The sequence below is a fragment of the Equus caballus genome, chromosome 22, assembly GCF_041296265.1.
Source record: "Equus caballus isolate H_3958 breed thoroughbred chromosome 22, TB-T2T, whole genome shotgun sequence".
NCBI lineage: Eukaryota > Metazoa > Chordata > Mammalia > Perissodactyla > Equidae > Equus > Equus caballus.
Genome location: NC_091705.1, coordinates 1535494 through 1605879, shown reverse-complemented (window position 1 = coordinate 1605879; position 70386 = coordinate 1535494). Strand labels below are relative to the sequence as shown.

Genomic DNA, 70386 nt, shown 5'->3' with positions numbered 1-70386 from the left:
CCCAGGTGCACACCATGCTGACGGTAATCTAAGCGGCAGCCCTTCCCCCATAGGGCACAGAGACCCTGCTGTTTGCTGGTTGGGATATAACAGCACTGCAGGGGGTGGCGCTGGTTCCACAGAGGCCGGGAGCCTGGCTCTCCAGCAACAAAAACCACCAATGGGAAGAAATGCTCAGAAACCAGCTCAGTCACCATGGAGGGCAGTTCAGACTCAATCAAGATGCATTTGATCCCAGCCAGGATGAGTGCTCTACAAAGAAAATACATTCAGAATACTTGGACACAATTACAAAACTGAAAAGCTTCCTATAAAGCAATCCGGGATAAAAATCTTATCTAGAGGGCCAGCCCCGTGGCCAAGTGGTTAAGTTTGCACGCTCCGCTTCGGCAGCCCAGGGTTTCACTGGTTCGGATCCTGGGCACTGACATGGCACCACTTGTCAGGCCATGCTGAGGCGGCATGCCACATGCCACATGCCACAGCTAGCAGGACCCACAACTAGAATATACAACTATGTTCTGAGGGGATTTGGGGAGAAAAAGCAGGGGAAAAAAAAGAAAAGAAGGTTGGCAACAGTTGTTAGTTCAGGTGCCAATCATAAAAAAACATCTTATCCAGAAACCCTGAGACTGAACTCCCAGAGAACCGCCAAGCAGCCACGCTGCCTGCAAGCAGGGCTCAGGGGCCAGAGGAAACAGAGGAGAAAAGCAGCTGAACGAGAACCCAGGATCTCCCGGGAACTGTTTGAAACATGTTATCTGAATGACAAGAAAGATGACCAAGAGAGAATGCTGGAGAGAAAAGGGGGAGAATACAGAAAAAGACCATTTCTAAACAGAAAAATATCATGCAGATAATGTCAGTTTTTAGGACGAGTTCACAGAGCAGCACGACTGGTCTGCTGTGAGATAAACAGCAGTTTGATTACCTAGGAGACGGGAAAAGTTAAGCAACAGCCCCAGTGCTTATAGCCTCAGGGACAAACCCTCGCCCTCTGCTGGGGGTGCTGGGACTGGATTCCTACAGCCTTCTGGGGAAGACTTCTGCAATAGCAAGTTTCAAAATACACGCCCTCAGTGACCCAGTGACCTCGCCCTCGTGCTGACCCCACAAGAGAAAGGGCCACACCCTGCGGGCCTGTGCACACATGCTCCTTGGCTTGCCTCGTGTGCTCCTTTCCCGGCACCGACTGAGGCAGCAAGACACAACCGGAACATCCAGCAAATAGAAAGATAAAACTCTTTAAGAGAGACCTGGTCAAACTGTCAGACGCATTTTCTGGAATAGTAAGCAGCAACCGACAAAAATGACTCCAATCCCTCTCTGTGGCCTCAGCGGGATAACCAATGCGCTGGGGCTTTGGCAGGGAGCTTGTTTGCTTTGCAACGCTTTATTTTCTACTTCATTTCTATTTCCTATGTCTGTTTTTTAACACAAATATTTCTGAGGTAGCACCGCCTTAAATTAAATTTAAAATGGCATAACACAATGGTCAAAGAAAAAAATATATTGTTTTTTTGTTTTAGGGGTTTTTTGCATGGGACCGTCCCTGGAGTGGACGTGAGTGTGGAGAGGGGGCGGGGCCCTGGAATGCTCACTCGTAGCCTGGGCTCAGTCTTAGCTGCACAGGTGCTCGCTTTGTTTTTATTCTTTATACGGTCCATGTGGTTTAGATGCTCTTCAGTGTGTGAGTAAAATTTCATAATAAATTAATTTTAACATTGTGTATGAACTCAGTTTCCCAAATCGTGAAATATAAGTCATAATTCAGTTTGTTCTGGTACAGTGTAAAAAATGGCAAAATGTTCATCAAAATAGAGAAAAAAAAAAACAGTATGCGTCACACAGTGGACAAGCTACCAAGTGTTTGGGCTCCTCCTCTCACCTGTGACCCCTCCACCCACTTCACCCTGCTCCGCCCCTCACCTCTGGCACACACTAATCTGTTCTCTGAATCAGTGAGCTCAGGTTTTTTTAATTCCACATATAAAAGAGATCATACAGTATTTGTCTTTCTCTGTCTGTCTTTCTCAGTCTTATTTCACTTAGCATAATGCCCTTGAGGTCCATCCATGTTATCACAAATGGCAAGATTTCATCCTTTTTTATGGTTGAATAATATTCCTCTGTGTGTGTGTGTGTGTGTGTGTGTGTGTGTGTGTGTGTGAGGAACATTGCTGCTGAGCTAACATCTGTGCCAGTCTTCCTCTGTTTCATGTGAGATGCCGCCACAGTGTGGCTTGACAAGCGGTGCTAGGTCTGCACCCGGGATCCGAACCTGTGAACCCCAGGACGCCAAAGTGGAGTGCCTGAACTTAACCACTACACCACCAGGCCAAGAGATGGGACACAGCCCTGGCAGGCTGAGGAGTCCCCACCCTGCAGACCTCCGCCCCTTACACTGGTGCTCCCAGGGAGCACGACGAGGGGTGTGAAGTGAGGAGGAGAGGCCAGGTAAGGTGCTGGCTGGTGGCCCTCCTGGCCAGGCCCCTGGCTCCCTCTGCTAGGGCTCTGGGACTGGAGAAGGTGCCCCTTGGAGAGGTGTTCACCCACCAGCCCCCACCCCTCCCGGGTGGGGCTTTTGCCCCCTCAACCCTTCCTGTCCTGTGAGCAGAGATGCAAAGACCTTTGGGTGTGTGGCAGAATGTGGGCAGGTGGCCACCGGAGGGCCCACACGCTGACAAGATCTGCTACCCCTATGACAGCTGGCTTCCTGCTCCCACCCCCTGAGGCCAGGCAGCTACAGATCCCAGCCTACCGAACCAATGGAAGTCAGCAGCTCCATATCCACCTGTGGTCCTGAAGACGACCCCCACAAGAGTCCTGACCTCGCTTTCAAATGGAGGGAAAGGGGGCCCAGGCAGGGGTGACACACCCACACTCCACAGCTTCCAAGCAATGGTCAAGACCTGAACTCGAGTCCCAGACCCCACATCCGTGCCCTCGAAGCCCCAGAGAAGAGCAGCCCTCCATTATCATCTCTGATGGAGAGGAATTGCCCTTGAGCCAGAGCCGATAAAGTGACTTAATCCTCTCCACTTCCGCACAAAGCACTTGTCTTCATTACGGCTGTCGGAATCTCCAAGTAAATTAGTCACCGGGGAAGGCTGTGGGCCACGGAAAGTAATAAAACATACTGACACTGGCAAGAGTTAATTAAAGCTTTTACAAGAGTTTGAGCCAAACCCCAAGGCATGGAGAAACTAATGAAATTCACACTCATCCCCAGCCTGGTCAGCTACACAGGTACTAATAAGCCATTGACAATTAGTGCAAGTTTACTCTTTCTTTAATGACAATTGGAAACGTGGAGTATGAAAGACAGCGTTCCCCAGTCTACAGAAAGAGACAAGGGCCTTCTTGGACAGACATGTTTGCTTTTTGTCCACAACATTTTAGCTTTGGGTGGTGAGAAAATAAACTGGGCAAAGAAAGGTTATTGTGTGTGACAGTTCATCCACGTCTAATAATGACACCTCCCTCTGGGGCCTTGGCCGGGATCCCGAGTCCTGAGGGTCAGCAGAGCCAGTGGACACTCAGGTAGAGAGGAAAGCCACAAGGAAGCCGGGAGGACGACTTGAGCCGGCCCCTGAGGAGACAGGCAGCCTGCCAAACACCACATACAGAGGAGAACAAGTCGCCACAGGGAAAACCCTGCCCCCACGGCCAGCGGCCAGGCGTCAGGGCCACCTAGGAGAGGGCAGGGTGGCCTCCCTCAGGGTGAAGGCTGGCATCCTCAGGCCAGAAGCACGCTTCCAGACCTGTTCCAAAAGGACGCCCAAGACCCCGGCTGCCAGCGTAGACCTTCCACTTACTCGAGGGGTGGCCGTGCCTCCCAGTCGCTGTGTGAGCTTGGGCCAGCGATTCTCCTGGGGTCCTGGACACACAGCAGCAGTCTCAGCTGGGAGCTTGTCGGAAATGCCCGTTCGCGGACCCGCCAGAGGCCTCCTGATGGGGAAGTCCTGCAGCAGGCCCGGCCCAGGCGCCAACAGCCCCAGCGCCTCTGACTCGCAGTTCCCTTCCAGGCCCTTCTTTTGAGAGGTCACACCTGGGAGAGACTGTCATTGGAGCCCTGGCACAGAAGGGGGCTTGGTGACAGCCAGAGCAGATGGAATGAAGAAGTGTAACAGTACTGAGTTTCCCGTCTCCAGGAGAGTTTAAATAGAGGTCAAGCAGTCACTGGGCAGGGTGGGATCCCCAGGATTCAGCATCAACTCAAGGGCAGTGAATTTGTAATGGGCAAAACCAAAAAGACACATTGATGGATGGAAAAAGCAAAAGTTGAAAAAGTTAACTGTGGAATCTGGGAGGTGGGCATATGAGTATCCACTGAACAATTCATTCAACTTCTCTGGAAAAGTTTGTAAAATTTTATAATAAAATGTTGTGAGAAGAAATCAAGTGAAGAACTGAGTTTGACAACCATCCTGGGACCCTGCATCCGTGGTTCTCTGGCACCCACACCTGCCTCATACACAATGTGCACATCCAGCCCACCCTGCGTTGGCCAATCCCAGAGGTGCCCAGGGGAACTCCTCGGCAGGCTCAGCTGCAGGAGCAGAGAAGGTCACTAAGGATGGGGCAAAAGCAAGGGAAGCACGGAACCCAGGCCTCGACTCACCCACACCAGGGGCTTCCTCCAGAGGGAGCACCTCAGGGTCCTAGAACTACAATCCGGAAATTTTATACAAGGGCTACAGAAACTAAGGAGGAAGGAAAGCCAGTGAAATAGGTTATCCTCCGTTCCGTGTCAGCATCAAGCCAAGTGAATGACACCCGAGACTTACAGACGCCAAGAGAAGATCCACCCAGGGCACTTAATTAACAAGGTGATAAGTGGGTCCTCAGAGCAGAATGGGGATTGAGGCGGGAGTGCCATCTCCAACCATTTAAATCAGCAACGATTCTGTGAAAAACGAGAGGGGAACCTGTGGACAAAGGCGAATCAGGGCAGGTATGCCAGGTGGGCGGTCTGCCCGAGAAGCATATGGACTCAGCTGTGCCCAAGGGTCTACCAGGAGCTTTTAAAGTGCTCATTCCCAGCTCCACCCCCAGATCCACAGAACGGGGTTCACTAAGGGACAGATGGTCTGCATTTTTACCAAGCTTGCGGGGCTATTCGGACAAGCGGCCACACTAAGAACCAAGAACCCCACCCTGGAAGCTCCCCGGGCTGGAGGCAGGCGCCCTGGGCCCCGCAGCCCAGCACCTCGGTGCTGAGGAGGGACGCTGCAGGCGCCACCACCAACCCGCGGGGGCAGCCCTCAGCTCAGGACCCAGCAGCCTCCTCCCCCTCCAGGGGACCAGCTCTGAGACTCCCCGGGGCCCTGCAGGACCCTACTCATTAGTCCACCGTGCAGGCTGCCTGCCTGCCCCACTCCCCCACCCACGTCCCCTGGTGTGCAGATAAACAAAGGCTGTCCAGATGAGATCAAGAAAAGTCACTTACTCAGAGCTTCCGGCAGCCTGGGAGTCAGCCAGCATCACCTGCATGTGGCAGGCCAGGGGTGGGAAAGCTTTATGATGGAAAAAGGGAGGATCAGGGTGCCTGAGAGCACCGGATGCGGGCAACTAGAGTGGGGCGTCTCCTGTGACAGGTCAGGGGGCACAGTTGGCTTTCTCTTCTGGTTGATGCTAAGTTGGACGCGGGGACAAAAATTAGGGAAGCTGGCAGTTATTGACCAAGCCTGGCCATCGGGCCAGTTGCTGCAGAGGCTGAGGTCTGGCTCTCTGGCTGGTGCTGCAGCCTGCGGTCAGGGTTCTGTCGTCATGCCTGGTCTGGCCATTGTCTGTCAGTGTATGTGTCTCGCACTGGCACCCTCCCACACATGCTAGGCACACTCCAACCTTTGTCTCAGGGTCTGCTCTTGGGGACTTAGTACAAGGTCAGCCCGAGGGATGATTATGGTTACGGGGCCTCCAAATCAGCTGAGCCATGGGGCCACCCCCAGAGGCCTCACCAGCTCTCTGCCCACCTGGCAAGGCTGCAGGGCGGGCCCATCTCAGGCCAGCCGAGAGCTCAGAAGCAGGAGAAGGAGGTCTTCCTCTCCCTGATACACCCTGTGGCCAACACAGTAATGGCCCCCAGAGATGTCCACATCCTAACCCTGAAACCTGTGAATACGGCACTTTATAGGGCAAAAGGGACTTTGCAGATGTGCTTAAGGACCTTGAAGTGGGGGGATTACCTTGGACCACCCAGGGGGGACCTACCATAATCACATGAATCCTTAGGAGCAGAGAATCTGGCTTCGGACAGAAAGACGTGAAGGGGAAGACGGGTCAGAGAGACGCCTCTGCTCGGTGGTCAGCAGCCCCCATGTCCCCATCCTGGGACTGCACCAGGCTCTGGGCAGCCAGCCATCCTGCCCTGTGCCTTCTCCTCCTTGTCCTCGGGTCCAAGCCTCTTCGAGGAATTGCCCAGAGTCCCAACTCCAAGCCCCTGGAGGAAAGGTTACCCTCAACAGCCCTTGGATATAAAACCCAACTGAGGAGTCTGTAGCGCACGGTGGAATCTCAGCAGGGCAGGGGGAGGACGATGTAGGGTGGACACAGACTAAATCTACACCTGGGCCTCCGTTCTCGCGACGCCAGTGCACAGGTCACACGGCTGCTGCTGCTCTGCAGGGGGACCTTAAACAGCCCCTGGACGTGTGTCTCGCTGATGACTGCGGAACAAACTTCTCTCTCAACAGCATACTTGTTACCCTCGAGCAAAACTTTCTCAGGTCAGGCAGCTCCAAGAATGACCCAAAGATCCAGGACCACATGACGAGGCCCAGAGTGGCCTCCTCTGCCCCCAGCTGCAGCCACATGGAAGCAGCACAAATGCCCTAACAAGGAGCACCTGCATGCCATGCCTTTGTTCACACTGTTCCCTCTGCTGTTGCCCCTCTCCTTTCCTTCCAAGAAAACTCTTACATAGTCATCAGAACCCAACTTAAATATCCCTTCTGTGGAGACTGTGCATCACACTGTTGTGGTGAGTTCCCCAGGAGTGAATGAGATGGCACCAGGTAAGCAGGAGCCAGGCAGGGAATCAGGGCAGCTGGAACTCTGGAGTGGCCATGGGCCTGCAGAGGTGTCCTGCCATGAGCTGAGGGGCTTCAGGCTGCCCTTGGAAAAGGGCATGGCCTTGGGCCAGGCAGATCCCTTCAGCCAAGGGCAACCCTCCCAGCTGCGGAGGGAATGACCCCCTTGGTTCTGCGGTGGGGCCTGCGATGCCCACCAGGCAGCACAGGCAGAGTGAGCAATGCCACCCTCAGCTCTTGCTGGACGGCACTGGCCAGCTGAGCGATGCCCATCTCTCCTCTAGGTGAGCTCCTGGGGTTCAGGCCTGGGCCTCAGTCACCCGGTCACTCCGTCAGGGCAGGCACAGACCACTCTGTAGGCAGAGCTCTGGTCTCCGGACACCCACCCAGGTCTGAGTGACAGGCTGCTGTCCCCCTCAGAATAACTTAAGGTTAACCCTCATAAGTAGCAGCGCTCAGAGTCACTGCTGGGATGACGCAGCGGAAGCCTGAGCAACCCAGCAGGGGTCCAGCCTCCCGGAGCCACCGGGCTGGTGCAGAGGCTGGGGCCCACACAGGAGAGCGTCTATCAGGGCTTCTGAGGACACGTCTTACTGCAAAACGCAAGGCGAGAGGACTAGAGGATGCTCGTCCCTTCCTGTCGGTCCCGGGTTCTGTTCCTGCTCTGGTGACCAAACCAGAACCCAGGGGCTGGCCAGTGTGGTCAGGTGACCAGGCTGACCCACAGGCCCTGAGCTCCAAAGTCCTGGGCTGAGAGCTCCCCATTCCACAAGCAAGAATCACGTGTAAAGAACTGGCAACTCCGTCCTTCTGCAAAGTCCACCAGGCGATGGAAAGAGAGGGCCGCCAGTGTAGCAAAGAAACATGCAGAAGGCCCAGCTGAATTTGAATTTCAGATAATGCATAATTTTCGGCATAAGTACATACTATGCAATATTTAGGATATACTAAAAATGTATTTGCTGTTTCTCCCAGCTTAAAATTTAGCTGGGTGCCCTGTATTTTAACTGGCAACCGTAGGAATAGGATGTCAGAAGCCATGCCAGGCCTTTATGTCACCTCTGGGCAGATGCCACAGCACTGGCAACAAGTAAGGCAGGTTGTGTTCAGCTTCCAAGGACCAACCTGATGTGAGTCTGCTGAAAATTGGCCACGCCTGGGGCCCCTGGATCCAGCTCCGCCCCCGGATCCGGGCTTCCGTCACCTGACAATCTGGAAAGATTCTCGGTTCTCATGGCAATAGCATTATCTACTTTTCCACCTCCCTGATCTGCTGGCCACCGGCTACTGACCCAGCCACAAACCTGGTTCCCATCTGTGTCACTTGGGCGGTTTCATGCTGAGAAAAAGAAAACAATTGGGAAACCCAACTCAAACGGTCTTAAACAGAAGGGAAATCTATGGGACTCGAAACTGGAAGCTCTAGCAGTCTGTGAGCTTCCGGTGGGCTGGCCCCCGGGGTGTGTCCCGCCTGAGTCTCCACACTTCTCTTACAGCCTCCTCTTCGGCCGAGCCGTCCTCGTGTGCCAAGGCCACTGGCAGCTCTGGGGGCTGCGTGCTGCTTCATTCACCCCGACGTGAGAAAGAAGGAAGGAAGGGGGAGCAGGGTGGAGAAGCGGAAGACAGCTATTCGTCCCCCAACTACAGAGCACGGTCCTTCACTGGGCTCTGTCTGAGCTCCCGTCAGTCACCTGCCCACCTCTGAACCGACCGAGCTGACGAGCTGACATGAGACCAGCAGAACCCACTCCATGAGCTGCAGTGGTGGGAGTCCCTCTCGAACACCTCGGCTGCAGGGCCAGCATCCCTGTCCCACTGCCCTGCCCCTGGCCACATCCAGCATGACAGCAGGCAGGTGGCACCTGCACTGGATAGGAAAGTCAGCAGGCAGGGTGCCTTCCAGGGAGATTTAGACCCTAATTCTTTCTGGACCCACATGAAGCAGGTCACTTTCCAAGGACACCAAAAACAGTATGTCCCTCTCACATGCTCTTATGATGTGATAGTGACACGGTCCCATTGAGGGAGGTCTTCTTTGTTTCCTATTCTTTGAATCTGGGTAGGTCTGTGGTTATGGCAGAAGTGACACTACGCGACTTTCAAGGCTAAGTCATAACAATGATGCAGCTTCCCCTGACACTCCAGGGGAGCATCTTTCTTGGAACCAGCCCACCATGCTGTGAGGAAGCCCATGCAGCCACGTGGAGGTGTTCCGGTGACAGCCCCAGCTGAGGCCCAGCCAACAGCCAGCATCAACTCCAGACGTGGGTGTGAGCAGGCCTTGGATGATCCCAGGCCCCGGCCTTCGGATCTTCCCAGGTGACACCCCAGACTTCATGGAGACAGGCTGTCCTCACACGGTAGCTGACCCACAGAATGTGTGATCATAATAGAGTGGTTGTCAGTTTACACCACGAAGCTTTGTGGTGGCTGCTGCCCAGCACTAGGTGAGGGAACCCCACTCCTACAAGGTGCCAAGATTCTCCAGGACCAGGCCCAGCAGGGTGAGTGTGAAGGGCCCCAGGCCCTCAAGATTTGCAGGTTCTCCCCACTCCCTGAAAACTGAACCACAGAGAGCTTTGTGGTTTAGACAGACTGCATTTCCTGAGAAAGGACAAGGGACCGTGAAAGCCCCGTGACTGTTCCGGAGGCAGCGTGGGACCTGGAGCAGTCCAAGAACGGGGGAGGGCGGGAGCCAGGCGCCCCCAGAGGCGGGGAGCGGGCTCGTCTCTCGGGGCGCGGCGCCGCCGTGGGGACCGAGCCTTCCTCGCAGCCACAGCCCTGGGGAAACGTTTCCGCTGCGCTCTTCGCAGACGGACCGGACCAAACCGCGTCCTCCAGCCCGCCGCTCGGGTGACCACCACTGACTTCAAAACACGAAGGACGAGCAGGGTGTAAAGGTCTCAGAAGCCCATGTGATGCCTCTCCGGGACGACCAGCGTTTGTGTTTCTTCCATCCAGTAGGAGGTACACGCCCCTGCACACACACTCACTCCTGAGACGCACACCCCCGAGGCTCCTTCCGAGGCCGGCTCCCTCCTCCGCGAGGCTCTGTGATCCTCTGCCGCCCTCGCCCTCCCCGAGCGGGGGACACGCGCAGGCGCGGCCGGGAGGACCCAGAGGCGCCGGCTCCGGGGCGGACTGCCTCGCCCCCTCCGCCCGCCCTCCAATCAGAGTCAACTGCTTGGTGCCCAAAGTGGCAGCAGCCCTCCTAGTGGCCGCCTCCAGGAACGCCTCCTCCATGAACCCAAAACCCCAGGGCAGGCTGCTGCAGGTTATAACCACAGCTCCCTGCTGGGCTCCTGGCCTTGCCCTGTCACCTGTCTCCATGGCCCCCTACCTTGCCCACACTAGAACCCTCAAACCCTAGCCCTATATGGTGGTCGCAGACACCTCGGGCAGAAGTGGCTCCATTTTGCCATTGCAAATAAATCTGGGTGTCTGCACACTAGACCTGCTTTCTAAAGGCTCTGAGAAGTCCTGCATACCTCGTGCATATTTGTGCAAGGAAACTTTTAGGTGCACACCTGATATCCAACGGTTTGGGAAACGCTACTCCAGTTCTGAGGATGAGAACCTAACAACCTGTTGTCACTGAGCACTCTGGGCCATCTCCCAACTCATAATGCCCTCCTTCACGTCATCTCATCTAAACCCCACAAGAAGCCTAAGAGGTGAACACTGTCATGCCTCTCTTTTTCTTTCTTTCTTTCTTTCGTTTTGTAGCAGACAAGGAGACTGGAGTTTGGAGAAGCTTGGTGACCCACCCAGCGTCCCCCAGCTAGCACCAGGGACCCACCCTCACTGTCCCTCAAGAACACAGCGTTCTGCATGTCAAGGAGGCTGCAGGGCTTCCTCTGTGCGGAAACTTCTAGACACTGGCTCCTCCTTCTCAGAGCTCAGTGAGGGGCACTGGCTACGGCTCAGAGAAGGAACACCACTGTCCTCACAGCCCTCAGCCCTGGAGGACATAGAGGGAGTATCATTGTTACAATCATTGAAGTATCACCATAAACTCACCAGTTACAAACATTTGGTGTGCTTCAATGCCCTGTGGCCATTATTCTTACTGATGCTAAATCGTCTGCTGGGGCCAGTGGGAGCCTCTTTGGGTTGGCTCCCGTGTTCTTTTGACAGCACCACAGTGGTCTTGGGTGGTCTCCTGGGTTTCTGGGAAGACGAGACATCCTGGCTCATCTTGCCCGTCTCCTGCCCTTCCCTGGACTCGGCCGCTCCTCTGGGTCAGCTGGGTCCCTTCTGCTGAGAAGTTGCGTTGAGAGGTGCTCAGGGCTGCCTGGCTGCCGTTTTTTGGAGGCGTCCTCAGTGAAGAGGTTAAGTGTGTGTGTTGACTTTTACTTAGCAAGTGTGGCTGCCAGACTCTCGGGGGGCTCCCACAATGCCCACTCCTTGTACTCGGGCCTGGTTGTCCTCTCCCCTTGAGGATGGGCCCTGTGACTTGCTTCTGAACAACAGAATATGGCCAAGGTGATGGGTGGTCACCCCTGTGATAACCTTACATGAGACTGTACCTCGTTTTTCTGGGACACTCTCTCTCTCCCTCGCTGGCTTTAAGGAAGCAAGTGGCCATGTTGGGAAGCCCCACGTGGCTAAGAACAACCCACAGGGAGCTGACAGCCCTCCATGAGCGTGTGAGCTTCAAAGTGGATCCTTGCCCAGTGGCGCCTTCAGTGGGGCCGCAGCCCCCGCAGGCATCTGGACTGCAGCCTGTGAGACCCTGAGGCAGGGAGCCCAGCTATGCCGTGCCACAGGCTGACCCGCGGCCACTGTGAGGTCAGGAGCGTGCGCTGTTGGAAGCTGCTGAGCGTGTGGCTGTTTGTTACGCAGCAGCAGAAAACTAACCCAATAACGGGGTATGCTTCGCTGATTTTCCTTTCAAATTGAAAAGAGATCCACCGTGGAGGCAACAAGTCAAGCACCCTGAGCGTAGGACCTGCCGGAGGCTCACGTGGCAATGTGCAGTGGGCAGCACCCGACTGGGTGGCCTCCAGCTGTGACCCATGAGCTGCCGGAGATGGGGTGGCAGGAAAGGGAAGGGTCAGAGGAGAGACAGGGAGACCCGGCTGCCTGTGCACCCCTCTTTCTCATCCCAGAGGAGGCAGGAGGCGCTCCCAGGAGATGCCCTGAGGAGAAGGGGTCCTGGCCCACCCTGTCACTGCTGAGGTCCAGAAGTCTGGAGCTCCTCAAATGACACGGACAGCACTTCCTGCCCACCAAGCCAGAGACAGAAGGCTCACCAGCCACGCGGGCCAGGCTTTAGAAGTCCTGACTCCAGAGGTTCCGGCAACACCAGACTCAGTGGCCTCAGAAGCAGCAGAGAGATGGCTCTGGGGCACGGCCTCGGCTTCCCCGCACCAGGCGTGCCCGGCCCGCCCCTCCTCCCGCCACATCCACCCACCCCCCTGGGGAGCAGGCTCTCAAGGAGGAGCCCTGCTGTCACCCACTTAGTGGCTGACCCGTGCTCTTCACCTGGTGGGATGACGAGTGGCCAAGCAGTGGGCGCAGCACGGAGGTCAGAAGGACACGACGCATGCCAGTGAGAAGAGAGGACAGGAGGAGTGACAAAATGGGTTCAGTCAGCGTTTGGGTTCCCAAACCTTAGAGGCCAGAGATTTTCCCGGAGAGTTTGTGAAACAGATCCCTGGGCCCCACATGTGTGTATGCGTGTGTGTCCGGGAGTCTGTCTTTGTTTCAGCCTTTATATGTGTCTGAGTGTGAACGTATGTAGGTATGTTTATCTGGGTGTGGACGAGAGGTGCTTTCTCTCACAGAGGCTGATTCAGAACGTCTGGGGTGCGGCCCGAGAGTCGGCATTTCCATCAGGTTCCCGGGGAATGCTGATGCTGCTGGTCCAGGGGCCGCACCTGAAGCAGCAAGGGGTTGAAGGACGGACGAGTGATGTACACCACCCGGAAGCAGTCAGGCATGCCTTGGAGGGGACACAAATAGTGCACGTCACACATGTACACACAATTACACATATGCACAGAGATATGCACCTGTGCACACACATGCTTACACGCACAGAGACACATACACAAAGCCTTTCACCCTGACTCACAAAAACACATAGACACCTGTAAACATACAGACATGCAAGCACACAAACACACGAACAATACACGCTTGCACACACAGACACATACAGGCACAGACACATGTGCACAAATCTATCAGTCAGCATTCTCCAGAGAAACAGAACCAATCGAGTGTGTGTGTCCATGTGTCCGTGTATCTGTGTCTGTGTGTCCGTGTGTGTAAAGAGATACATTATAAGGAACTGGCCCCTGCAGTTATGAAGGCTAAGTCCAGACACAGGAGAGCTGACAGCACAGTTTCAGTCCAAGTCCAAAGGCCCAGGAGCAGAAGAGCCAGTGATGTAAGCTCCACTCTGAAGGCAGAGAAGATGAGTGTCCCAGCAGGAAGACACTCGGGCAGAGAGAGCTCTTTCTTACTTAGCCTTTTATCCTACTCATGCCTTCAACTGATTGGATGAGGCCCACCCACATTGGAGAGAGCAATCTGCATTACTCAGTCTACCAATTGAAATGCTAATCTCGGTTCCTGTCCCATGGCCGAGTGGTTAAGTTCATGGGCTGCCAGGGTTTCACCAGTTCGAATCCTGGGCGTGGACATGGCACCGCTCGTCAGGCCATGCTGAGGCAGCGTCCCACATACCACAACTAGGAGGACCCACAACTAAAATATGCAACTATGTACTGGGGGGATTTGGGCAGAAAAAGCAGAAAAAAAAAGAAGATTGGCAACAGTTGTTAGCTCAGGCGCCAATCTTGAAAAAAAGAAATGCTAATCTCATCCAGAAACACCCTCACAGACACATCCAGAATAATCTTTAATCAAATGCCTGGGCACCCTGTGGTCCAGTTAAGTTGACATGTAAAATCAATCATCACAACATATGTACACAAACACAGAGTCACACATACTTACACGCATATGCACATAAGCACACACATACTTACCTTTCATACACACTCAGATAAACATACCTACACACATTCACACTCAGACACGTATAAAGACTGAAACAAAGACAGACTCCTAGACACACACGCATACACAGACAGACACACAGGTCTGCACATGTAACGCCACGCACACACATACACATGCACACTTCCCCTGGAGAATCCTGCCACAGTGCTGTGGAACATCAGCTCCTTCCTGTTATGGCGCCGTGTGACTTAACGGGGGCCTCCTCGTGCCGTCGCTTGCCCCCCAGGCCTGGGGGTGGCAAGGCTGCGAATAGGGATGACCATGACGCACATTCACAGATGAAAGGGCCCAGCCCCAAGGAAAATGCAGTGACTGGGGCGAGTCCCACAACCGCTCTGAGCTTCACCCAGAGCTTCTGAAAGGGAGACTGACCCACACCACCAGCAGCGAGCGGTCGTGATGGCCGGCCCCACATGGCCATGGACAGCAGGGCCATGCCCCCCGCCTCTCCCCCCGCCCAGACCCCTGCTTGGGACAAATCCCAGACGTGGCACAGCGATGAAGGCACAGAGCCTGTCAAGGAGACGCCACCCTGGAGCCCTTGTGTCACAGCCACCGACTGCCAAAGGGTGAGCATCCCAGGACCGGCAGAACATGGGGACGGTCACAAGCAGTCACTGTCTATTGAAGGCCGCCTCCACCACGCACTGCGCGCACAGCAGTCCTCGCAACGCATTTCTGAGTAGCCAGGAACCCAAGAGACAGGTCCCAGGAGTTTATGTGGCTTGTCCAGTCACACAAACCCAAACGTCCCTGCCTGAAATCCAGTACGACCCAGCATGACCCACCGAGGGCAGAGCTTCCGCTGGATGGCGTGAAAGTGCAGGTCCTGATTCAGGGAGTCTGGTCCGGCCAGCCCCGGGGACGTCCGTGCACCCACAGTCCAGATGGCCCTGGGAGCATAGCGGCTCGGCCATTTCCTTCCTCTCTCCTCTGTAACCCCAAAGCCAGGAAGGTGCATGAACCGCCCTGAAGCTGAGACCATACAGCTTCCTCTATCCCAGCCCTGAGCATTTACGTTGAGGGAGTCCCCAAATCCTCACCACAGCCCTATTAGGGGGAAACTGAGGCACAGAGAGGGTGTCCCCCACCTAAGGTCACCCAGATGTTACAAGGCAGAGCCAGATTTGAACAAACTCAGACCATCTGGCTTCAGAGCCCCTACTCCTACCCACTGGGCTGGGCACGTCCAAGAGCGCTCTGCCAGGGCCCCAGATCCCTGGGCCAGGGCCTGGCCTTTCTTCTCCTTTGCCAGCTCTGAGCCTAAGATGGGAGGGGGATCAGTCCCTTAGTCAGCAGACACCGCTCTCACTCGATTCCAGTGCAGAAGTCACCCCAAAGGGGTGTGTGGGCTGACAAGCAGATGTCCACCCTCTGAAGCTGCAGTCTGCGTCCAGTTTCCCCGCCCACTCCCCAGGTGGAGATGCCCACACATCCCAGCAGACAGTCTCCTGCCCGCGGCCTCTGGGAGCCGAATCCTGGGCCTGAGAAGCATGCTGTATGGAGAAGGAAACCCAAGTGATGCTGCTTCTGAAAATCTCTGCTAGTATTTTAGTGCAAGGTCTCTTGCATGTGTGTCTCAAGGGTGGAGCGCCGCCCAGGGTTTTGTTCATGGTCTTACTTCTCTTCCTCCTCCCCCAGCAAATAATCGCTGTTTGGAAACTTTTATAAAGGAAGCGGTTGACTTTGTGGCCCATAGATGTGGAGGCGAAGAGCTTCTGGTCAAATGATTCAGCAAGAAACCACCCCCCGCCCCCCATCCCATGCCGAGCCCCAGGGCCGCCATCCCCCGCCCTGCAGGCTCTGGGGGCCTCACGCAGCCATGTGGCCGGCTGGGGCGCTCGCCCTCTGCAGCCTGATCTTGAGCACCACGGGGGACCCATCCCGAGGTAAGAGTCTCCCCTCAGCGCCTCCCCCCAGACTTGGGGCTCCGCTGCTCCTGGGCACTGTCGCTGACCTGCCTGGCGGCGGAGGGCAGAGATCCTCTTCCTACCGTGGCTGCCTCTGCCGGAGCAGGCATCCGGGGTCTGGGGGCCGCCTGGGGACGAGGGCAACACATTCGGGCATTCTGTTTCCCGTCGCTCCCGGGGTTTGCACGGTGACCTGAGAACAGTCCCTCCCAGGGAGGCTCCCCCACGGCCCCTCGCGGGGAAGTGGCGGTTAGGCGGCTTCTATCTAACTCGTCCCTCCTGCCTGCAGGCTGCTGTCCTGAGACTTGGCTTGAGGGACCCTAAAGATCAGACCCCTTCACCCTTCCTGCCAGGCCAGCGCCGGGGGGAAGGGAAGGAAGGGAGACCTGTCTGTGTGCCAGGAAACTGAGGCACAGCAAGCTTAGGTGACTTGCCGGTGTCACACAGCCAGTGAGAGCCTGCCCCCCACACATGGCCGAATTGGCCATGGATGCTGGTGGAGACTTGGAGGGGCCCCTCACCACCTCATTCAAGCAACGAGGAATCTGGTGCCCGAGGGCTAAAGTGACCTGCTGAAGTCACAGGCCCACTGCCCAGTGAGTGAGGACAGTGCCGGAGTGGCTGGTTTCTGCCCTCCTCCCTCATGGGAAGAGGGCTGGAGCCTGGTCACAGGTGACCAGGTGGAAGGTGACCAGTGACAAGGGGACAGCTCCAGAACCTTTCAGTCCATGGAAGGGGTCACATCCCCTCTTGGTGACACTGCCCCAGTCTCCTGGACCAGCCGGGCCCTCCCCTGTCACACCTGCTCTCTGCCACTGAGCCCCACATGGAGGATCCAGAGTCCACGCTCACACGCAGAGGGCCTTGGGGCACACAGACTCCCCAGACCTAGCTGTGGACCCTGGAGCCACCATGATGAGATGGTGACATCTCATCATCCATGAAATGGGTAGATCACCGCATCCCCCTTGGGCCCTAGAGAGGCTTGACCGCAGTGGCCCACAGAAGCACCCTCTCATGGCCTGGGGTGCTTGGCAGCCTCCCGGCCACCCCTGCTCCTGAGTCTCTGCTGTGCTGGTGGCTCCTGGCTGCACGCCCCTGGCCCGTGCCACACAGATCCCTTCAGAGGCTTCCTCCGCTTGGCAGAGAGGCCTCGGGCCTCGTCTGCAGGACGGGCTCGGAGGACCCTCTGTCTAGTGGTCAGGCAGACGAAGACGCAGCCCGACTGGAATCTGCCCCTGCCATGGCTCCCACAGCCTCTCCCTCGCCTCCTGAGAACAGATTCCAGAACCTTCCCATGGGGAGGGCGTGACAGGAACCCCCCAGAGTGGCACCATGTAGGCATCTGGCTTCTCCCCACACCTAGACGCTAACCTGTGCTGACCCTCCCCAGGCAGCTTCTGCCTGAGCCCATCAGAACTTAGGAAATTGCTACATTGGTTTCCTCAGCCCTTTGCCTTCAGTTGAAAATGAAAAGCCCTTCTTTCTCAACCCGACTGTCATTTCTCCTGGGAAGCCCCACTGGCTGCCATGTCACTTTCTGCCCCCTCGCACCCCGAGCCAAACTTTCAGCGTCCCATCTTCTCATTAAGGGACCTCCTGGGCAGGGCCTGGGGTCCAGCAGCCACTACTCTTCCTTTTGCAAGGTGACACTGGACCTGGGCTGCCAGTAGCCAGAGCTAGGAGCGCCTGCCACGCCAGACCACCCGCAGCAAGGGAGGGTCCACGCCCTGCCTCCTGGGAGGGGCCCTGCAAACTGCTGCAGGCTGCGTCTGCTGTGCAGGCTGCTGACCCACCCTCTGCACTTTGAGATTTCCTTTTTCCAGCAGGGCGTCCCTGAGAGCCCCTCGCTGTAGCCGTATGGTGTATTGGACATTTGGTCATCATCACACTGCTGTTCATGCGTGTTGTCTCCTGCCTTTTCACCACTGGCCTGTGAGGTCGCCGCCGTCGTCCCCATTTTACACGTGAGCACACGCAGGCTCAGGGAGGCTGAGCGGCACAGCTTGTGGGGGGCAGAGCTGGCATGCAGACTCTGGGCCTGTCCCAGTGGGTTAAGGCCAGGACTAACCAGCCTCCTGTTTGTGCTAGGCGGACACATGTGCCCTCGAAAGGATGGGCCTAACTCATTCCTTGAGCCCCCAGAACACAGCTGGGTGGGTGTGGCCCCATAGAATTAATGGCAACGACCAACTCACTGAATTTTGGTGTTGTATGAGAAGGGCACAGGGCTCAGGGTGGGCAGACAGTGGACCTCTGGGCTTGGTACTTGCCGCCCGCCAGCCCGGTCCTTAGGCACAGCCTCCACACTGAGCCCCAGGAGCCGGGCCAGGGCCCTCCCAGAGATGGCAGCTCCCGCCCACACCCACGACAAGGGCTCAGAGGACTCCAGTGCTGGTGGGGAAGCTCAAGTGCCACTCTCAGAGGAAACTGCCCCCAGGTGCCACGGGGTGGGGCACCAGCAGGGACTGGCAGTGTTTGGCCCTTATCCTGGCTCCCATCTCGGGATGGCTTCACAAGCTGGGGTTCCCTCCACCTCCTGGGCCACATCTAGAACACTCCTGAAAGAGGAAGGTGGGGGGAAGCGCACCCCCCCTTCCATTCCAGATGCAGGAGTTCCCCGGCGGGGCAGGCCAAAGCGCAGGAGCTCTGTCTAGAGGGCCTGGTCTTCCCCACAGCTCCAGTCCACGGACACATGCTGTGTCCCACGTTCTGGCGCCTCCTACAGGACGTGCTCGGGACAGTGCGGCCGTGGTTTCTCAGAAAAGTAAATTAAGGGATGTTTACCAAAAACATCGGCTACCGGATTACTGTACCAGCTGCTCTTTGTCAGGAGGTCATTGTCCCACCTCTTGTTCAACAGCTGCCTGTAGGCTGGGTGGTAAATGGAGGGCAGATTCAATTCTCTTAACTCTGCATGGAAACAGTTACCCGCTGCTGCAGCTAACGCTCTGGCCGCTGCCTGTGTCCCCGCTCCAGAGCCGCCCGTTCCTGCAGATTTGGTTTAAACTCGTGGATGTTTTCATGCAGCGTGTGGGGCCTGGAAGTGGAGTTCTCCACTCAGAGAGGACGTGGGTCAGAGCCCTCGGAGGGGGGCCGCAGAGCCCGGCCCAGGAACCGGGGGCCAGTGTTACAGCTCTGAAGAAGGGGGTCTGGAAGTGGAACAGGAATGGGACAGGATGTTAGAGTAGAAATCATTTGTGATTAGATGGAAAAGTTACATTTTTAAGGGAGAGATATCAAAATGTTTCCTTGAAGCTTTGCTCCCCATTCTGATCACGAGGAAGAGGCTGGCAGCCTCGACTTCTCTGAATCGTGGAATGTTGACAGGACTGGGGAGATCCTACAGAAAAGGATGGTCCGGGGAAGGCACTTGTGCAGGGCCCGGAGCAGCCGAGGAGCCCCGGGGATCCCCAGGTTCCTGGTCCCTGCAGCAGGTCTGCTGCTGTTCTCCGGCAGGGTGGGGGGAACTGCCGACGCCCTTCCGTGGCTGATTCCCGGCTACATTTTTGGTCTTAGTGCCCGCTCTGCTGGGCCTGTTGTCTGAGGACAGCAGCGTGCATGGCCCCAGGGAAGGGTCTGCCCGCCGGAACTCAGGGGTGCTCCCTCCAAGTCCTTCAGCATGTTGCTCTGCACTGTGCTGCTCCCCTCTACAGCTACACCTGTGCGTCCTGGGGGTGGCACCTTGGTGGCAGGCAGATCGTACCCTGCTCAGTGCCCAGGGGCTGTCATCCAATCATCCCTCCAAGTCCCCTGACGCCCGGTCTCTTGCCATCTGAGTCAGGCTGTCAGGACAAGTAAAGAGCAGTTTCTCCCCTAAGAGCAGTAAGGGGGTCCTTTGTGGACAGTCCTGCCTCCGGGGCAGTCTGCAGTGGGGAGCGAATTCCTGCATCTTCTCTCCTTCCTCACAAGCCATCCTGGCCACCCATGTGGTGGCTTGCCCGCCTCCATCTTCTCTGTTCCCAGAGGGCTTCACACCAGGCGGCCGTAGACAGGCTGTGTGTGGCTCCCTCCCTCCAGAGGGCTCAGCGCCCTGGTGTCTTCTCTCTGGGCTCTCCCGGGAGGCCGGTCTGAGGCAGGCAGGGCGGGAGGGAGTGCCGCTCATGGGCCATGGTTCACCTCTTTCTGAGCCTGCCTGGCCCGGCCCCACCCGGCGTCGTCTCTGTGCAGTTTTTGTTTCTTCTCACACACCTGCTCCTCTACTGATTGCCCTCAGTTCACGTCACCCAGGCGTCACCATGCCACCAGTCTGAGTCACAGAGCCCCCTTGTCTCGCCCCCACACCCAGCCTCCCACTGAGTCCTGCCACTTCTGCCTCCACACTCAGCTCTCACTTCTCACCTAGCTCGACTCCACCGCCTTGTAACTGGTGTCCCCGCCCAGCTGCCTCCCTCCCTCAGCTCCCTGTGCGCAGGCGTCACTCCTGGAACCTGCCCGCGGGGTCTGCGGGCCTCCCCCCCACCGGACTGCCCACAGCACCTACCAACAGACACTTCTGAAATGAGTGACAAAGAGCAGTCTTTGGAATTAGCCAAACCTGAGTTTATACCCGCCTGCACTCCTTTGAGGCCTCAGTTTCCTCACCTGTAGGATGGGCACACACACGCCACCCCTGCAGAGGATGAGAAGAAGCGGGAGCAGAGGGGGCTTCCGAGAACAGCTTGCACTCACCCCGCCCCAGACTTCAGCTGTGGGCACAAACCCCAGATCCTGGCCCCAGAGGACACGAGGCCCCTGCAGGGGCGGGAGGGGCTGGGCAGGGCCCGGCCGTGTGCTCAGCCGCCTGGTCACTTGTTCTCATCCCCTTTGGGATGGCTATTCTTCACATCAGCCTTTCCCTGTTGATTTCTCCTGAGGAACCATCCTAAAAATAGGTTTGACCTTTATACTTTTTTAAAATTAGAAACGGAGCCTTCCTTGTTTGTTTAGAGACCTGCTGATGAGGTTTTACTGACATGAAGGCTACATTTTAGGAAACATATAGTTAAATAAAAATAAACCAACTTCAGTATTTTTCATAACCTTTTTGTAACTTTACCAAAATTGCTTAGGAACTGACATCACATGTTTGGAAGAGATAGTCATCTGAGATTCCCCATAACCCAGTTTCACTTCATTTTTTAAATTCTGTTTAATTCAAGTAAAACTAAATTAATACTTTTAAAAAAAACAAACAGTGGTTACCTTTGAGATATTTAGAAGGATTTCTAATGTTTTTGTTATACTCCTGTATTTTCCAAATTTCCTACCCAAAATAAGTAAGCTTATAATCAGAAAAAGCAATAAATACAATTTTTTTTTTGTTTGGCACCTGAGCTAACAGCTGTTGCCAATCTTCTTTTTTTATTTACTTTCTTTTTCTCCCCAAAGCCCCCCAGTACCTAGTTGTACATTTTTAGTTGTGGGTCCTTCTAGTTGTGGCATGTGAGACGCTGCCTCAGCGTGGCCTGATGAGCGGTGCCATGTCCACGCCCAGGATCTGAACTGGTCAAACCCTGGGCCGCTGAAGCGGAGCGCGAACTTAACCACTCGGCCACCGGGCCAGCCCCGCAATAGACACAATTTTTAACAAAGAGGAGACTAGCCACGTTAGTCCCCAGGGGTCGGGAGGGGAGCCTCCAGTCTCTGACACGGATCTGCTGAAGACTCGATCCCGTCCACAAAGGTGGCTTCCTCCTCAGCTGTTTAGACCGCACTGATGGGCAGTAACCAAGCTGTTTTCCAAAATGTTGTTTGTTAAAACTGAAATCCACACTCAACCTCCTGTCATCAATAAGTGCTGGTCCCAGAGGAGCAGCCTGGGACCCCCCGCCCCCCGACATTAGCATCAGCGTGCTTGGCGCCAGGAGACCTCCCAGCACCACCTGGGGCAGAACCACCTGGGCAGCCTGGGGAAACACAGGTTTCAGGGCTGACTCAGCTCGACCAAGCCGGCTGCTGGCGCTTTCCCTTGTTTCCATCTTCAGAGACCCTGAACGAAGCCTTCAGCCCGACTCCTCTGGGGATGTCGAATGAGGGCTGGATTATTGCAAAGGAGATCCCAGAGTGGGCTGGTGAGGACAGGCTTTCTGGCAGATGCAGACCAGCAGACAGCCTTAACTGTGTGTTGGGAAGGGCCCCAGCGCTGTCCTCTTGTCAGGGGGACAGAGGGCCAGGTTCTTCAGGTGCTGAAGCATGGGGAGCCTCACAAAGGAACCATGACCTTCGTCCTGACGTTCCGCCCTCAGGCCCAGGGGACCAGCTGGGGAAGACCCGTTTGCCAGGTGGTCCCGTTGGTCAGGTGGTGCCAGCCCTCCCCCGATGGCAGCATGCCCCCTAGGGTCACAGGACTTACCGGGACCATGCCCACTCTGCCGACTCCCAGCACGCTTTCCGCTGCACCACCCACAGGGAGAGGAGACCTGTAGGTGGCTGTGCGGTGGACATGCCAGCCAGATGCCCTCCCATCCTGGTTCTCGCACTTGGGGGGCAGGGGGACAGACGTCCAGGTTCTAGGGAGGGCAGACCTCCCACGGGGGTGGAAATGGCCTCCTCTGAGACCCTGCTTCCTAAGCTGATAAGATCTGATGCCCTGGCCAGGCCTTCTTCTCACCCTCTGCTGCAGCTGTTCCCACCCAGGCCCCTCCCCGAGAGACTGACCCCACCCTGAGGCCATATGGACAGTCTGTTTCAGAGACCCTGCACCCACCTATAAAGATGTCTCCTCTCTCCCCCTAAGACCCCAACCCCCTGGGGCTCTTGGGTCAGCCCTGACCAGCGGGCCAGAGCAGGCACACAGCACACACAGCGCCATCCTGCTGGGCGTCAATCCTCCTGCAGTTCAGACTTCCTGTGCCCGGCCGAGCCAACCCACCAGCCCTAATTCCCAGCCCCTAATTCCTCTCAGGTCCCTTCTGTCAGTCCCCATGAGGAAGGGACTTCTTGTCCCCAGTGGGACATCCCAGTTCAGCCCCCCCGGGAATAATGCTTCTATTAAAGCTGCGTGCTCTGTGGGTTAGTGCTGTTTTCCTGCCTACCACTTAGATTTCTTCACATCCCGGGGAACCAGCTGGTATCTCAGGCCCCAGAAAGCCCGAATCACCTGCCACCATTATCTTCTCAGACAGCACATGTTACAACCCAAATATACCTGGGTCTCCAGTCTCAGTGGACACTGCCAGTGAGGAGGGGGAGGGGACCCCTGATCTCCTCGCTCTCCGTCCTCTGAGCCCCCGGAAGCCTGTCTGGTTAGCGCTGCTGCTACCACACACCCCAAGTTTCCACTTCCTGCTGCTTCGGCACCTCCACGGGTAGGCGAGCCAAGCCCAGCCTCCCCACTGAACGCGGATGCCTACACAGCAGCTGCCCCCTGGGGGTACGGTCAAGGGAGGCAGCGTGTACTCTCCAGGACGGCACAGTTCAGTGGGACCCTCTGCAAGGAGGCAGCGTCCCTATCTGCGCCAGAGAGGCTAGAGTGCTGCTGAGGAGCTGAACTTTACCCTCCATTTAACTTACGTAATGTAATAAAATAGCAGACTTGCCACTGCCCGCCTCATGCGACCGCTCAACCCTGGCTCGTCTCTGGCACACTAACGTTTCAGGAGAATCTAGGGGAAATTCTTAGTAAAGGGAAGCAGCTTACAAACCCAAAAACCCTCCTCCTCTCCCCAATTTACTTAGATTTTCCCCAAAACTTTAAACTTTTTGTTACTTGAACATACAAGGAGTCCATGGCCATGGTAGAAAAATTGAGAAACATAGAGAATCCTAAAGTCCAGTCACTCATGAGCCACCAGTCAGAAAAGGCCACCATTCAGTTGTTGCTACACAGATCCTGGGGGCTTTTTATATCCTATGTTCTTTATAATAAAATCCAAAGTGCATATTTGAATTAGCAAACACCCAAGCTGGGCCCGTCAGGACCCTGGTCTCCTGAGCCCCCAGACGCCTCTGCTCCATGGCCCAGCGCTCACTCTTGGACCCTCCATCAGGATCTGTGCAGATGGAGCCCTGGGCAGCTCCTACCCTGCCTCCTGCGGCTCTGATGCTCTTGCCTGTTGACTTATGCAATGGAGCCTCTGCATTCTAGAGCCCGCAGGATGAGGAGGACTCGGACAGGGCCTGGCAAGCGCCTGTGAGCAAGCTGGGCGGAACAGTCAGGTTCTTCTTCAGCAAGGGGTCTCGGGGTCGGCCCGGGCTCTGCTTCTGTGGGAGCTGGGAATGGAGGACGTGGAGGGCAGAGGAGGAGGAGGGGGTCCCTGTTCTGCTCGGCTCTGTCAGATGCAACTGTTGGGGCGGAACCCCTCATGTTGCTTCCCCCATCTTTTATCCAAATTTGGGCCTCCTTGGAAAAGGAAGAGCATGGAAAAATGGAAGTCCAGCCAACCCTCTCTTTTCTTTTTTCTTTTTTTTAATTTAATTTTTATTGAGTTAATGATAGGTTACAGTCTTGTGAAATTTCATTTGTACATCATTGTTTGTCAGTCGTGTTGTAGGTGCACCCCTTCACCCTTTGTGCCCACCCCCACCCCATCTTTCCCCTGGTAGCCACTCATCTGTTCTCTTTGTCCACATGTTGAAATTCCTCATAGGAGTGGAGTCATACAGAGATTGTCCTCCTCTATCTGGCTTATTTCACTTAACATAACTCCCTCAAGGTCCATCCATGTTGTTGCAACTGGGACGATTTTGTTCTTTTTTATGGCTGAGTAGTATTCCATTGTATATATATACCACATCTTCTTTATCCAATCATCTGTTGATGGGCACTTAGGTTGCTTCCATGTCTTGGCTATTGTAAATAATGCTGTGATGAACATTGCGGTGCATGGGACTTTTAGAATTGCTGACTTCAAGCTCTTTGGATAGATACCCAGTAGTGGGATGGCTGGATCGTATGGTAGTTCTATTTTTAATTTTTTGAGGAATCTCCATACTGTTTTCCATAGTGGCTGCACCAGTTTGCATTCCCGCCAGCAGTGTATGAGGGTTCCTTTTTCTCCACAACCTCTCCAACATTTGTTACTATTAGCTTTAGTTATTTTTATCATTCTAATGGGTGTAAAGTGATATCTTAGTGTAGTTTTGATTTGCATTTCCCTGATGATCAGCGATGATGAGCATCTTTCATGTGCCTCTTGGCCATCCGTATATCTTCTTTGGAGAAATGTCTGTTCATGTCTCCTGCCCATTTTTGGATCGGGTTGTTTGATTTTTTGTTGTTGAGTTGTGTGAGTTCTTTATATATTATGGATATTAAGCCTTTGTCAGATGTATGACTTGCAAATATTTTTTCCCAGTTAGTGGGTTGTTTTTTGTTTCAATCCTGTTTTCCCTTGCCTTGAAGAAGCTCTTTTGTCTGATGAAGTCCCATTTGTTTATTCTTTCTATTGTTTCCCTTGTCTGAGAAGACATGGTGTCCAAAAAGATCCTTTTAATACTGATATCACAGAGTGTACTGCCTACATTTTCTTCTAGAAGCCTTATGGTTTCACATCTAATCTTTAGGTCTTTGATCCATCCTGAGTTTATTTTGGTGAATGGTGAAAAAGAATGGTCAATTTTCATTCTTTTACACGTGGCCTTCCAGTTTTCCAAGCACCATTTTTTGAAAGGACTTTCTTTTCTCCATTGTATGCCCTCAGCTCCCTTGTCGAAGATTAGCTGTCCATAGATGTGTGGTTTTATTTCTGGGCTTTCAATTCTGTTCCATTGATCTGTGTGCCTGTTTTTGTACCAGTACCATGCTGTTTTGATTACTGTAGCTTTGTAGTATGTTTTGAAGTCAGGGATTGTGATGCCTCCCACTTTGGTCTTTTTTCTCAGGATTGCTTTAGAAATTCGGGGTCTTTTGTTGCCCCATATGGATTTTAGGATTCTTTGTTCTATTTCTGTAAAGAATATCATTAGGATTCTGATTGGGATGGCATTGAATCTGTAGATTGCTTTAGGTAGAATGGACATTTTAACTGTATTTATTCTTCCAATCCATGTACATGGAATGTCTTTCCATCTCTTTATGTCGTCATCCATTTCTTTCAGAAAAGCCTTGTAATTTTTGTTGTATATGTCTTTCACTTCCTTAGTTAAATTCACCCCAAGGTATTTTATTCTTTTTATTGTGATTGTGAATGGTATTGTGTTCCTGAGTTCTTTTTCTGTTCGTTATTAGAGTATAGAAATGCTACTGATTTATGCAAATTGATTTTATACCCTGAAACTTTGCTGTAGTTGTTGATTACTTCTAAAAGTTATCCAATGGATTCTTTGGGGTTTTCTATATATAAGATCATGTCATCTGCAAACAGTGAGAGTTTCACTTCTTCCCTCCCTATTTAGATTCCTTTTATTCCTTTTTCTTGCCTAATTGCTCTGGCCAAAACCTCCAGTACTATGTTAAATAAGAGTGGTGATAGAGGGAATCCTTGTCTCATTCCTGTTTTCAGGGGGATGGCACTCAGTTTTTGCCCATTGAGTATGATGGTGGCTGTGGGTTTGTCATATATGGCCTTTATTATGTTGAGGTAGTTCCCTTCTATGCCCATTTTGTTCAGAGTTTTTATCATAAATGACTGTTCCATCTTGTCAAATGCTTTCTCTGCATCTATTGAGATGATCGTGTGGATTTATTCCTCAGTTTGTTGATGTGGTGTATCACATTGATTGATTTGCAGATGTTGAACCATCCCTGTGTCCCTGGTATGAATCCCACTTGATCATGATATATGATCCTTTTGATGAATTGCTGAATTTGGGTTGCCAAAATTTTGTTGAGAATTTTTGTATCTATGGTCATCAGTGATATGGGCCTGTAGTTCTCCTTTTTCGTGCTGTCCTTGTCAGGCTTTGGTATCAGCGTGATGTGGCCTCATAGAATGTGTTAGGAAGGGTGCCATCCATCCTAATTTTTTGGAATAGCTTGAAAAGGATAGGTATTAAATCCTCTCTGAAACTTTGGTAGAATTCCCCAGGAAAGCCATCTGGTCCTGGGGTTTTATTCTTTGGGATGATTTTGATGGCTATGTCAATCTCTTTCCTTGTGATTGGTCTGTTCAAATTGTCTGCTTCTTCTTGAGTGAGCTTTGGGAGATTGTAGGAGTCCAAGAATTTATCCATTTCCTCTAGGTTATCCATTTTGTTGGCATAGAGTTTTTTGTAGTATTCTCTTAAAATCCATTGTATTTCTGCAGAGTCTGTTGTTATTTCTCCTCACTCATTTCTGATTTTGTTTATTTGGGCTTTCTCTCTTTTTTTCTTTGTAAGTCTGGCTAGGGGTTTGTCAATTTTATTTATCTTCTCAAAGAACCAGCTCTTTGTTTCATTGATCCTTTCTACTGCATTTTTTGTTTCAATAGCATTTATTTCTGCTCTGACTTTTATTATTTCTCTCCTTCTGCTGACTTTGAGCTTTGTTTGTTCTTCTTTCTCTAATTCAGTTAGGTGTAGTTTAAGAGTACTGATTTGGGATTTTTCTTGTTTGTTAAGATGTGCCTGTATTGCGATGAATTTTCCTCTTAATACAGCTTTTGCTGTATCCCATATGAGTTGGTATGGCACGTTATCATTTTCATTTGTCTCCAGGTATTTTTTGATTTCTTCTTTAATTTCTTCAATGATCCATTGCTTGTTCAATAGCGTATTGCTTAGTCTCCACATCCATGTGCCTTTCTCAGCTTTTTTCTTGTAATTAATTTCTAGCCTTATAGCATTATGATTGGAGAAGATACTTGTTATTATTTCAATTTTTTTAAATTTGTAGAGGCTTGCCTTGTTTCCCAACATATGGTCTATCCTTGAGAATGTTCCATGCGCACTTGAGAAGAATGTGTATTCTCCTGTTTTTGGATAAAGTGTTCTATATATGCGTATTAAGTCCAACTGTTTTAGCTTTTTGTTTAGCTCCACTGTTTCTGTGTTGATTTTCTGTCTGGATGATCTGTCTGTTGATGTGAGTGGGGTGTTGAGGTCCCATACTATTATTGTGTTATTTTTGATATCTTCTTTTAGGTTTGTTAATAGTTGCTTTATGAACTTTGGTGCTCCTTTGTTGGGTGCATAGATATTTATAAGCATTATTTATTCTTGAGGGTGTCCCTTTGATGATTATATATTGGCCCTCTTTGTCTCTCTTTACCTGCCTTATCTTGAAATCTGTTTTGTCTGATATAAGTATTGTGACAACTGCTGTCTTTTGTTTGTTATTAGCTTGGAATATTGTCTTCCATCCCTTCACTCTGAGCCTGTGTTTGTCCTTGGAGCTGAGGTGTGTTTCCTGGAGGCAACAAATTGTTAGATGTTGTTCTTTAATCCATTTTGCCATTCTGTGTCTTTTTATTGGAGAGTTCAATCTGTTTACATTGAGGGTGATTATTGATGCATGAGGGCTTAATGCTGTCATTCTGTCACTCGTTTTCCGGTTTTCCTGCATTTCCTTTGTTTCTCATCCTGTGTGTTTTAGCCTACCCATTGACTTCTGCAATTTCTTATGCTGGGTTTCTTAGATTTTTTCCTTATTTATGTTTTGTGTCTCTGTTCTGTTTTTTAGTTTAGTGGCTACCCTGAAGTTTGTATTCAGAATCTCGTGTATAACATAGTCCATTTTCTGGTGGTCTCTTACTTCCTTAGCCTAGACTGATTCAGTCCCTTTCCTCGTCCCCTCCTAAAATATTATTTTCATCTCTTATTCCAACTTGTTTTGTGAGTTTGTGGTTAGAGTGATAAGATTGTCTTTGCTTTGGTTATTTACTTCCCTTTATCCTAACGCTATAGTTGAATATTTGTTATCCTATTCTGATTTTATCTGTCTCCCTACTCTGTGTTTTGTGACCCCTTTCTCCCTTTTTTCTTTTTTCAGGTATGAGACCCTTCCTGAGGATTTCTTGTAGTGGAGGTCTTGTGGCTACAAAGTCCCTTAGCTTTTGTTTGTCTGGAAAAGATTTAATTTCTCCCTCCTATCTGAAGGATATTTTTACTGGATAGAGGATTCTTGGCTGAAGATTTTTATCCTTTAAACGTTTGAATACGTCATTCCATTCTCTCCTAGCTTGTAAGGTTTCTGTGGAGAAATCTGCTGAAAGTCTGATAGGAGTTCCTTTATAAGTTATTTTATTCTGCCTTGCTGGCCTGAGTATTCTTTCTTTCTCATTCATTTTTGCCATTTTTACTACTATATGCCTTGCAGTAGGTCTTTTTACATTGACAGATTTAGGAGATCTGAAAGCTTCCTCCAAACACATTTCTCTTTGAATCCCTAGATTTGGGAAGTTCTCTTCTATAATTTCGTTAAGCACACTTTCTGCTCCATTTTCCTTTTCCACGCCCTCAGGGATTCTGATAATTCTTAAGTTGGATTTTCTCATTGAGTCTGCTGTTTTTCGGAGATTTTCTTCAGTTTTTTTAATTCTTAATTCTCTTTCTTCCTCTGTCTGGAGCCATTCAGCCTGTCTATCTTCAATTATGATAATTTGCTCCTCTATGGTGTCTACACGGGCATTCAGGGAATCCGTATTCTGTTTTATCTGATCCATTGTATTTTTCATCTCTAGTATTTCTGATTGATTCTTCTTTATAGTTTCAATCTCTTTTGTGAAGTAACTCCAGAACTCGTTGACTTGTTTCTCCATATTTCCCTTTACCTCATTGAGTTTTTTGATGATAGCTACTCTGAACTCATTTTCACTTAGTTTACCTATTTCCAAATCCTCAGGACTTAATTCTGTGTTTTTATTGTTTTCCTTCCGGTCTGGAGCTTTTATTAATTGCTGGATGGTAGAGGAGCGGTTTTTGCGCATGATGCTATTATTTGGTTGCAGTTACAGCCTGTCACCACTAGATGGTGGTCAAGAGCTGTGCGTTCTGAGCCCTCTGCCTTCAGCCATTATGGCCGTGTGCACCGTGGGTTGGGGGAGAAGGAGCACTTTCTCTTGCGCACAGACCTGGATTCCCAGCAGCTCTTGCTTTCTGGTCTCCCGGGGCACTGGCTTGATGGGGCTCCCCCACAGAATGCTTTCCCTTGTTAGAGGGTTCCCGCTGCATGGGTCTGTGGGAGTCCTGGACGATGCCACAGACGTGTGGCCTCTCCCCTGCTCCTTCCCTCACCCAGCAGTGATCCCAGTCTCTAGGGCAGGGAGTGAAGTTCTCTCTTACCCTGTTCCAGCTCCTCTGAGGGCAGCTCCAGCCTCTCTGCCCTCCATTGTTTGGCTGCTGTGGGTCTCTGACGATTGCTGTTGTTATGATTTTTTCTTTTTGGTTGGAAAGCAGTTGGTGCTTTTAGTTGTAGTTTGGAGGGGAGAGAGTCCAGGGTGAGCTCACTCCACCATGTCACTGACGTCCCTCCCAAGAGCAACCCTCCCTTTTCTACCAAGTGCCCATTGCACAGTGGAGCTGTGTGGGATAAAGTCACCTGGGCCTGGCGTCTATCTTCAGACTTGTACCCAAAACAGCACAGCAGGAGGCAGCACACAAGGGGCATCAGGTGCTATGGCGCTGCCAGGGTGCAGGGGCCCTCGGGGAGCAGGGGCCCTCTGGTGAGCTGACCCAGAGCCTGGAAGCTGGGTGGATTCTGACAAGAGTCACTGAGGTGGAGGACGACAGCAGCCGTCGTAAGAAGGCAGGACGGGCCTTCAGGCACTTCCTCATGGTCCAGTTGGGGACAAGCTTAGTTCAGGTGGGATGGCAGCCTTGAAGGCCAGCTGGGGTGGCTTCTCCTAATGCCCTGAGGCTGCACCCTGTCCAGAGGCTCCACTGCCTGGGGATGTGTTCAGGTTTTCTTTAACACATATTGGCAATAACCTTGGGTCCTGAAAGGGGCTGTGTGGGCAGGGATGGGGGGACAGAGACTATATCTTGTCTATCCATCATTGTACCACCCACCACACCTGGTCCTCAGCTTTAAGTATGTGCAACCATGGGTATGCACAACAAAAGTACTGTGGGGGTGATGGGTGGGTGAACAGGGTCAGGTGGATAGGCAGGGCTGGATGGGCCCATGGCCACATTGGGAGCAGGGAGGAGAAGTGAGCACCAGGCCCAAGGCATGAGGTGTGACGCCTGGACCGAGGGCTAACAGCAATGTTCTTGTCCATTTCTGTGTTTCTCTCTCAGATTTTTGTTCCCAGATCCTTAACTCAGATGTGATTCCAGGATCTCCAAAAACAATAAAGACCAACAACCCAGGAGTCCTCAAAGCAGCGAGACACAGCGTTGAAAGGTTCAACAACTGCACAAACGACATCTTCTTGTTCAAGGAGTCCCACATCAGCAGAGCCCTGGTCCAGGTGAGTGTCTGAGTTCTTGCCACCAGCGTCTCAGGGACACCCCTAGGAAGCCAGGCTGCAGTGGCTCCTGTCTTACCAGGGGCTGACCCACCTAGTGTCCTGACCATCTGGAATACAGACCCAGGCCAGGAGGCTGACAGCAGAAGCCACAAATAGCCCATGAGCAGCCAAAACCAGTGTCACCCAGAGAGGAGCAAAAAGGCCTGGAGCCTCTTACTGAAACCACGCTTCTCCTGGGCAGAGCCACCAGGCCAATGGCCCACAGCACAACAGGAGTGGGACTGAGGAGGTACTATAGGTGGGGGCTGAAGGCTACCGAAGGGATCAGGGAGCCAGCACACAGGAACCAGAGGAAGGTGCTGGGCCCTGGAGCTGGCCCACACACCCCTGTCAGAGCTGCCCGGCCTGCCTCACCTCACCCACCCTGCAGCCCCACAGGACTTATCATTCTGCTCCAGCCCAGCCAGAATGACACACCTGTAAGGTTGCACACAGCGGAAGTCCTCACGCCTTCTCAGTGACCTCTTACAGACGACTTGGCACTCTCCCTCCTAGGGGGATGCTGGAGGGCAGAACAGGTCTTATTGCCTCTGTGCCCTGAGAACACAGGGTCAGTGCAAGACACGGGATGCAGAACAGTGAGGAGAAGCTATCAGGAGGTGGCTGCCCAGCGGTATCTGCCATTTGCTAAACCCAGGGACCTGTGCAGCCGTTCAACAGCAAATGTCATGTTCATTGCTGTGGAGGCTGGCTTTCTTGGACAGGACCCACACACTCCCATGGATGCGCAGTGGAGCACAGAAGGAGGAGAGGCTGTGGTGGCTAATGGCGTTGACACATTCTAAGGGTTACCCCTGGTCACAGGATTACAGGTGATGGTTATAATCTTTATGCTGTTCGGCAATTACAAACTATTTAAGAGCAGTATACTTTTACGACTACAAAAGTGTGTTGTAGAAAGACAGTCTTTGTGGGACGGGCTTCTATGGCTTTCCATGGAAATAGGCAAAGTATCATCATACCAAGGGCCCAGCCCCAAGGATGGTGGGGCCTCTGCTCCCAGGCTCTCCCCCTCCTGCAGGAAGGCTGCAAGCGCAAGATGCTCTGTGCCCAACCGACTGCCCAAGGCCTTTATGATGGGGGACAGGAAGTTGTTCCTCAGTGTGGTGTGGGGACAACTTTCCTTCCCTTGGTATTTGATGGGGCTGAGACAAAAAACAGAAATTTTTCTCCATCTCCTCTGAGACCACAAATGAGGAGAATGACCCAGGTTGGTATCACATCCAAATGGAGAAGGGCTATTTTGAAACTAAAAACAAAAACAACAACAAAAAACCCAATATTGCCACCCAGGGCAGGGACCGGCAGTCAGCACAGGCCACAGGTGGCTGATAGGGCACGGAGGGGCAGGACTCACCTTTGGCTGGGGGCCAGACAACCCTAGTCTGATGTCCCTCCTGATGGAGAGTTCTGGGCAGGAAGGAGACGTCCTAGGATAGGACACACAGCCCACGTCTTATCCCCAGGACAGAGAGCTGGCACGTGAGCAGGAATGAGAAGATGAATGAATAAGGAAGGGACAGGGAGGGGTCTGGGCTCCAAGCAACGGCTTCCTTCCCAGAGCTCTTGTGCTAAGTTCCGGACATTCCCTCTACATCACTCACTCCCTTTCCAGGGGACAGAGCTGGGCATCTTTACCACCTGCCTTCATGCCACCTCCTGCTGATGGAGGCGCTGCCATCCCTCCTATCCTGGACCAAGTAACCCAGGCCCGGCCCTTGGTTCTCTTTAGATAGTGAAAGGCCTGAAGTACATGCTCGACCTGGAAATCAGCAGAACCATCTGCAAGAAAACCAAGCACCCCAGTCTGGACAACTGTGACTTTCAGACCAATAGCACCTTAAAGCGGGTAAGGAATGGAGTCTGGCTTCCTCAGACTGCCTGCCACCTCCCGGGCCCACCCACTCTCCAGGGCTTTGGGAAGCACCCCCGTCCTCACTTCTCTGCCAGCACAGTTCCACATCTCACTCCTGAGAGGGCCAGGCCTCCCAGCCACCGTGCAGCACCCACAGATATGGGGGGATGGAGGGGAGTCTCCCCCAGAGAACACCTTGAATGACCCACCCTACCCCCTCATTCCAAGAGGCTCATATCCAAGGAATAAATGCCATGGGTTTGGGGTGGGGGAGGTTAGAGCCAAAAAAGAACTTACATATGTAAGAAATCGTGTATATATATATATAAGAAATCAAACATGTATATATATATATATACACACATACACATACATGCAGGGAGAGAAGTAAATGTGGCAAAATTTAATAATTCATAAATATAGGCAAAAAGTATATATATTCTTGAATTATTCTTTCAGCTTTTCTGTAGGTTTGAAATTTTTCAAAATAAAAACTCAGGGCAGGAAGAAAATTCCTCAGTAAAGAAAATGCATGCACACCCGCACACGTACACATGTGCATGCACGCATGCACACACACACACCCCCATGCCCCACAGGCAGGGCCCTGGGAACTGACTGCAGAGTGCATCAGGAGGATGGCCCGGGGCTGGAGCAGGGGGACCAGCCTCGGTGGGGGAGGGGCAGCATCAGGAGGAGAGCCTGGGGTGGGGGGGCGGCTGCTGTGGCGGGCAGGATGGCGCTTAGGTGCCCTTCTTTGTTTCAGACTCTCAGCTGCTACTCTGAAGTCTGGGTCATCCCTTGGCTCCAGAGGCTCGAGGTGCCCGTTCTCCTTTGTCACTGACTTCCTCTCAGCCAGACTGCTGCTGGGACAATCGCGAGACACCTGTGCTCTTTATTGCCCTCAGTCACAGCTCCACTCCGGCTGGCACAGGCCCTCTGGGACTTCAGAAATAGTATCTCACAAGTGAGCAGAATGGAAGTGCCAGGGGTTCACTGCAGAGTAGCTGGGATGGAAGACACTGCCCCATGGCTAGATTAAATCGCATTTTCTTCTAAACTTAATTAATTTCATTGATGCTGTACACCTGATTCAGGGTCTGAACATACAGGACTGAGTCCTCCGATGGGAATTATTCGGGTTCTCACCCCCTGAGGGAGCCCCCCACTCGATTACCCCATGGTGCCAGGCTCGTTGATGAAAGCCCAGAGATCAGTCCTTAGTGGGAATCATTCCAGCCCTGGGCAGGGGACCACGTCTGCTATAGAGCATCTTGACCTTTCGTGGATGAATAGAGCTATGAATAAATATGAATAAAGAACTGGCCATCTCAAAGCAGTGGCTGTGGCTGTACTTGTTAAAGGGGAGTAGGGGGTGAGGCGAGCACTGTGAGGAGTCCGCCTCCCTGGTGCTCTGGCGAGTCTAAGTCACTTCCATAATGCCCCAGGAGGCTTTCCAGCCATTAGCTGCTGGCTAAAATGTACTGGAGACCAAGGCAGCCAGAAACAGGCCAGCCTGTCTCCACATCATGAGCCGGCAGGGTCAGCAGCACTCCACCTTAGGGGGCACTCACCCTCCAGCTGTGCCTTCTTCTGATTGGGGGCCATCCACCCAAGTTCTCTCTGCTGCCTCAGAGGCTCAGCATATGGGCAGGTGGGATGGGACAGAGTGCTGGGACCACTGCCCACTGCCCCACCCAGGAGAGGGAGCATGCCCCCAGAACCCAGCCAGCAGAGGGAGCACCTCCCACAGCCCCACTAGGAGAGGAAGCACCTACCACAGGCCCACCTAGGAGAGGAAGCATCACCTTCCACAGCACCACCAGGAGAGGGAGCATGGCCCCAAAACCCAGCCAGCAGAGGGAGCACCCCCCCCCCACAGCCCCACTAGGAGAGGAAGCACCCACCACAGGCCCACCTAGGAGAGGGAGCACCCCCCACAGCCCCATCCAGGAGAGGGAGCACCCCCCACAGCCACACCAGGAGAGGGAGCACCCCCCACAGCCCCACCAGGAGAGGTAGCACCTCCCACAGCCCCACCAGGAGAGGGAGCACCCCTCACAGTTCCACCAGGAGAGGGAGGACCCCTCACAGCCCTACCCAAGAGAGGGAGCACCCCTCAGCCCCACCAGGAGAGGTAGCACCCCCCACAGCCCTACCAGGAGAGGAAGCAGCACCTCCCACAGACCCACCCAGGAGAGGAAGCACCTCCCACAGCCCCACCAGGAGAGGAAGTAACCCCCACAGCCCCACCAGGAAGGGAGAACAAGGTTAGGGATGGACATGCTGTGCTGGGAATGCCGGAGAAAGAAGAGACTGTGAGCCTGAAGGCACAGGGGTCCCTGGGAGAGAGTGTCTGCACTTGTTTGGAAGCAGTGCAAGGCTGGACCACAGAGGAGAAGCCCAGGAGTTTGCCATGGCCAGAGTCCCTGAGGCTTCACTCAGTTATGAGCCCAGACACACTGCACCAGTAAGCCCAGTGCAAACCCAAGGGACACTCGCTTTGCGCTTCTTCCTGGGACACAAATAATCCATAACCAATCTATAAATCAAAATTGGGGTGAGTTTATTCTGAGCTGAAATGTGAGGATCATATAGCCTGGGAGAGTCCTTCCACAAAGGAACGGAGCACTCCAAAGAAGTGGGGTGTACGGGGTGGCTACATACCCTTAAAGAGGATGTTTCACATATGACTGAAACGTCCCTCTTACAATAGTCACAAGATTGCCCTGTCGACAGGGCACAGCGATTGATGGACACAGCAGGAGGCAAGTCTGTTGTCTAGAGCTGGGCGTTCACAGGTGAGCCCAGGAATCAGTTCCTAGTCTAAGGAGAGATGCTTATCCTTAATGAAATGCCAATGTGGCAAGGGGGAGTTGCACCTTTATCTTAAGGGCATTTGTTCTTGTCACAGGAAATGTTTAAAGCAGATACACAATGCATGCTCAATGGCCACATCAGGTCCTTTTGGAAAAACAGGCCGAATTAGGTCTATACCAAATGGCTTCCTCATATACTCCAATATATCCTATTGCTTGCCATTTCTATTTGTCATTCCTCTCCAGGTCCTCTTCAGACTATGGATTAGTACAAAATATGTTGTCGCCTTTAAAAAATATGGACCCGATAATTCATAGGAAACAGAAAATCTGCATTAAATATGTAAGGCAATTTAGCATGCTGTCGTAAACTTAGTCAATGTAAACAACCAAAATGAATTACCATTGGTGTCCTTTCGTAATGAGAGTAACTGTGATTCCAAACCCTCATTCATTTTTGCTGCCTTGACTTGCCTCCTTCTGGACATTTAATCAGTGACAGCGGTGGCAACTATGCCACAAGACATTTAATTTATTCGCTGGTTCTGAAGGCCCCTAAAGGCAATCTTTTCATAACCATAAACGAGTTCCCTCAGCACTGCTGACCCCCTACATTAACAAGATGGCAGGCACACCTGGAGAGACAGAGCTTCCGAGCTGGACCGGGCCTTGGACACAGCTGCAAGGGGTCTGCGTGACTTACGCAAGATGATGCAGCAAGAGAAGGGGAGGCCCCCATGCCCTGAGCTCCAATCGCCCCCGTTTATGAAATACTTGGGCCTCCAGACTCCACCCCCACCCCGGCCTCACAGGCAGAGGTCAGAAACGAGAATGAAAGCTCAGGCAGGTGTGGGGAGAGCTGCATTTGAACTTCCCCTTTACCCAGCCGGGAGCCAGGGCTAATCTTCCCTCCAGGAGGGAGGGAAGAGGAAGCCTCAAATCTTCATCTCAGAACTCTCAGGTTTCAATACCTACCGATAGCCACAATTTTCAAAACATCATTTGGGGCCAGGCCTTTATCCCTTCCTATACAGTAAACAAAGAGAAGTCTTCTAACTAAGGCAAACTAGCCACTGCAGATGCCAGCTGGCCGTGTGGCCCCCAACCTCAGGCTTCTGCAAACTTTCTCTACGTGGGGGCCTCACGGGAGCTCTACTTTATAACCCAGTCATCATCTTATTATTCCCGGTCTGTTTTATGGGTTATACCTGACAGAAGAAAAGGCTTGTCCTCAACTCTCTCTTAGCCCAGCTAGTGACACCAGGAGGAAAGGGGCCGGCCAGTGAGCCGGTGTGGGGCTCCCCTGATTTTTGGAAGCCTGCAGCTGGCATATCTTTGCCCTCTGCAGAGACGTATCTACCAACCAAACTACCACGGACATTTGTTTCAGCTGACCGGAGAGTGGGCTCCGCGGCACAGCGCCCATTTGACTGGCCAACTCCATCAGCTTGTCTCATCAACATGACTTTGACCACCGTGAAGACTGTTCTCTCCAGACTCGGCACCCCAAGGCCCACCTGAGAGCGAAAAGCCAGAAAGCCAGGCGGTAGGTCCAAATGGAAGAGACAAAACACCCACGTGGAGATGGAGTAATTCACCTCAGATAACGGATGTCAATCAGCGATGACCTAAGTCCCGTTATACCCAACCAATTTTACCTGTTTTGTTTTGTTCTCCCCAAAGCCCCAGTGCATGGTTGTATATCCTAGTTGTAAATCCTCCCAGGTCTATGTCAGCTGCCGCCACAGCATGGCAACTCACAGACGGGTGGTGTGGTTCCACGACCGGGAAAGGAACCTGGGCCACCAAGCGGTGAGAGCGCCGAACTTTAACCACTAGGCCATCAGGGCTGGCTCGCAATTTTACCTGTTTTTGAAAACTGACCAGCTTTACTCATACTCAGAAGGAATGATTCTGACAGAGGGAAGCTGTGCTATCATCTAATGTCTTTATCACTGAGAAAATGTAAAGTTAAGTACCCAGGATTCTAAGATATACCAGAACTATGACCAAAAAGAAACACTTTTGTTCAAGATCTCCAACTAACCAAAATCAGTTAAAATTCTAACAGCCAGTCCTGCCCTACTGTTTGAGAACTTTCCCCCAGCCATGGCCCTCCACACCTGCTCACCAGCTATATGCACACTCTCAGGGATCAGCTCTACTGCCCCCTGCTCCTGACGCCTGCCCAGCCTAGCCCCTTCTAGGCTGCTATGGGCCCAGGCTGTGATGAATGCCCCACCGGCCCACAGGTGCCCCCTGTGAAGCTGTAAACCACGCTGATGCCCAGGCCACTCCAGACACCTGGGCATCCTAGAGGACTCTGATGTCCAGCCAAGGTCTAACCCCTGGGCTGGGCAGGGGCCACCACAGAGTCAGGTCCTGGGAACGCCACCCTGCCCCCTCCTCGTGTCCCAACCTCCCCAGCAGATTCTGCAGTCACAGCATGGGCTCTGGATCAGCTGTGACTCTGGCCAAGTCACTTCCCCCTAGCCTCAGTTCCCATGTGTAAAACGACGCCATATCTCCTTGCATCATTAAAAGGTCACTGTACATGAAAAACTTTCAAAACTATAGACCTCTCTGCAGGTGTATGTTGATGATAAAAATCTTAAAATGGGACCTCTGTCTTATAAAAGGCAATAACTGAATTCTGATGGGGTTTATGTAATAATAAAGAAGCACACAATGAATGAATCACTTGATTTAATTTTAAAAGCATGTTAGTAATTCACATTAGAGCAAATCTGTTTTATGTCTACAACAAAGGCATATGACACATTTAAACCTAATGAGGCTATATTTTGTACTTCACCATGGCAAATTACCACAGGAAATGACTTTGAGACAGAAAGTCAACATCTGAGTCAAAATCAAGACTCCTTTGTTGAAAACTGTGAAAAGCAATCTACCAGCTTCTTTGCATCAGTAAAAACTAAGCACTAAAAGCAAAGCCCTCTGTTCTGAATCAAGAAGTCAACTTATACAGGCTCAGCACATTTAAATTACTTTTTACAGCAGAATGACCAGGTTTTACCTTATTATTCCTGTATACTCAATATATGGGGTGCACCATTATCTATTAAAAAGTATTTAATAATCACGACTCAATTTCTTTCCTATAAAGTCATGTAAACAATATTAAGTCATTCATCTGAGACAACACAAACTGCATCAACTAGACAGAAGCCCATGTGACTCTGGTTTGCCTGCTGCACACAAAGCCACTCCTGAGTAGCCATCAGATCCTGACTCCTCCCCTAAAATGAGGCCGGAGCCACACATGTCGGGGTGCCTGCTGCTGGGAAAGGGAGCAAAGGGGTTGCGGCCGGCCAGCCAGTGCAACAAGTCACAAATGGTTCAGATTTTACCAAGGCTGTCAATCCTCTTCGAATTTTAATATCATTACCAATTTAAAAAATTGTCTTTGTCAAGCTGTTAAAAACAATTCCAGACACAATCTCTTGTGCATTCTCATAGACACCCAGGAAAGAAAGGAAGCAATATTAGCCCCATTTTGTAGGCTGGAAAACAGGAGAGCGGCATGTATCACTCTGCCCAAGTGATTCAGCGCTGGGAGACACACAGTGTGGAGGCGCGCAAAGGGGAGGCACACAGTGGGAGGCGTGCAGGGGAGGCACACAGTGGGAGGCGCGCAAAGGGGAGGCGCACAGTGGGAGGCGTGCAGGGGAGGGGTCAGGGGAGGGACCTGAGCAAACGAGAGGAACTGCTCCTCCCTAAACAAGATCCCCACCAAGACAATCCCCAGTCCACACTCGATGGAGTCAAATTTCAGTCACTGTTAAAATAAGTATATTACAGTAGAGAACACCTCCCAAGCAACACCATCAAAAAAGGTTAATCAGCAGAAAGATCAATTTAATCATCATTATTACATGGGTCTCCCTGACAAAATTAGGACAGTGTGTAGACATACTCGTCAGGATACACAGCAACTTCAGGCTTGTGACAGTCGAGCAAAGATGACATTAACACGTACACTATTCACATCTCTGGATCGAGATGTGAGGAACAAGGGTGTGTAAACAGGACTTCCTAAACGCACCCCTGCGGTGCCCAGCCACTGGACCCATCGATGCGTGTGGTGGGTTGTGCACAGAGAGAAACCCAGTGAGTCCTCAGAATCGACATGCTCTTCCTGTGCAATTACTGAGGTCCTTGCCTTTAAAAGTTGAGGGAGACTGGGGAGTCTTGAAAGCCCTCTGGTAGGGAGGGAGGTTGGGGGTGGGAGCTATGGAAGGGAGGGCCCAGGGACCAAGGGCTGTGACCTGACCTGTGCAACTCTAGAGAATACGGTCCCAAGGTCTTCACTTGCGCAGCTCCACCCACTGGCCTCAACGCACTTCTGCACTGAGCTCTCCTCGTCCTTCCCATGTCCCTCCCCCAAAGAAAGGTTTCACCTCATTTTATAGTCAAGATATGAAGCTGGCAGGACAGAGGCAACAGCAGAAACAAGATCCCTGGACAGTGCACCTACTACTCGATCCCCAAACCCTGAGGCCCGTTAAAGGGCATGAAGTCTCCTAAGTCCTAGAGAATTGCTCTACTTAGAAAGTTTAAGAGAACATGGCTTTACATGGACTTATCTTTCCTAGGCAGATGTTATGCTGCCCTAAAAGCAAAGTGACACCCAGGTGAGGGGCGTCCTGCCGGGGCCCACACATCTGTGACATCACATACTTCCAGGACCGGCAGGAGCAGGAGGACAGGGCAGTGTCCATGGTGCCTCCTGGACCAGGTGTGGTGCCCCCTGTGCTGTGCAGGCACAGCTGCAGCTGGGGCTGCTATACAGACTGGAGACTGAGTCTGCAGAGGAAGGGGGACCTGAAGGAGCCCAGGTACAGGTGCCCGTCCTGCTCGTGCACTTCGCTGAGGTAGGAAACCACCTGCCCGTCGGGGTCATGCAGGCTTCTCCGAAAGGCCCCGCTGTCGCTGAGTTCTAGGACGAGGCTGTACCGCGGCACAAACTTCATCACCGTCTCCTGACTAAACAGCTGGAAGGCAAGCACAGTGCAAGAAGAATTTACCTCGTGACTAAGAGAATGCTGTGAGCATATCCAACCTATTAAAAACAAGACGACAGGCCCAAAAAGGAATCGCTTACGCTAAGCCCCACGTCTCCAAACCAAGTCTGAACTACAGTTCTGGCTCTCCCAAAATGGAATCTTAAACCAGTCAGTCAGGAGCTGCTTGATCAGCGTTAGACAGGTGACCTGCCTGAGAGACCTCTGCCAGCCCCTAAAGGAGAAGGACCTGCAATCTCCAACCCTCTTTTTCGCCTGGACTAACTTCCTCGTTCCTGCTCCCTTCTGCCTATAAAGCCTTTCGCCTTGTAGGGCTCTTCACAGCTCCTTTCTATCTGCTGGATTGGATGCTGCCCAATTCATGAGTCACTGAACAAAGTCAATAAGCTCTTTGACATTTACTCAGTTGACTTTTATTTTTAAAGACCCCACAGCCCCTCATCACTTAGTAAGGGCCCAGCTCCTGCAGTGACAGGGAAGCCACCCAGGGCAGAGTCAGGTTAAACCAGCTCTCCGCTCCCAGTACACAACACAGGGCCTGCCCCACAGCAGGCCTCCCCACCCCCACCCATGTAAACCAGGCCAGGGAGCCTCCTGTCACTTGCACCCAAAGAGGCAAGGCTAGTCCAGCACAAGGACAGCAGCTACCTAACAGTCCTTGTGACAACGCCCCCGCGACCTGCAACACAGGCACCTCTCTGGATGACCTAGCTGAAGCACAAATCACAATTGAGGAAGGCACAGCACTGAAGGCAAGGCCTAGAGTGACATCAAGCCCAGAATGCTAGGTTAAAACCAGCACAGCCTAACCTGAACAAATGCCAAGCCCTCTGATTAGGTTTAAAACATTTCAAATGTGCAAGGAACAAATGATAGAGATTTGAGAGTGGTCCACATTAAAGAAAAAAACCCAGGGAGGTTAAATGAAGACATCCCCACCCCATGAGACATGGCAGCTCTCCTTGAAGCAGCTAGAGATGGAGGGAACACCTCCATGCTGAGCCGACTCAGCCAGACAAGGGGCAAACAGGGCTAGTGAAGGGTTTTAAGCACAGAAACCAGATGGTGAGATACACAATTTCTGGCAGGGTAGGATACCAGGTAGGAAATGATGACAAAGTACACCACTGCATAAGACCAACAAATGAAAATTAATAGGCAGATTTCTACTTTTTACCATAAGGGAAAATAGCCAAACAACTGCAAATGTCCAGTGAATAATGTCTCCTAGTCACCAGAAATGACCAAATGAAAAATTTAACTGTGTTCTAGAAAGTTCTACAGCAATGGATCAAAGTTGCATTATAGCTCAAAATATCCCATAAGGCTTCCCATGACCCATGAAATGCCACCTCCCTTCGGTCCTAGGTCCTCCCCTCTCTGCTCTCTCTCTCTGATCCCTAGGAGATCTCATCCCCTATCTTTGGTTTAACTAGTCACCTTCCCAGAAAGCTCTCAAATCCCCCCTCTATTTCTGACTCCAGTGCCTGAGACCCTCCTCCACAGGCTTTCTAACAGCTCCTAAATCCAAGAGATTCCCCAGCTTAGGAGAAAGGGCCCACGCTTGACTCTAGCAGCTGCAATGCAGCCCTCACACTTGACTCCTGTCTCTTCAAGCCCCGCAAGCCGGGCACCATGGGGTCTTGTCATCTATGTATGGACCACCCCCACCCTGGGCTCTGTCCCACCATCTCTCCTGACCACTGCACCCACCTCCACACCAGGGTCCCACACCAGTGGAGCCTGACAGGCTGCTCTCCACACTGCAGCTGCATGTACCTTCTCAGAACATTCTCTGTACCACACCACTCCCCTCCCAACAATTTAGTCAAGAAGCAGCTTGTGGGGCCGAGCAGGGTAGCTGTGTGCAGAGGGTAGGGGAACCCCAGTGGCCCAGACCAGGGAGTCAGTCTGAGCAAGGTAAGAGAGAGCCCACGCTGGGGGAAGGAAGAGGGCAGTAGCGTGGAGTAGGGTGTCAGAGTCGAAGGGCAAGACAGTGTCCCCACAGTGGGCGGCCTGGCATGGGCCGTGAGAGCCCAAGCAGGGCCAGGCGGTGTCCCCACAGTGGGCGGCCTGGCACGGGACATGAGAGCCCAAGCAGGGCAAGGAGGTGTCCCCACAGTGGGCGGCCTGGCACGGGCCGTGAGAGCCCAAGCAGGGCCAGGCGGTGTCCCCACAGTGGGCGGCCTGGCACGGGCCGTGAGAGCCCAAGCAGGGCAAGGAGGTGTCCCCACAGTGGGCGGCCTGGCACGGGCCGTGAGAGCCCAAGCAGGGCCAGGCGGTGTCCCCACAGTGGGCGGCCTGGCATGGGCCGTGAGAGCCCAAGCAGGGCGAGGAGAGTGTTTATCAGGGGAACAGCTTAGAGTAGGTATCAGAGCCTTTGAGGGAAAGGCAGGCCCCTGCACGTGGTTGGGAGGAAGGAGAAGGCCCAGTGTGGAGTGCCAGAGCCCTAGCAGGCCCCTGAACAGGGACAATGGCTACAGATTGGTGACATTTAGGGAATCTGATCAAATAGGTATGAAGGATTGTCGGATCCAGGTTTCTCGCTATTAGAGAAGGAAGTACAAAGATGGAAGGGGAGAAAACTAGAAAAGATCTTGTGGTATGGGACTGGAAGGAGAGATACCAGCATTACTTAAATAAACAAATGACAGATAAATAAACATAGGTGTCAATGTGTGTATGTACGTTGTACACATGTAACTATCAATGAATACAAACACATATATTCCCTGGCTTTGTCCATTGAGGGGGCCTGGGAGCAGCAACACCCCAAAAGCACCAGATCTCTCTAAAAGGAACCAGGGCTCCCTGGAGAAATGGTTGATTCCAGAGCTGGAGCAGAGAAAATACAAGACAAGCATGGTGCCAGAAGCCAGGAATCCACTCCAAGAATGACAGTGACTTGTCCAAAGGTTAAGGAGCCACACTGAAGGGGTTCGCACTGGCCACAGCTGGACAATGTGACCACGAGAAATAAATACTGATGGTAACAGATTATAACCCACTGAATAAAATAGGCAACCATGAGATCATACTCATATTTACTTAGTTAGAAGTACCTCCCCACAAAATACTCATTAATTACAAATGGAAAAAGAGTGACTTCACCGTGGAGAAGCCTGGCATTCACAACTGAATCAGGTGGCCAACACCGCCACCACCAGCATGGGACAAAGTTGACAACACACACCTCCTGACAGGACTCTGCCCCTCTTGAGGATACTTCACTTCTGCGGTCTTCCTGCCAGAGACACAACCTGAATCTAACCCTGAGAAATACCAGACAATCCAAACGGAGGGGCATCTGCAACAGAACTGACCTGCAATCCTCAAAAAGGACAAGACTGAGGAGCCATCCCAGACTGAAGGAGAACAGAGAGACGTGACAACTAAAGGCCATGCCTGATCCTGGGCTGAGCCCTCTGCTACACAGGACATCACTGGGGCAAGTGGAGAAACCTGAATGGGGGCTGTGGATTAGACAGTCGCAACGTATCCATGTGAATTTCCTGTTTCGAAGCGTGGTCATGAGGGAGAATGTCCTTGTTGCACGAAAAACCCACTAAAGCATCTGAGGGTGGCTGGGCATGAGGTCAGCAACTAATCTGCACACAGTTCAAGGAAAAACGTTCTTTGTATCCTTGCTACTTTTCCGATATAGTCTCAAAATGAAAAAACAAAAGATCCTCAATGACTGTGATCACATTTTGAATAAAATCTAACCTCTTTTTCAGGTCTACAAGGCCTGTGGTCCTCTCCCTCCTGCTCTCCATCTGCCATTTCCCCAGCCACAAGGAGATACCCAGCTCTCTCCTGCCCAGGGAACACATCCCATCGCTCTGGCTCCTTCTCATACTAATGGTCTCCGCTCTCTCATCATTCATTCATCCAACAGTTAATTTCCGGATGCTACTGTGTGCCAGATACTGTTCTAGGTGCTGAGGACAAAGGAGGGAACTAAACAGAAAAAATACCTGCTCTGATGGAGCACACGTTCTATCAGAGGGAGAGACAGACAACCACCACCCACAGACTACATCCCTGCTGTGGGGAAACTGACAGCACAGAAACTGAACACTTATTATACTCCACTAAGGGGTTTATCTGCATATTCTCATTAAATGTTTTCAGAACCTAATGAAATGCTATTATTCTTCCCATTTGACAGATGGAAAAACTGAGGCAGAGAGACCACAGGTCATCTGCCCAGAGTCCCAGAGCTGGTCTGGCCTTCCTCAAAACCCCTCTCCTCGCCCACCCTACCATTCCACCTCCTCCCAGTCCCAGTGAGAACAGATGGGGGCTCTGGAGCTGGCAAGACAAAGAGGAGAAGTGTGTTGTTTCTGAGCAGATCAGGACTTTCCACAGTGGCCTACTGAAGTGGGAACAACACTGAAAGCCAGTGTGACCGAGCAGGCGCATGCAGCCCTGGGCAGAGCCCACTCACAGGCTCAGCATCATACAGACTCAGGCACTGCTGCCTGGCACCTTCCAGACCTTCAGTTACAAACATTTTAATACCTCTTCAAATATTCAGTATCACTTTCAAATATCTATTCAGCCCATGATCCTGGGTTGAGCCCTCTGCTATAGAGGACATCACTGGGGCAACTGGAGAAACCTGAGTGGGGTCTGTGGATTGGACAGTCACAAGGTATCCATGTGAAAAGAAAATTTTGTTGGAAAAGAAGATTTCTGCATGACAGAAGCACCTCTGTCAGCAAGTTACTCATCCACAGCGTAAGAGGCACTGAGCTCCGCTTGGGGGTTTCATGGAAGTCACTGGGAAATGGCAAGATGAGAGATGTTTAAAGCTGTGTTGAAAGATCTGTGGTGGCCATTGGTGAGGTGGGTGATTTTTTTTCTAATGGGACAGAGTTTGGTGTGCTGAGAGGTCAAAGGGCAGAATCCCATGGAGAACGGTGACAGATAGGAAGGTTCCAAGATGGTAGGAGAGAGCAGGTGGGACAGAGAGCGAGGTAAGTGGCCTATATGTGTGCCTACAGGAAGACGCGCCTGACGGCCATTTGAGAAGGACACTGCCATCTGCTGGGGTGGGAGTGGTAAGTTGCAGGGCCTCAAGGAGAGAGGAAAGGGGAGGAGGTCTGAAACAGCCATCGCAGAGAGGGGAGAACGCAAATGACAGGCAGGGGAGAGGCCCCAAAAGGTCTTCATGATGAGGGTGACAATAAATACTCAGATAAGGAAACCAGAAGAAAAAAAACCAAATGGTTCAACAAATACTTAAATTTCCACTTCAGGCTGAAGAATAAAATGTCTGTTAAGTCACCAGACGTACTAAATATTGTAAGCAGAACTAGAATTTTTAGAGCTATAAAGATCAAAAAGATCATAATTAGATGCATTTCATTCTGGTTTTTGGAATTATAGTTTTCATAGTTACCTTAAAAATCATTCTCTTAATATAGGGTCTCTCAGATAAGAAATCCAACATGGAAAACCCAGGGTTGGAGCGGACGGTCGCCATTCCGACCCAGTACCCCCCAGAGCTGCTGGGTCGAATGTTGTCTGGGAATCCAGGCAGGTTCTCCACGAACAAGTCAGCCCCTCCCTTCATCAGGCCAGACACGTAGAATCTGAAAAATTCACCCAAGCAGGCAGTGAGCAGCAGTCCCTCAATTTAAGGAAAACTTTAGCCAAGTGTCGAATTGGTCTCAGCCCAATAAGCTTATGGAAAAAACTGTAAACGTGTCCATCACGAGCAAGGGCACAGAAGCAGCTGTGGGGAGACGGGCAGGCCAAGGACCACCCGGCAGGGAAAGGGACCTGGGATGCACAGGCAGCATTAAATAATCAAAATTCTCCCAGACCACGACGCTCAGGTAGGCTGAGAAAGGGAAAAAGAAAACGCATGCCTGAATTTTACGTGTCACCACCACACAGAGTAGAAGGCGCCCTGCTGCAGTGCTGTGCCCATTGTGGGCAAGGACGAACTCTGGTGAACACTGACAGCTCGGCGGACACCACACGCACCTTCTTATCCTCGCCATGGTCGTCTCCGCCACCAGGACGAAGTCCTCTGCAGGAGAAAGCTGCACTCCATTCGGGAACCGCAACTGGTCCAGTAAGACCTTCACCTCCTTGGTCTCAGTGTCATACTCTAGCAGGCTGTGGGGCGCCAACAGCAAAGGGTTACATGGGGTCAGTCCACGGCCCCTCTCTGGGCCCTGGGGCAGGGGCCTGTGGAGGGGACTCAGCCTCACACTGGAGTGACAGGGCCCCTGGGGTCCTCTGCCCAGACCTGGCTCCCAGCTGGCCCCTGGGGGCCCCTTCTACCCAGAGCAGACCCAGGTATCCTTCAGAGAACCCCCAGTCAGTTCTCTCACTGACGCGGGAGATGGCTCAGCACCAGGGAGGGCCACCATGGCTCGCTCCAGCCTTGCAGGAGTGCCTCTTCAGACGGATGACGTGAAACCCAGGCCTGTCTGTTAGGCATCTCCAGACCATCTAGACCACACTCTCAGACGGCCTGGCCTAGTTTAACTTCATTTCTTCCGAGGGAAAGTGGGAACACCTGCTCTGTTTGTTGCACCCATCACCCGTTTCCAGAAGCCATGAAAGTCCCATCTTAAAAGCTGAAATACTATGCTCAGAAACACTCCAAGGGTTCCTAGAAGTAATAGCTCTGTTGAAGTCATCTGCCTGGCGGACGATCTCACTGGGCACAAGATCTGGAAGGAACACTCACCGCCCGTCGTCCGTGCCCTCCAGAGCCAGAAGTAGGTAATCTCGTCTTTGCCATTTGCTGCTAGAATCCGTAAAATAAATCTTCCTCCCATCCTGAGTTATCGTAAGATCATTCACAAAGGACATTTTCCTCCCCTCAATGGGTATCTCAGAGGAGAGCAGCAGTTTCACTTCACCTGAGGTAGGTGGGAAGGAGAGAGAAAGAAGGCAGGCGAGGAGGGAGGGAAAGAGAGACCCGCTTTCACTCTAAGAACTTGTATCTCAATAATTTCAAAACATTAATCAGCCTGACCGATTTAAAAAGAAAAGCCAAAATGAGCTTCTCCATGTCCTATGTCAGAAGATTCATTCCCTCTTACAGTAAAAAACAGTGTTGTCCTTTCCTTCATCTGTTAGGTGATGAGTTTTTTTAGATGAACTTCATCAAAGGCAGAATCCTTCCTCTAAGGATGAGGAACTCTTTTTTTAATGAAGACCACTGACTTTCAAAAATCTATTACGAGTCTTGAATAACAAGGAAATTTTCTATTTGTTTGCTTGAGAGAAATATAAAATGTCCCACTCATCTGCTTTTAAAGAATATGAGCAGTAGTAAATTTTTTTAAGTTGTAGAGCAAAAATTTATTGAGGGCTAAGCTCTTTCCACCTATGCCCAGCACCCCACGCCCCACCCATCATAACTAACTCCTCCACAGCCTGAATCTCCCCCACTGAAGCACACACAGCAATAATTACAACACTGGTCAAGGTGACATCATGGCTCGTCAGGGGAGAGAAATGGGAGGAGGAGCTGGAGGAAGAAAAAAATGAAGACGGAGATGAAGGGGAAGGAAAAAGGAGAAACAGAGGCAGAAAACAAACAAAGACAAAACGTAGTGAAAACACAAAAAAATAAAGACAGAAAGAGGAGGTCTAACACCCTCACAATGAGCCCTTTTGAGACCTGTGGGTAGAACACAAACACCCACAGGAGATTAAGGCACTGACCAAAGCAGCCATGAGAAAGGAGTTCTATGATGCTGATACTGGCTGGTATTGGGAGGCAATACTTACAGTACTATTCAATGAACAAGAAAATATTAGTGTCCAGTAGACTGTACTGAATGAACTCTATTGGATCCACTTGTGCACATACTGGCTAAAAGATCTGAAATTATCATAGAAGGAAACAAGATATTGTCACATACGTTTCCAGGGATTTACTTCAAATAGTCCCTTGTATGCGTCAGCCACAAAAAGGGTCCCGTTGGGCCCGGCCCGGATGCCCAGGGGTCTCCCACAAGCAGGCTCATCATCTCGGGTTTCTGGGGAAACAAATGGACAGGAAATGGTGGTTGGTCTCAGGTTCTACCCGTGCCCCACTCGGTGTCCAAACGCCTCATCCATTCCTTCCTAAATATCCACTGTGACGTAGAGAACAAAAAAGCTCATGGCATTAGAGACAGACTTGGCCCCCCGCATGCCAGCCCACTAGAACTTATGACGATTGTCCAGCATGTCCTGAGACCAACTGAGAATCTGCATCTGGACATACACACAGCAACTGGTAACCAAGGATCATGTTCACATCAGCATCCTGAGACTTAACAGTCAACTCAGGGACATCAGTAGGACCCAGGCCCCAACTCCAGAATCCCCCCAGAACCTCAGAAGTTGGGTTTAAGTCCACCAGCCTGACATGAATACTGTGCCTGTCTAGGAACATGAGAGTTTTCCCTCCTCCTGGCATAAAGGAAGAGTTACTACTTTATTCCTTAATTCTCCTGCTCTACTACCTATACTCTTTTTAAACCTGTGGCAATGCATATTTACTACAGGGTGCTTACTGCTGGGAGCTGATGCAGGGTGCTGACTGTAGGGTGCTTACTGCAGGGCATTTACTGCAGGGTGCTGACTGCAGGGCGCTTACTGCAGGGCATTTACTGCAGGGCATTTACTGCAGGGTGCTTACTGCAAGGTGCTTACTGTAGGGCACTTACTGCAAGGCATTTACTGCAGGGCGCTTACTGCAGGGCATTTACTGCAGGGTGTTTACTGCAAGGTACTTATTGCAAGGTGCTTACTGCAGGGCATTTACTGCAGGGGGCTTACTGCAGGGGCACTTATGACCAAAATACAGAGTGGAAAAAGCAGGTTAAATAACCAAACATAGAGTATGATTCCATTACATAAAACCATATGTGGATGGGAGTATCCATGAACGAAAGATATCTAAAAAGTAATTCATTTAAATGTTAGTAAGTTACAGCTGAGAAGACTCTGAGGTGATTTTTACTTTCTTCTTTGTACCTTCTTGTTGTTCACATTTCACAATGAAAGTGCATCATTTTTACAAAAACATTCTAGCTATTAAAAAATGACAGGGGCTGGCCTGGTGGCACAGTGGTTAAGTTCACACTGCTTTGCAGTACGCTGGTTCGGATCCCAGGCACAGACATATATACCACTCATCAAGCCATGCTGTTGCAGGCATCCCACATATAAAGTAGAGGACAATGGCCACAGATGTTAGCTCAGGGCCAGTCTTCCTCAGCAAAAAGAGAAGGACTGGTGGCAGATGTTAGCTCAGGGCCAATCTTCCTCAAAAAGAAAAAAAAAAAAAAAGACAATTAATAAGTCTGTGGGCTACCAGTTTTTAAACAGTGAGATTCTTCTACTCTAGTTTTCTAAAATCTGAGTGACTTAAGAGCATCGTTGCTTTGAATGACACTGCTGAGATTCCTGAGAAGCCAATGCAGAAATCACATTTAAGCATCCAAGTAATGACAAAGCCACTGCTTTTCTACAGCAGCACCCTGACAACACGTCCTCTGCAACGGTAAGGGGTGGGGTCCATGAAGCAACTAGCAGGCGCCACGGCCATTACCTAACTGGGAAACTGTGCCTGCAAGGTGACAATCAGGCACCCTGAGGTCCAGGGACCACACAGCAAATGAAGAATTCGTAACACCCAAGTCAGGCTCTATCTGCCAAGTGGTCAGGGGCTCTTTTTCTCCAAGGGGGAACCTGACCTCAAGGGAAATGAAGTTCCACATGGCCATTCACCACCTTTATGAATGACTGGAAGAGACAAACATCAGGGGGGACTGTCACTGACTTACTGCATGGGCCCGAACCAAACCGGGCGATGGTCTCTACTTCACCATTTTCAAGTTTTACAACACGGCCATCCATGGTACCAGTAAACATCACATCTGTTTAAAAAAATAAAAAGGAATAACAGTGTTACTTGGTTAGTCTAAGAACTATGACCATACCACCTTCTTCTATAACAGAAGTGGCTTGTGTTTTTATCTCTAGAGAGGAAATGGCAGTTCTGAAGATGAAGAAGTGATGCCTGAGAACAAAAAGTCCTTAAATCATGCAGCATTTAAACTACGGGGGCCCAGTCAATCAGTGTGTGGGCCTGAACCTGACACTGCAGCAAGGATGCAGCAGATACCTGTTAGCAATAAAAACTGTGAAGATTTTCTACTCTGAAAACAGCATGAGGGGCCGGCCCCGTGGCCAAGCGGTTGGGTTTGCATGCTCTGCTTCGGCGGCCCAGGGTTTTGCTGGTTTGGATCCTGGTCGCAGACATGGCACCACTCATCAGGCCACACTGAGGCGGCAACCCACATGCCACAACTAGAAGGACCCACATCCCAAAATAAACAACTGTACCAGGGAAGTTTGGGGAGAAAAAGGAAAAAATAAAATCTTTAAAAACAAACAAAAAGAAGAGCATGGACTCTCGGGCGGACACTCAGCACTCAGGGGCACACATCAGTGTCTCCCTTACGTCAGTGTCCACTGCTGGTGCTGATCATATCCACCTAAAAGGGAAGAACTGCTAGGAAGGCCCTCAGGATAAAACTAGAACATGTTATGTGCTCACTTCAGCAGCACACATACTAGAATGGGAACAATGCAGAGACAAGCATGACCCTGCACAGGGATGACGTGCACATTTGTGAAATCTTCCATATCTTTAAAATGTATATTACAAACTCTAGGGCAACCACTAAAAAATTTTTAAAAAGTATAACTCATATGCTAAGAGAGAAAATGGAATCATACAAAATGCTCAATTGAAACTACAAAAGTCAGAGCAGAAGACAAAATTAGGAACAAAAAAAAGCAAATGAACAGAAAACAGTAATAAATATGGTAGATGGTATCCAACTATATCAATTATCACTTTAAACATCAATGGCCCAAATACACCAATAAAATGACAGAGACTGTCAGAGTGGATCAAAAACAACAAAACTCAACTATAGCTTGTCTAAAAGAAACCCACTTTAAATATAAAGACACATATAGATTAAAAATAAAGGGATGGAGAAAGATTATACCACGTTAACACTTAACAAAAGAAAGCTAGAGCAGCTATATTAATCTCAAACAGAGCCAACTTCAGAGCAAGGAACATTATTAGGGATAAAGAAGATAACGATAAAGGGTCAATTCTTAAAAAGACATAGCAATCCTTAACATGTCTGTGCCTAATAACAAATCGTCAAAATACGTGAGGCAAAACTGATAGAACTGAAAGGAAAAAGAGAAAAATCCACTATCAGAGTAGGAGACTTCAGCATACCCCTATCAGAAATGGACAGGTCTGGCAGATAGAAAATCAGTAAAGACAGAGTTGAACTCAATAACACCATCGGTCAACTGGATATAATTGATATCTATCAACTATTTCATTCAAACACAGCAGAATATATATTCTTCTCAAGCTCACATGGAACATTGACCACGAGAGACCACATTCTGGGCCATAAAACACACCTGAACAAATTTAAAAGAACAGAAATCATAGAATGTCTGCTCTCAGACCACAATGAAATTAAACTAAAAGTCAATCACAGAAAGACAGCTAGAAATACCAAAATACTTGGAGATTAAACAACACACACTTCTAAATAACACACTGTTCAAAGAACAAATCTCAAGAGAAATTTAAAAACATTTTGAATTAAATGAAAATGGAAATACAACTTAGCAAAATTTGTGGTATGCAGCTAAAGCAGTGCTTACAGAGAAATTAAAGATCTAAAATCAACCATCTAAGCTTCCATCTTAGGAAACCAGAAAATGAAGAGTAAAATTAAACCCAAGGTAAGCAGAAGAAAGAAATAATAAAATTAGAGCAGATATCAATGAAATTGAAAACAGGAAATCAATAGAGAAAATCAGTAACTCCAAAAGCTGGTTCTTTGAAAAGATCAATGAAATTAATAATCCTCTAGCCAGGCTAACTAAGACAAGAAAAGAGAATACAGAAAATTACCAATATCAGAAATAAAAGAGGGAACATCAGTACAGACCCCACAGACATTAAAAGAATAATAAAGGAATATTATGAACAACTCTATGTCCACAAATTTGATAATCTAGATGAAATGTACCAATTCCTTGAAAGACACAATCTGCCAAAGCTCACACAAGAAGAAATAGACAATTTGAATAGGCCTGTATCTATTGAAGAAATAAATCACCAATTAATAAACTTCCAAAACAGAAAGCACCAGGCTGAGTTTGGTTCACTGATAAATTCTACCAAACATTTAAGGAAGCAATGATACCAATAACCTACAATCTTTTGCAGAAGATAGAAGCAGAAGGAATACTTTCTAACTCATTCTATGAAGTCAACATTATCCTAATAACAAAATCAGACAAAGTCATTACAAGAAAACTACAGACCAATATCTCTCATGAAGAAAGATGCAAAAATCCTCAACAAAATATTAGCAAACCAAATCCAACATTGTAGAAAAAGAATTATACACCTCATCAAGTGGGATTTATCCCGGGTATGCAAGGCTAGTTCAGCATTTGAAAATCAATTAAGTAATCCACAATAGCAACAGGCTAAAGAAAAATCACATGATCATATCAATAGATACAGAAAAAGCATTTGACAAAATCTAATACCCATTCGTGATTAAAAAAAAAAAAAAAAACTCAGTAAACTAAGAATAGAGGGGAATTTCCTCAACTTGATAAAGAATATCTACCCAAAAAACCTTATAGTTAACATCATACTTAATGGCGACAAACTAGAAGCTTTCCCACTAAGATCAGGAATAAAGGAAGGATGTCCCCTCTCATCACTCCTTTATAATACTGTACTGGAAGTCCTAGATAATGCATTAAGACAAGAAAAGGAAATAAAAGGTATCCTGATTGGGAGGGAAGAAATCAAACTGTCTTTGTTCACAGATGACATGATTGTCTATATAGAAAATCCCAAAGAATCAACAACAACAAAAAACTCCTGGAACTAATGAGTGATTATGGCATGGTTGCAAGATACAAGAACAACAGACAAAAGTCAACCACTTTCCTATATATCAGCAAGGAACAAGTGAAATTTGAAACTAAAAACAGAATACCACTTACACTAGCATCCAAAAGAATGAATGAAATATTTAGGTCTAAATATAACAAAATATGTATAAGATCTATATAAGGAAAACTTTACAAAGCTCTGATGAAAGAAATCAAAGGACCAAACAAATGGAGAGATAGTCCATGTTCAGGGATAGGAAGATTCAATATTGTCAAGGGGTCAGTTCTTCCCAACTTGATTTATAGATTCAAAGCGATCCCAATCAAAATCCCAGCAAGTTATTTTGTAGATATCTGCAAAGTGATTCTAATGTTTATATGAAGAAGCAAAAGATCCAGGACAGCCAACACAATACTGAAAAGGACAAAGCTGGAGGACTGACAGTACTAGACTTTAAGACTTACTATAAAGCTACAGTAATCAAGACAACGTGGTAATAGCAAAAGAACAGACAAACAGATGGCTGCAACAGAACAGAGTCCAGCAGAAGACTCACATAAATATGTTCAAACAATCTTTGACAAAGGAGCAAAAGCAATACAATAGAGCAAAGATAGTCTTTTCCACAAATAGTGCTGGAACAACTGGACATCCATATGCAAAAAATGAATCCAGACACAGACCTTACACCCTTCACAAAAATTAACTCAAAAACCACACACCTAAATATAAAGAGCAAAACTATAAAACTCCTAGAAGATAACAGAGGAGAAAATTTAGGTGACTTTGGGTGTGGTGGTGATTTTTTAGATACACCATCAAAGACATGATCCATGACGAAATAACTAATAAGCTGTACTTCGTTAAAACTAAAAACTTCTGGGCCAGCCCTGGTGGCCTAGGGTTAAGTTCAGCACACTCCACCTTAGCGGCCCAGGTTCAGTTCCCGGGCATGGACCTACACTGCTCATCTGTCAGTGGCCATGCTGTGGTGGTGGCTCAGACACAAAAAAAGAGGAAGACTGGCAACAGACGTTAGCCCAGGGCGAATCTTCCTCAGCAAAATAAACAGAAAAGAAAAAAACTAAAAACTTGTGCTCTGTGAAAGACTGTCAAGAGAATGAAAAGATAAGCCACAGACTTGGAGAAAAGATTTGCAAAAGATACATCCGATAAAGGACTGTTATCCAAAATATACAAAAAACTCAATCCTTAACAGTAAGAAAATGAACAATCCAATTTAAAAAATGGCCAAAAAGACTTAAAAAGACACCTCACCACAAGAAGATATAGAGAAGGCAAACAAGCATAGAAAAAGATGCTCAACATCATATGTCATTAAGGAAATGCAAATTAAAACAAGGAAATAACACTACACACCTATTAGAATAGCCAAAAATCTAAAACACCGACAACACCAAATGCTGGTAAGGATGCGGAGTAACAGGAACTCTCATTCATTGCTGGGGGGAATGCAAAATGGTACAGCCACTTGGAAGACAGTTTGGAGGCTTCTTACAAAACTAAACATACTCTTACCATACAATCCAGCAATTGTGCTCCTTGGTACCTACACAAATGAGTTGAAAATAAAAGTCTACACAAAAACTGAAAAGACATGGCGGACCTTAAATGCATATTACAAGTGACAAAAGCCAATCTGAGAAGACTACACACTGTGATTCCAACCATACGACATTTTAGAAAAGACAAAGCTATGGAGGCAGTGAAAGATCAGCAGTTGCCAGGGACGGGGCAGGGAGGGATGACCAGACGGGCACAGAGGGTTTCTAAGGCAGTGAGACAACTCTGTATGACACTATGATGGTGGATACAGTCACTGCACATGTGCCCAAACCCCAGCACCCTCCTGAGGCTCGTGCCTCCTGTCAGTCACAGGCCAGCTGTCCCCCACAACAACTTCTAAATGAGGCAGAAGCAGCAGGGCCCTGGAGGCCTTTCTGTGGTTCACCCCCACAGGGCAGTAACCAGAGAAGTCCCTACTATGCCTACCCAGAAATGTCACCAAGATAATAACTAGCTCCAAAGAGAAAAAGGGGAGACGTGGTAACAGAACACAATGAGATGTCAGGCCAAGCGGAAAGGAAAAAGAAAGGAAAGCATTCTCTTTGAGAGATTAACCAAAAAAAGATGACTTTAACTCGCCGAAGGTCCAGTTTTAAATACTAATATTTGATTTTTCACCAAAAAACAAAATTTGTGAAATTTATTAATAAACGTCAATGTCTTCTTAAGAGAAATACAAAGTTCTATTATGAAGTACCTACACCAGCCAAACAAAGAAACAATTGCATAAACGCACCAGTCCTTAGGTCGGGCATTGGGCAGCAGGGCTGGGAAAGCGAAGCTGGTCAACACCACCAGAGGGCCGGCCCTGACCTGCCCTCTTCAAGATAAAACAGAAGTCCGCTGGATACACGTGTCCACAACCACTCCCCAGAAAACATACTGTACCGTGGAACGACGATCGGTGTGCTGAGGAAAACCGTTCAGAAGTCCTCACACCATTTTAAGTCCAGCAACCTTTTCATTAACTGTATCTTTTGATTCCTAAGCTTAATTCTCATTCTAACAAACAGAAAATGCCTTGCTCCAGGTAAGCAGAGACTCCAGAATTAGAACTAGACCCAATTCTAGTTCTCAGGTTTGGGAAACTGTGAAGCAGACAGTTACCCTTAATGTACCCACCAAAGTGAACTTTAAAAAAAACAAAGAACAGTGGAAATATCGAGAATCATTCCTATTCTTTTCAAAAGTGAAATCTATACAGACTGCCAAGTAATACTTACCTGACTTTGATAAACGAACCAAACACCAATGTCTGCATTTGTCCTTTTTCCTTTCATTTTAATGGGTCCAACACTTTGAGGAGAATAAAGTGCTCCACAGACATGAACTCAAAATTGCCCCGACTAAAGTGGCCTGCAGCTTGGAGAGAGCGACAAGCAGAAGCACCCACAGCTAAGAATGATGGCCAGGGTTCCCCCACCAGGAGCAGGGGGCCAGTACGGCTGCTCCCACGGAATCTGCCACCCCATAACAGACAGCCTTGCAGTCCCAGAGGCTTACTTACCCCCAATATTTGCTATGGACTCTGGTCCAGTCAGTTGATTTTCAAATAGTCTTTCTGCCTGTCGTAACTTGGTATTTGGTTGCAGAACACCAAGCCAGAGAGGAGGTTCTTTGAAGCTGTAAAATAATGCAATCATAAGGATTTTCCTACTAAAAATACATGAAGAAAGTGTTTCCTGAGGACCTACAAGGATGTACATGTATAACTCCCCCTTCTTTGATAAAGAAGGCACATTATAAAACATCCTTAGATGCCAGAAACACAAATATCAAGAAAAAAACTTTCCAGGATATCAGGAAAGGTCATAGCACAAAACAAAAATGAAAATATAATATGGCTAATGCAAGAAACCTGGCAATCGCCTGCCACCTGAGAGCACCCCGGGGCCTCTGCCAACTGAGTCCCTCATCAGCCATCCAATGCCTCACGCTCATGGCAAGTTAGACCTCCACACACCCTCTGATTCACACCCCCTGGTGTTTACCTTCCCAGTGGCTGCCCAGCCATTAAAGTCCAACTAAGATGGAGGGGAGCCATGTCACCATTTCACAGCTGACAAGAGATTTTCACATATTCAGACATACAGGGTAACTATTCGAGTTCAAAACTGATTCAGCTTAAACTAAAAAGCCTGATTTAGGGCCTATCAGACATACATTGCACATCTGCTTAACCATTAAATAAGGTACTCTCTTAAGAATGCATTCTTCCCCTCATAGCCCTACTGGTAATGCCCAGATTAGCCCCTTCCCCAAAGTCAGGGTCATGTGGACCTACTAATTTGCAACTGAGTACCTCTTTCAAGTACTGATGCAAATGCATCCTGGGTGCGTTTAACATATGTTCTTTGTTCTGAAAAGATTTAAGACTGTACTGAAATCCATGCTTCTCTGGAACGCCTTCTAAGGCCTTCCTGGGTTATAATTCTCACTCTGGCTCATAATAAACTCACCCCAATTCTGATTTATAGGTTGGTTATGGATTATTTGTATCAATACAGACTTGCTTCCTGCTTCAAGGAGAAGAAAGAAGAAACTAGAGGTGACTATCCTGGGACTGGTGCCACGGCCTCACCGTACAGCACAGGCGCACTGTGCCTCCCAGCTGTCACTCAGTGCTCATCCTGGCTTCCCTCTGAAGCCAGCCTCCACTGGGCCCTGGATCCCTCCCCTCACACAGAAACAGCTCCAGGAACTCTTCCCTCTCCATGGGTCCTTCCCACTCACAGGTAAATACGCTGTTTCTCCCAGTCCACCAGCAAATCGTGCTAATGCCACCTTCAAAAGACACCTCACCAAACGTCTTCTCCCCATGTCCTTGCTATCACCCTGCTCCAGGCCACCATCTTCTCTTCCCTGCTTCCTCCCTTGTCCTCTACAGTCTTTTCTCAATCCAGCAGCCCATGTGAGCCTTGTGAAATACACTCAGGCCATGGCATTTGTCTCTCAAAGACCTGCAACGGCCCCCTCTCACCCAGAGCCAGCCCTTGCAGTGGCTCTTGGCCCTACACAGTCTGGCCCATCACCTCTCTCGCCTGTCTCTGCCTTATTCACTGAGCCTCCACTCCCACCCCTCCCTGCTGGTTCAGCACGAGGCATCTCCCATCTAAGTCCTCGAACTGCTGTATCCTCCACCCTCACCTTCCCAGTGAGGCCTGCTCCGACCACCCAATGGAATAACCAACACCACCCCCAAAAGCCAGAGCTCCTACCCCACCCACCCTCTTTTGTCCGTAGGACTTTTCAGCTTCTCACATCTCTGTTATGTTCATTGTTTATCTGTCCCCTCTAAACACACAGTCCATGAGACCAGGGATTTGTGTCTGGTTTTCACTGCTGTATCCCAAACACCTGGCACACAGGAGGCTCCCGATGAACACTGTGGAAGGGAAGGGGTGGGGTGATATCTCCCAACTCCCTCCTCACCTTGCCCTCCAGCCAGGCAGTTTCCTAGCCAGCTCCCCAGAGTAAGAGTGGGAGAACCGAGGGGGTGCAGTTGAGGATGTGGAATGATGGAAAAGCTCTCTGCCTTGCCACCCTCGCCCTGCCCAGCAAAGCACTTCCCTCCTTGCCACCCTCTCTGAGTCAGCAAGACAGCCCCTGAATTAAATTCCCCTCCTTAACTCTCTACCCTGCCTCCTAATCATGGTTTTCTACCTGCTTAAAAAAACACTCTTGGCTTAACTAGAAGTTTTATTTGCAAAGGAGGAGAGCAGGACTGCAACCTGCATGCTTTTGTGAAAAGAGCCTGGGCTATGGAGATGGACACACCTGGGTTCAAATTCTGACCCTGGGAAGGTCACACTTCCCAAGGTACCTACATGTGAAGATACAACAACATAGACAAGCACATAGAGTGTGGGGAGAGAGGACGGCACACCTGTACTCAGCCACCTCCTCCCACCCAGTCCTTAGACCCTGCCTGATTCCCTACACACAGGAAGTCCTGAAGAAACTTTTGTAGTCAAACTAATGGGTATATCAAGCACTGTCCCTGCACACAAAGAGCCTGCGTACCATCTCAATAAAGAGACAAGATGACAACTCAGGAGAAAATGCAAAGGCCGGGCAAGAAAGGGCCCCCACTGATTCAGCTGGGCAGCAGAAGCAGCAAGCAAGAGCCACTCCAGGAACCCCAAATAGCACTCCACGGCCACCAGGCCCGGCAGACTCCTGTCAAAGCCAGTGAACTCCTGTTGCCTCTTATCAACTCCTGTTAACTCATATTAATTCCACTAACTCCATGTGTCCTGAAATGCATCCTGAAAGTCGTGGTCAACATCCTCCAGAAATCAGGATGTCACATATGTGTCTTTGACAGCCCTCCAACCTTCCAAACAAGGAAAAGAAGGTCTCTTTGCACAGCAGGTTTTTGGCAAAGCCCTGTAGCTTCCCAGTAACTTTGCTCCCCGGAACTGAAACTATCTGCATAATAATCCACTTTGTAAGTGTTTCCACCCCTCTGTCTCCTGCCACACTCCTGGTGTGTCTGTTCTCTCTGATTTCTCAGTTTCCTAAGCGTGGTCTAAGCTCTCACAGGAGGTCACTCAGCGCCCTGGAGACAGACTCCCCTCTTCCCCAAATCCACCAGCTGACCTCCCGCTCTGCCAGTTAGCCTGATCCTGTTTACCATTTCGCCCCACCTCTGCGTTGACCGAGATGACTGAGGCAGAGCAGAAGCCGGGAGCTCTGCTTTCTGTCCTCCTCAATACTGTACCACTTGCCCCAGACATGGGTTTCCCGCTTCCTTGCTCTTTTTGTTCTGAACAGAGTTTTAAAGAAGCCCTTCCTGCTGCTATCACAGCATTTTCCCCAAAACTCAGTTTATTTCTGTTCTTACACTTTCTGCCAGTCCTCTGCTTTTGGTTCTGCATTTTGGGGGCCCATGCTTCCAATTTTTAAGCAAGTCATTCCCTAAAACTGAGTCCACGGGAGAGATCCCAGTCAGCCACGCTAGCTTCTCTGGGTTTCTCCTTCCGTCCTCATTGGGCTCATCTACTCCACAGACAGAACTCACTTCGTACAACTTCAACTCCTTACTGGGCCATATTTCCCTTCAATTTCTGGTCAGGAGTACACACTCATCTTTCCTCTGAATTTCTTCACCACTCTTCCCAACATAAATTCACCTTTACTGAGATCAAAGGTCTTCAGTCACTGAAGCTCCATCCGTCCCCCGCCAACCCAACAGTTTGACCTTCACCTTCTCTCTCTGCTTTCCTCCTCTTTTCCAAGGCTAGCTCCTCAGCCCAGGCTTTCATCTCCAGCTGTGGAGAGTTCACACCCACCTCGTCAACTGGATTATCCAGAAAGGCCCAGGCCAGTTTCTATTTGAGATGGGCTGAGCTGCATCCTTCTATACGTCAAGAGGAGTTAGCAAGAGGCCACTCCCCTCAACGTGTCCTGGGAGCCCCCCTGGAGAGGACAGGCAGTATGTCCTTAGGTGCAGTTCAGGCAGAAAGACACATGCTAGGGCACACTGGCACACCAGGAGCTACACAGCCAACACTGTCGTGAGTGCAGAGCACACAGGCTTCACCGACTCTCAATCTACACTGAGCTAATCCTGTGCTTACAGCACCCTATATCTTTAGTCATTCTAAATCCAAAAACACAAAGGTGACTCTTGTACACATATGTCAATCTAAGATCAGAAGTGTCTTCTTTGTATCAACCATAGGAGGTGCTGAATACACTTTCAGTGAATTGAATCCAATATAAAGCCTTAATTTTTATTTACAAAACACTATTATTCAGTTGTGTATGCTATATTTACTCTATAATGAGACATGGTTCTTATCCGAAGTTTTTAAAGCCTAACTCTCTTAAAATAAACTTCATGGGGCTGGCCCTGTGGCTCAGTGGTTAAGTTCACATGATCTGCTTTGATGGCCCAGGGTTTCGCCGGTTTGGATCCTGGGCACAAACACGGCACTGCTCATCAGGCCATGCTGTGGTGGCATCCAACATGCCACAACCAGAAGGACCTGCAACTATGTACTGGGGGGATTTGGGGAGAAAAAGTAGAAGGGGAAAAAAAAGATTGGCAATAGTTGTTAGCTCAGCTGCCAATCTTTAAAAATAAATAAATAAACTTCAGATAGCTTCACCCACCCTGGGCAGTTTCAAGAGGAAAAGGGAACTTACTGAACCAGACTGCACAACCTTCCTGCACCAGCTTGACAATGTCATAAATCACACCAATAAGAGCCTGGCTCTATATTACTAGTATTACAAACATGAATACATTTCATGGCACCTCTAGGTATGTACTCTTTCTTTCAATTTATAATAGACTGCATTACTCATAGATTCCCACTGATAAATGGTAACTTGACAAAAATAGAACACTAATTTTCTTAAATCTGTTACTTAGAAAATTTAAACAACGTAACTTAAACTTAAGCTTCATTTGTGTGTGCTTTTGCCACTTCAAATGAATTCAGGTTAATTATCTCTAATACTTAAATTTCTCTTTTCGGGTTTTTTCTGATTTTTATTTTAGGTTTGTACAGTTTTGTTTTTGAAGCAATACCATGGACCACCATACATATTTTCTGTGTAACATCTCATACCACATAAAACACAGGCACTACACAAATCACAAATCTCTGTTTCTCATAGTTACTTACCTTTCAGACCAGATTGGTTTAAATATGCTAGAAATTATTTCAGTCTATTATATATATATTTTTTATTTTTATTTATTTTTTTTTTGCTGAGGAAGATTCACTCTGAGCTAATATCCACTGCTAATCTTCCTCTTTTTTGTATGTGAGCCACCACCACAGTATGGCCACTGACAGACAAAGTGACAGCCAAGTAGTATAGGTCTGCACCCAGGAACCAAACCAGGCCATGGAAGCAGAGCACGCTGAATTTAACCACTAGGCCAGAGGGGCAGGCCCATCAGCCTATCATATTGTGTTGAGCAACCACTCCCAAGCATTCTGGGGCAGCTCACCTGAGAGGCTGTGGATCTATGGGAGAATCCAGCAGCATCATGGCTCCAAGCAGGGGAACAGTGAGGGAAACAGCCAGCATCAAGAAGGTCACTCGGAAAACTCTGCCGCTAAAAGAGCTGCCAGAAAGAAGGTACAGAGGTCATCAGCAGAGGCTCAGAAGGGGATGAGCTCGGCTAGTCTGGAAGCCCCTCCAGCATACAGCCTCTTACCCAGTTTCCCCACCACGAGGCTGCCAACTTTTGTGGCTTCTGATTAAACTGCAGCACTGTTTGCTAGCATTGGCAAACACACCTTTGTTCTTTTTTTAAAATCTTCCAGCTGAGTGGAATACTCTTATCAGTTGTTTTCCAGACAGTATGTTAGGCTGTATCTGGACTCCTCTAGCAGAGTTTTAAAGGGGCTCAAACTCAAAGAATGGATGAACACAAAAAGTAACAAGAGAAAGAGATGCCCTGAGGAAAAGAAGACACAATCATCTACAGACAAGACAGGTGTTCCCCAAAAGCCCCTATTTCCTAGTACATACATTCAAGGCAGCAACACTCAGTTCTGTGTGCCCCTAAGATCTCAGGTTTTGAGGATGAAAGAGACAGAGACAAATTCATGGAGCCAATGGAAGCAGAAGTGGGGTGGTGCTGTAACAATATGTAAAAATGTAGAAGCAGCTTTGGAATCAGCTGTGGGTGGAGGATGGAAGAATTTTGAGGAGCAGGATCGAAAAAGTCTAGATTTCCTTGAACAGGCTGTTAGTAGAAACATGGATGTTAAAGGCTCTGCTAGCGAGGGCTCAGAATGAAGTGAGGAGCACGGCAGAGAAAACATATATCATCTTAGAAAATATCTAAATTGTCAGGAAGAGACTGTTAGCAGAATTATGGACATTGAGGGCGCTGTTGGTGAAGGCTGAGAAGGATGTCAGGAACAAGTTATTAGATACTGGAGGAAAGCATATCCTTGATATATGGTGGCAGAAAGCTTGGCTGAATTGTGTCCTGCAGTGACGTGGAAAGCAGAACTTGTAAAGGATGAACCAGGACATTCAGCTGAGAACATTTCCCAGCAGAGCTGAAGGTGTGGCCTGGTTTCTCCTTGCTACTTTCTCCTCCAGACAGAGCAGGACAGGCATAGGGGATAGTGCTAACCATTTCTTTTTTCCTTTGACATTTCCCCTTTGCTATTGAGAATCCTAATCTGTGATTATTTTCCTTCTAATAACCTTCCAAAAACAAATTTTGTCCCTAACTTCCTTTTCATAAGAGTTAAAAACCCACCCCCAGCCAGGTAAAATGCCAAGTTGTCAGTCTCCACCCTTTTTGCTAGCTGGGAAAGGAGGTGGTCCAGGTCCCAAAGACTGGGCTAGGAGAGGCCAAGAGAGCCAAGCTCCTGGAAGAGGAGAGGCGACCGCAAAGGGAAATATCAGGCCAACCCCTACCTCCCAGCCCTGTCTCCAAATACCAGGGCCACACAGCTTTCTTCTAATGTGACTGACTTATGCTGGTCAAGGGTACAAGAACACAGAGTATGAAAATGCATATATGGCACTGATGAGCTATGAACCTGACACGACAGCAGGCTAGTGCAACCCGAGGGTTCTGCAGCAGGGAAAGGGGTAAGGACCATGAAAAGAGTAATGATAAAAGCAGTGAAAACAGGAACCTGCCAGGCAATGTGCTTTACGTGGGTAACTAAGCAGAACTATGTATCTCTCTGCTTTACAAACGACAGCAGAGAAGGGCACAGGTGGCTTGCCCCAAGCCCACCGCCAGAACTGGAAGACATGATTGAGGGCCAGGTCTGACCCAAGGCCTGCAGTCACTATTAGCAATGCTCCCTGCCAAGGACAAGAGGACAGGGAGGGGATGCCCAAACCTAGAGACCTCAGAGTTGGGGTTTGAAACACTGTCTGCAAAGCTAACGGTAATATGTCTATTCTGGACATTTCATATAAAAAGAATCACACAATATATGACCTTTTGTAAGTGGTTTCTCTCTCTCAGCATAATGTTTTGAGGTTCACCCAAGCCGCGGTGCGTATCAACAATTCTTTGCTTTTACAGCTCAATAACATTCCATCGCAAGTCTATACCACAATCAGTCTATCCACTCATCCACTAATGAACGTTTGGGTGGAAAGGGGAAATGGGGAGCGATTACTTTCAGTTATAAGGTGTCTTCATGGGGTGATGAAAAAGTTTTGAAACTAGAGAACTAGCGGTCACCCAACACTAAATATCACTGTACACTCTGAGGTGGTTAACTTTATGTTACATGAATTTCACCTCAAAAAAAAAGTTAGTGATGAAAATGTTCTAAATTTAGATTGTGGTGATTGGTGCAAAACTCAGTGAACACACTAAAGACCACTGAATTGGACGTTTTAAATGGGTGAATTTTATGGTATGTGAATTATACCTCAATAAAGGTGTTAAAAAAGAATACACGCTTTAACGGGCTGTTTAACTCTAAGTCCCCATTTCCAAACCTTGACCACAGAGGTGGAGTGACCACATCAGGGAGGTCATGGCAGAGCGAGTGAGGGGAAGCTGCTAGAACAGCTCAGGGGCGGGGACAGATCCCACACAGTCCCGAGGGCCGAGGAAGTACCCGCCAGCACGCACAGGGGACATCCACCAACGCCAGAACATCGAGCACTGCCATAATTCTTTTACTCAGGGAACCTCGGCTGCTCAGGTCATCCCACACAATGTGTTCTGGGAAACATGCTTTGCCCTTGCTCACGGTGACTGAGCCCAGTTCTGCCCTCGGGAGCAGCAAACCCTCGAGTTCCCTGACAGCTCTCCCTAGAACTGATGCCTGCCGTCACACCGCCTCGGGTCTCTCTTCTCCGGGTGAAGCATCCCCGTCCTGCGGGAGCTTCTGAGTTGGCGTGGCCTGCAGAACATTATCTCCTGGTTGTTTCAGAGTTTGTCAAAGTCCCCCACAAAATGTGGTGCCCAGAACTCAAAGCAAAGCTCTAGCCTAAACCATAAGCTATCATTCCACAAAATGGCTTTATTCTCCAAAACTGAAAAATAAGGGGATTTCACATAAAAATCTGGGTTTCCAGCTTCACTTCAAAAAGTGGGAGATCTGGCCCTATAAAACCCAAAGCTGCAGGGCAGCTGCACAGCAGTATCCACTCTTCACAGGGGCGTGCACTCTCCTCTTCTCCTCAGTGCCCACACTTGCTGCAGACCCAGCCACACCAGGCTGGTGTGAGAACCAATGTGACTGATGCACGTGCAGTTCTGAGACCAGGGCCTGGAACACAAGAAAGGCACTCAGCAAATGGCAGCGAGCAGGACTGCAGCTCCCCTGAAGGCACATGAGTCTATGACTGTCAGGGGGAACAGAGTGCCTTGGGTGGGAGTGCTCTGGGCACTGCACTTACTTTAGCCCAAAGTTCATTAACTCTTTGGCAGACCCATCTCACAGCTGGTTCCAGAAAACTCACAGTCAACTACAACTCTGCCTTTCCTCCATGTCTGCCCCTGCCTCTGCACATTTGCCTGATCTTAACTTAAACAAAGCACACTCCATTTAGCCTTATCCATCTTCACTGACAAAGTGCCACACCTTCCCATCGTACTCTCCTTCCCAGTCTGTGCTGACGCATCCAGAAAGGCTGGAAACTTCCTTCCCAGGTGCCGTCAGGGGAATCAACTTGTTTGCCCCAATCTCTTGGAAGAGCCCCAAGCAATGCTCACCTCCTTGAGGACATCTGCACCCTGAAATTTCTTACAGCCTCTGAGGGCAAGAGAGCAATCATGGTGATGCAACAGGATTTGACAGTCACTGTTAGCTCAGCCTGATTTCAAAATCCTATCCTATCATTTCACCAGCCTAATCTCAAGGGGGTTCTCTAACCCCTTCTGCACACAGGACACAAGGGCCTCAAGTCACGGACTGAAGTCCTGACCAATAGATTCCATGAGATTAAAAAGAAACTGTGATTTTCATGGAAAACCTGTTAGCCCCAAATCCACATGGGACAAGAACCTCAGGTGTCAAGGTATTCCCTGGAACCTAAGAAAGTCAAACAACAACAAACACAGTTTTTTTAAGTGACTGCACCTTGAATTTGTTCATTTTCACATGCCTTGAAACTGAAGCATTTGGGGAAATAGATGCCAAATAATAATAATCCTAGACTGCAGATGTCTTCATTTTAGCATTGAAAATAAACAACAAACAAGTTAAAAGAGGTATTTGAAAACATACACCCCGGGGAAAAGCTAAGAAAAAAACTCCGGATTCCTGACTCCTCATGACTTCATGAACTTACGACGGCCCCATCCGTTCCTCCACACTGCCTTTCGTACTCTTCAGTCTTAAAAAGGAAAAAGGAAAATGGACTGAGTAGAGATTTTTTAACTAGTCTAATATCTTTTAGAAGTAGACTGAAAAAGCAGCTGTCAAATTTTTGCTGTATTTGCTCTTCACTCCTAAACAGATGGATATTAGTAACAGCTCTTCTCTCTTCCCAGACAGAATTATATTCCAAAAAAAGGAATCACTTCAGCATTACAATCATTCTGTCAATAAAGTTTCTAAAGCACTTGTGGAAACTGATGCCAAATGATAATAGTTATAACCTTGCTCTGGTATGTTAAAAGTGCTTAGCTCATCTACGTTCCACACTGAATAAAAGGATTTAATGACCAAATTCCCCATTATAGCTCAAACACAGAAATTCAACAGCTTTGGCATAAAACCTTATTTCCAAAGCATAATTTTAAAAATATGGTGCTCCATCATTGTTCAGCCACCAATTCTACCCTTCTTCATTCATTTTCAAGTCTCTCTTGCCTCCATTACTCTGTAACTATATAAACCCCTTCACCCACATAGACCTCATCGACCTCATCAGTAAAACAGAGCTAACACCACCTTTCGTGCCAAGAGCCAGGAGACCAATCAAGGTATCACTAGGTGCCCCTGCCACTAAAATCTGTTGTCCCACTTCTGTTCTGTTAACGGAACAATAGCTCTTTCAAGGTTCTCTTTAGCCTGCAGCACATGTTGTGTATTCTACAGTTGTCACGTTTCTACTTCCTTCCGATTCCTTTACTTCACCCACAATTACACAATGCTTTCCTGTCTTATGGGGAACCCTCAACTTTTAAGATAACCAAGAAGGTAATTAGATGAACTACTAGAAATGACCACAAAAGAAATGAAAAAGAGGAGAATCGCATGAGAAAACTAAGAAAAAACAACTCTAGAGTTATAATAATAAATGTAGAATGGGAAGTGGGTGACAAGACCTCACTTTAAAAGACATCACTTCAGATTATATAGAAAAGAGATCAAACAAATAAGAGAAAGAGGGAAACAGGAAAGTAAGAACAATGTTCATGGACAGGGAAGTCAAACTATCTTAAACACATGAAAGACACACTAAGAAAGATCAGCAGCAGAGGACGACTGTGGAACATTCAATTTGCAGTGCCATTAAGTCGGAAATCCCCACAGAGAAACTGAAAAACAATTTAATTAACTGTACGCCTCTGCCCTGGGGCCAGGAGTGTCCGAGGAGCCGCTGAGAGTTGGGCCCGTCCAACAAGTGCCCTCAGGTACTGTACACCCAGGTCTTCAAATGACCGCATCTCCTGACAAACGCAGGGCCAGGGGCACTTTCATGCTTCATATAAAAGCTCATGCAGCAATGCCTTGTTTTCAGGGTTTCTGCAGCAGAGCACGGCCAGTCCTGGCATGTCCATCCCTAAAGGCTCCTCAGTCATCAGCAGATGATGACTTCCCAACATCCACAGTGAAAGGGTAACCAACTTGTCTCGGTTTGCCCAGGGTTAGCGCTGAAAGCCCCACGTCCTTGCAAACCCCTGAGCCCAGGGCAAAGCAGTGATGGTTGGTCACCCTAGTCCGCACTACATACGGAGCATATTCCCGCCCGTCCACTGGCCCCGGGGTCAAATATTACCACAAGATGCTTTCGGATCTCCCTTCAGGAAAAGAAGAGCGGGGGGCGGGGATGCGCAGGGCCGTGGCCAGGAGGCTGCCCCCGGGATAAGGTGAGCCAAAAGGACAGCACGGAGGGGAAGGGGGAGCAAAGGACCAGAGGGGAAGCACCGCTCTGGAAGGTGGGCGGGAGTGAGGGGAAGGAGGGGGCGCGGGCGGCGCGAGGCGGCCGGGGGACCCGAGGGCCTGGGAAGCAGGCTGCAATAACGCCCGGAGGGCCCGGCAGGTGCAGGGCCCGGCAGGTGCCCCCGCTGGTGGGAGCGTTTCCTCCGCGGTAAGAGGAGCTGTGCCCGCGGCCGGGACCGCCGCCGTCGGGGCTAGGAGGGCGCCCGCCGCTCGCGGCCCAGGGCTGCGGGCTCTGCCTACCTGCCGTCCTTGGCCGCTGGGGCCCGGCCATCGTCCGTGACCACCTGCGGCCGCAGAGGCCGGCGCTGCCGTAGCCCGTCCGCCTCGCTCATGGCGCGGGCGCCACTGCCGCCCACCGTCCACCAGCAGCCAACCGCCCGACGGGAGCAGCGCTGGCTCCGAACTGGCCGCGCGCAGAGCCGGCCCCGCCTCCCAGCCGCCAGCACCTCCTCGGCTGCGCACGGAAGTGACGTGATCCGGCCCCGCCCCTTCCGGCCGCTGGGCGGGCGGGCCCCGGACGTTGCCTCCCTGCTCTGCCCGGGCGGCTGGAGTCGGCGTGGGGCTCGGGACCGAGCCGAACGAGCGGCGAGGCGTCTGGTGCCCGCAGTGCGCCCCGCAGCGGCGCCCCCGGCCCTCCGCTCCCCGCTGCCCCGCCAGGCTGCGTCGCCCGGCGCGCGGGACCGAGCTGTGGGTTCGTGTCCCAGAGAGGAGGGCGCGGTGACGGAGCCCCCGGTTCCTGCGGGCAGCGGGGAAGCAACGAGCTCCTGTGCTTGGAGGCGGGGAGTGCAGTCACCCCCGCCTGAGAGTTATCTGACTTTTCCAAACCGATCCGGTTAAGGGGGAAACTTAGGCTAGACAGTGTTGTCCTTTTGGTTAGGGCCGGATGTTGAGTATGAAATATTTGTGTTAAACAGACATTTGATAAAGTTTATGAAAGGGTAACCCTTAGCAGTAAAGGCCGGGGTGTAAATAGAAACTATCATTAATTACGATAGATAAAGTCCAAGAAAGCATGAAGCAGTCATCAGTTCGTTCTTTGACAGGATTTTAGTGCCCCAGGTGTACTTCCAGGTGCTGGGAGATGATGGTGAGCAAAAACCACAGACAGTCTCCCTCACTTAGGGTAGTTAAACTAATGATGGAGTCGACTTTAAGCAGATCATTGTGAAAGTAAATGTAAAGTTTTAAATGCACTAAATGCATCTGACACATGAAGGATCTGAAAGATGAGTAGGGTTTGGAGAAGAAACAGGAGGATTTCCAGGCAGAAGAAACTAAGTCCTGTTACTTTGCATCATCTCTCAAAAGGCATCTTCAAAATGCGGTATATTAAGAACTGATATTCTTATTGCGCCTGAAGGCTTTCCTGATGCAAACGTGCCAGTACCCTTCTCCGTGCTAGATGGCACTAGAGTCACATGTGACTGTCCCATAAGACAAGATGAAGAACCAGTAGGAGGGAGGTGAAGAGTTCTTATGTAAATCCACTTCTGCAGGGGTCCTAGGTTGTAATTCAGGCCTTGGTAACATTTCACTTCATTCCCTGTCTAATACAACCAGTCTGTATGGGATGGTTTTAACAGTACTGTGTGATTGGCCCCTTCCTACTTCTCTGAATTATCCCTGTATCCCATGTTTCAGACACTCAGGATTGCTTGCTGTTTCTAATTCTATGACTTTCTCCCTTTGTCTGTATTGTTCCTTCTTCCTCTGATAT

The 70386-nt window shown here is 49.9% G+C and overlaps 2 protein-coding genes, 2 long non-coding RNA genes and 1 other non-coding gene across 8 annotated transcripts; 2 read left to right on the top strand and 3 right to left on the bottom strand.

Annotated features, from left to right (window-relative positions):
- Positions 1-3274: 3274 nt before the first annotated feature.
- On the bottom strand, positions 3275-3952 carry LOC138920059 (uncharacterized). Its single transcript, XR_011430697.1, has 2 exons — positions 3819-3952; positions 3275-3592 (listed from the first exon to the last, which is right to left on the bottom strand). It is a non-coding gene; the product is annotated as an uncharacterized lncRNA (long non-coding RNA).
- An 827-nt stretch (positions 3953-4779) lies between these two features.
- Positions 4780-6341, bottom strand: LOC102150968 (uncharacterized). The gene is made up of 3 exons (XR_289221.3): positions 6217-6341; positions 5453-5519; positions 4780-4909 (listed from the first exon to the last, which is right to left on the bottom strand). It is a non-coding gene; the product is annotated as an uncharacterized lncRNA (long non-coding RNA).
- A 9181-nt stretch (positions 6342-15522) lies between these two features.
- Positions 15523-38664, top strand: CST7 (cystatin F). 3 transcript variants are annotated; one of them, XM_005604430.4, is made up of 4 exons: positions 15523-15958; positions 31061-31233; positions 33026-33142; positions 33915-34484. In XM_005604430.4, exons 1-4 carry the CDS (start codon positions 15769-15771, stop codon positions 33990-33992), a joined length of 558 nt encoding a protein of 185 aa, XP_005604487.3. In that variant the 5' UTR covers positions 15523-15768; the 3' UTR covers positions 33993-34484. The 3 variants fall into 3 exon arrangements, with proteins under 3 accessions (XP_005604487.3, XP_005604488.1, XP_023481757.1); XM_005604431.4 differs by lacking the exon at positions 33915-34484 and adding an exon at positions 37358-38664 and having other exon boundaries at positions 15757-15958; XM_023625989.2 differs by having other exon boundaries at positions 15757-15958; positions 31100-31233.
- On the bottom strand, positions 38657-69154 carry APMAP (adipocyte plasma membrane associated protein). 2 transcript variants are annotated; one of them, XM_023625988.2, is made up of 9 exons: positions 68910-69154; positions 62564-62680; positions 57101-57216; positions 50825-50917; positions 48911-49027; positions 47725-47899; positions 47010-47144; positions 46420-46612; positions 38657-40982 (listed from the first exon to the last, which is right to left on the bottom strand). In XM_023625988.2, exons 1-9 carry the CDS (start codon positions 68999-69001, stop codon positions 40773-40775), a joined length of 1248 nt encoding a protein of 415 aa, XP_023481756.1. In that variant the 5' UTR covers positions 69002-69154; the 3' UTR covers positions 38657-40772. The 2 variants fall into 2 exon arrangements, with proteins under 2 accessions (XP_023481756.1, XP_070103101.1); XM_070247000.1 differs by having other exon boundaries at positions 62564-65825; positions 68910-69090.
- LOC111770069 (U6 spliceosomal RNA) lies at positions 51593-51695 on the top strand. The gene has a single exon (XR_002803013.1). It is a non-coding gene; the product is annotated as a U6 spliceosomal RNA (small nuclear RNA).
- Positions 69155-70386: the final 1232 nt, after the last annotated feature.

Coding starts and splice junctions, on each gene's coding strand:
- CST7 (XM_005604430.4), top strand. CDS start 15,769: ATGTGGAGGCGAAGAGCTTCTGGTCAAATGATTCAGCAAGAAACCACC. Junction 15,959..31,060: donor CACGGGGGACCCATCCCGAG/GTAAGAGTCTCC, acceptor TTTCTCTCTCAG/ATTTTTGTTCCCAGATCCTT. Junction 31,234..33,025: donor TCAGCAGAGCCCTGGTCCAG/GTGAGTGTCTGA, acceptor GGTTCTCTTTAG/ATAGTGAAAGGCCTGAAGTA.
- APMAP (XM_023625988.2), bottom strand. CDS start 69,001: ATGAGCGAGGCGGACGGGCTACGGCAGCGCCGGCCTCTGCGGCCGCAG. Junction 57,217..62,563: donor ATAGATCCACAGCCTCTCAG/GTGAGCTGCCCC, acceptor ATTATTTTACAG/CTTCAAAGAACCTCCTCTCT. Junction 40,983..46,419: donor TTAAGAGAATGATTTTTAAG/GTAACTATGAAA, acceptor CTTGCCTTCCAG/CTGTTTAGTCAGGAGACGGT.